The following is a 72,089-nucleotide window of genomic DNA, read 5'->3' on the forward strand; positions in this document are numbered from 1 at the left end:
CTCTTCCCTCTTTAGCAGTTTCCCTAAAAGCTCACTCACCCACTTTTATGGCACAATGTGGGATTACAGTGGTGCCCCGCAAGACGAACGCCTCGCAAGACGGAAAACCCGCTAGACGAAAGGGTTTTCCGTTTTGGAGGCGCTTTGCAAAACGAATTTCCCTATGGGCTTGCTTCGCAAGACGAAAATGTCTTGCGAGTTCCTGCGGGTTTTTTTTCCTCCCCCCCCTTTTTCTAAGCCGCTAAGCCGCTTATCAGCTGATCCGATAAGCCGATAAGCCGCTAAAAGCCGATAAGCCGCTAATAGCGCTAATCCGCTAAGCCGTCAATGGGCTTGCTTCGCAAGACGAAAAAACCGCTAGATGAAGAGACTCGCGGAACGGATTAATTTCGTCTTGCGAGGCACCACTGTAGTTGATTGCCAATAGACCAGGTAGTGGTGCTGTGGTCTAAACCACTGAGCCACTTGGGCTTGCCGATCAGATGGTCGGTGGTTTGAAAAGCAGAACTATGTTTGTGGAACTCTGAAAGTTAAGATCATTATTCTCTCCTGCAGGTCCCCCTAGCTCTGCAGTGCAAAATTAGGCAGGTAGGGAGAAGCCATTCTTGGCTGTAGCACCCTGTCTGTGGGACTTCCTATGTAAACATACTCCACTTATTTGAGTATATTTTAGGTGTTAGAACTCAGTGGAGTTTACTTCTAAGTAAATATGTATTGGATCACAATGTTGGGCATTTTAGACCTCACTGCTTATCCTAGAAAGTTGGTTAAGTTTAGGATTAAATGAGAGAAGTGCCTAAAATGTTCAAATTTGACCTTTTGTTGCACCCCAGGGGGCTGCGCTCCTTCCTAAACGAGCAATCGTTCAAGGTTGACCTTTGTGACCTTTGTTTCACCCCTGCCAAAATCCTGATGCAGCTTAGGCCACTGCAGCTATAGGCAAAGATCTATAAATGCTTAGCCAAGTGCTGTGTTAACAGTCTTCAGCTGGACTTAGCTGATAAAGTTCAATGAAGTACAAACTGTGCGTCTGCCTGGAAGGTAGAAAGGGAGGCATGTTGATTTCAGACTCAACAAATGCTGCTGTTTCTAAGAGAAACTACATGGCAATGTTAAGAGCTATTAGGGCAATTTCAGAAGTGAGTATGGACCTTTATTGTTCATTTAAATTGATTGCAATATCATGTCCTATATATTGCGTTGATAAATCAGATTGGTTGTTTAAAATGCAGCTGATGTGGTTTGATCCAAGGGAATTTTGAACACCCTATGGTACACATCCTGTACCCCACATCTCTATATTTTGGCCAAGCTATGGTGCTCCTGCTCTGTATTCCATAGGTGGTGGCAGCTAGCAATTCATTTCACTATTCCATTGTGAGTTACTCCTAGGGACACGGGTGACGCTGTGGTCTAAACCACTGAGCCTCTGTGGCTTGTCGATCAGAAGGTTGGTGGTTCGAATCCCTGTGAAGGGGTGAGCTCCCAGTGCTCTGTCCCTGCTCCTGCCAGCCTAGCAGTTTGAAAGCACACCAGTGCAAGTAGATAAATAGGTACTGCTGCAGCAGGAAGGTAAACAGCGTTTCCGTGTGCTCTGGTTTCCATCACGGTGTTCCGTTGTGCCAGAAGCAGTTTAGTCATTTTGGCCACATGACTTGGAAAGCTATCTGAGGACAAACACCGGCTCCCTTGGCCTGAAAGTGAGATGAGTGCCCCAACCCCATAGTCACCTTTGATTGGACTAAACTGTCCAGGGGTCTTTTACCTTTTTACCTTACATATGGAGACTGAGTGATAGTTTAATTTAAAAAATGCTTCCTATTATTTGAGTTAATAACTCTACTTCTGAGATCTTTCTTGACCCATATCCTTTGCTGCTTTTATTATAAACATTTTCACGTGCCACCTCCCCATCAAAACATCCTGGCAAATTTCCACCTCTGCAGTCATCTCATTAAAGCAGGCAGATTTACAAGCCAGTGGCCACATGACTTGGAAAGCTGTCTGCGGAAAAACGCTTGCTCCCTCAACCTGAAAGAGATGAGTGCTGCCAGTGGCGTAGCTAGCCACTCAGGTGCCCGATGTGGCTCACACGTCCTGCAGCCGGCAGCAGGGCAAGCCACCCATGGGGGCGGGACACATTGTGTGGAGCCTCTCCACCACCTCCCCCTCAGCTGTAGGGTGGCTGAGGAAGAGGCGGTGGGCAGACACAAGCCCCACGCTGCCGTTTCAGACAGCGCGAAGCCTGCAGGCACCCAAGCCACCACACCACTTCCAGGAGAGACACATGGCTTGAGCACGCTGCAGGCCCCGCGGTAAGTGCCGGCCCCTGCGGTGTGGTGCCCAGTGCCAGCCGCGTCTCGTTACATTTGTGGACTGAACTAAAAAGTTCCGTGAGCCCATTTTTTAAATAACCCCCTCTCATATTTTGTCATTTTGTCACACCTCCCCAGGGATGACACCTGGGTCAGACTACACACCCCGCACTCCCCTTCCTCTGCCACTGAGTGTCGCAACCCCATAGTTGCCTGTGACTGGACTTAACCAGTTCGGAGGTCCTTTACCTTTTACCTTCCTCCTAGTGACCAAGGTGGGGCACTAAAATGCGCAGGTCAATTGGTCTTCCTCTGTTAAGGAAGAAGAAGAAGAAGAGTTTGGATTTGATATCCCGCTTTATCACTACGCAAAGGAGTCTCAAAGCAGCTAACATTCTCCTTTCCCTTCCTCCCCCACAACAAACACTCTGTGAGGTGAGTGGGGCTGAGAGACTTCAGAGAAGTGTGACTAGCACATGGTCACCCAGCAGATCCATGCGGAGGAGCAGGGAAGCGAACCCGGTTCACCAGATTACGAGTCTACCGCTCTTAACCACACTGGCTCTCCTGCATACATCTCGCCACTGTTTTAGTCATTCTGTACTATACTATTTAGATTGTACATTAACTTGATGTCTTTTTTATTATTAAAAAAATAAATAAAGGACAGTATACAAATCCTATAACTAACTAAGTGGTGGCTCTGTAGATCTGGTTCTGTGTGCCGGATCTTGGCTATATGGGAAAATGAGAAAGGTGTCATGAAGATCAGGAAGCATCAGAATGTTATTATTCCTGCATTGCAGGGCGTTGGATTTGATGACCATCAGGGTTCCTTCCAACACTACAATTCTATGATTCTGTGATTAGCTTTATGCCCAGAAGACCAGTGGGCTTTGGGGGCGGTTTGCAGAGAATCATGTGCTCAAAGCATTATATTGTATTGTATAAAATATGTGTGTGGCATTAATTTCCAAACTGGGAAAGGAAACCCATTCAGAGCTTTATAGCTGGGGCGTTTGAGCACTGCCTTAGTGCAAGACAAAGGCAAGGAATAGTGAATGCAAAGCTCATGTCCGTATGTGGTATGAAATCCATCTCCTAATATAAAGATAGCATGAAAAAATGCTTACATAAGTAATTTTATTCTGCTTTCATGCTGTGGCTGGAAGTCAACAGTAATATAATACACGTATTCAAAGTAATTTTAAGTGCTTTCTGTCACGCACGGCAAATTAAAATGTTCCATTAACTAAACAAATCCTTGATGCCATAAATCAAGCTGCACTAAGTAAATCACCGTTAGTGAAAACAAAATTGTAATTCCATCACTGTGATTAAGCAGAGGCTAGAAATAGCAAGATATATCATATTTAATGGAAAGAGTGTGATCATTAAATACCTAAGACTTGTTAATTTTTTAAAGGCATCATCATACTTCTTGCCTTGCATTTATATTTAAAAGTTTCTCAGCAGGCTGCTCTATTGCAGTTCATGTTACTGAGCACAGTTAAAATCCAGCAAGGCCCCTGAGAAGAGATTTGTACATTTCTATGTGGAGACAAAATCTTTTTTGTACTGCTGCTTTTATGGTTATTCATCATCTGTCTCATATCCCTCCTATTTTAATGTTTCTCTTGCATGGAACATATTAGAACTAAAACCAAAACTGGAAGAGGGTAGCTTCCATTCTTTCTCCTTCCACCCATTGTTCTGGTTCCATCTGCCTGGACAATACTTTCTGCATTATTTTCTGCACCTCCTTTCTTTCCTGCATTTCATCAATAGATACCAAAAGTGCAAGTGTCATCCCACATGAATTTTAATTCATCTTAAAAGCAGAGTGAATATCTGCTTTTATTAAGAAATAATTGAAATAACACATCTTTTCGCTTCTGGTAGAAGATTGCACATTGTGCAATGCATTCTCAGTTTATCGCTTAGTTGATTTGTGTATTCCTACATCAATTTTTTTTTAAATTGAATATGCCACTGCTGCTCTTCATCAGGCTAGATGAAGAGTTCTGAAAGCCAGCACACCATTTTGTGATATTTTGGTTGGCCTAATAAAGGCATTACTCTAATCTGAATTTTGCAATCGTTCTTCAAGGCTCCTGTGTCCTGTGATTCAGGAGGCCCGTGCCTCATTCCTAGGTTTTGGAAAAAGAAAGTTAGTTTGTGTGTGGGAGATGAATCACTTAACCCATTCACTATATTTGTCCTTGTGAATATGAGACTCAGGTTGTGGGTTTGAGCCCCACATTGGACAAAAGATTCCTGCACTGCAGGTGTTGGAGCAGATGATCCTTGTGGTCCCTCCCAACTCTACAATTCTATGATTCTATAAGAATTTAAAGGTAAAGGTAAAGGGACCCCTGACCATTAGGTCCAGTCGTGAACGACTCTGGGGTTGCGACGCTCATCTCTCTTTATTGGCCAAGGGAGCTGGTGTTTGTCTGCAGACAAGCTTCCAGGTCATGTGGCCAGCATGACTAAGATGCTTCTGGCGAACCAGAGCGGCACACGGAAACGCCATTTACCTTCCCACCAGAGCTGTACCTATTTATCTACTTGCACTTTGACGTGATTTCGAACTGCTAGGTTGGCAGGAGCAGGGACCGAGCAACAGGAGCTCACCCTGTCGCAGGTATTCGAACCGCCGACCTTCTGATCGGCAAGTCCTAGGCTCTGTGGTTTAACCCACACTCAGCAGTTATTTTTTTTAGGTGATTAGTGCTTACAGGAACACCCTTCCCTCTAAGTGACTGGAAAGCAAAGTGAGCCAAAGAGAGTTTGTTCTGTAGTAATCACATAGTCAACAAAAGAGTGGCAAAAGCTGTACTGGGGAATGATTGAGGCCACAAGGAGAAGGGGACAACAGAGGACGAGATGGTTGGACAGTGTTCTTGAAGTTACTAACATGAGTTTGACCAAACTGCGGGACGCAGTGGAAGACAGGAGTGCCTGGCATGCTCTGGTCTATGGGGTCACGAAGAGTCGGACACGACTAAACAACAACAACAATCACATCTCATTCTTCTTTTCAGTCAGCCAAAGCAGATTGTCCCCCACCACCCGCAACCTTAATGCTAAAACCCAGGGTTGAAATGAAGATATATATTTTTTTTGGGGGGGGGGAGGATATTCAGGGCAGACCAAAGGAAGTACTCCACACAGGAAAATTTCATTTGCTACACACAAGATATAGCAGCATCGGCCACTACTAAGTTCATCCCTCATACCCTCCAACATTTATCCAATGAAAACAGGAACGTCCCATTCCAGAATGATTTTACTATCTATACCCCACACACCTTACTGGGTTGCCCCAGCCACTCTGGGCAGCTTCCAACATAAATAAAAACGTAATAAAACATTAAACATTTAAAAAACCCTTCCCTATACAGGATTGCCTTCAGACGGCTTGGGGGTCGAACAACTCCATATCCTCCAACATTTCTCCAATGAAAATAGAGACATCCTAAGGAAAAGTGGGACAATCCAGGATCAAATCAGAAAGTGGGATGGCTTCTCTAAATCAGGGACATCCCTGGAAAATAGGGACACTAGGAGGGCCCAGGGCCAAAAGGTTGTCCACCCTGTTTTAAGGATAAGGTGCCTTTATATCATTCGACTACTTAGAAGTACCTCATGAAAAGAGATCCATTACTTTCACTTCATATCACACCACACAGCTGCACTTCCTACAATGAGGCAATAAACAATTAAAAGTGCTTATGAATGCTTCCTCTTCACACTGAAAACGTTCATGAGAGCATTCAAGTCCTCTGATACAATTTGCCTTCTTAGTGCATTTCCACCGGATGAGCCAATGAATCAAGTATTAGCTTCTCTAGCACTAGTAATCACTGGAGGGCTCATCTTGGCAAATTGCTTAGTCCACCCTGATCACTCTATTGCAATTGAAGAATATGTGCAGTAAAGCTTAAGACATTTGTGGTAATAATAATTATATATGTAGAGAGAGAAAGTAGAATTTATGTTATGCAAATTACAGCCTAAATGTTTACATCTTTTAGGAGAAAGCACTGCACCAACCAAGCTAATTTAAATAGGGCATCCCAGTCACATACAATATAGATATTCCCTCTAACACAATATTTAACACTTCTACAGTGTTTTCATCTTTACTGCCTCTACGATTTTCATGTCATGCTCACTTAATCTTCTAATGTAGACAAGTTTCCATTTTGCTTTTCCTCAATACGCTGAGGTCAATCTAGTTCACAACACTCCAGCTATATTTCCTTTGCCTCCATACATCATAATTTAGCTTCTCTGGGGATGACTGTTGCAGAATCAGATTGTGCTTTTCATTATCTGGCCATTGTTGATAATGATGTATGAGATACAAAGAGTCTGGCTTAATTTTCATAAACGACGTAGAACTCAGTCAGGTAGAAATTGTAAAGCAGTTTCTGAGTTGGTTAAGTGAAAAAGGTGTATTTGGGTGTGTGAGCGTGAGAGAGAGACAAAGACAGAAAGAGAGGTTGTTTTAACATACTTCTAAATACAATATAATGTGGGTTTTTTGTTTTGTTTTGTTTTTTGGCTGTCCAGGCTTCACTGCATCTTAACATCAAGAGAGATTGCCTACCTGCACTGATAACATACCTTTTTTCAATATGTGTGGTGAGCTTTCCCATGTGGAAAGGGTCTCTGAAGGAAATATTGCACACCCTGGGCCTTTAAAGACACTGATAAATTACTGTGCATAGTTCCACAGGATTCCAAATGCCTGGATACAAATAACAGATGTAAGTTCTGGTGGTAACGGCATTGATGCACTGATCTGGTTTAGCTTCCAGCCTGAATACCCTGGAAGAAACTTGTACCAGTCACAGGGCACAGCTGTGGTGGCACTAAAGGAGCAAGCCAAAAGCAAATCAAAAGCATGAGGTTGTGATCTACTTCTCATTGCTGACAATTGCTCAGGCTTTCTGTCTCTCTGTGTCTGGGCTGAAAGTACATCTGTTTTCTAGTTCAGCAGAAGGAGGGCTATGAGATCTGAACTGGTGGGAAGCAGCGGTGGAGCAAGCTGATCGGGCGCCTGGGGCGGCACGCATGCCCTGTGCCCATGGGTGGAGCCAGCTACCCACTGGGCGAGGTGAGTTGGGGCAGGACGCTCTGTGGCACCTTCAATGAGTTTGCCTGCCTCCTCCCCCTCAGCTGCCCTACAGCTGAGGGGGAGGCGGTGGGCAGACCATTTGGGGCAGTGCAGAGCCTGTGGACGCCCAAGCCACCGCGTCACTCCCAGGAGAGATGTGTGGCTCAGGCGCGCTGCAGGCCCTGCAGTGAGTGCTGCCCAGCATTTTGTCACCTCCCTCAGTGGTGACACCCGGGACGGACCGCCACCACTGCCCCCCTTAATAATAATAATAATAATAATAATAATAATAATAATAATATCTTTATTGTCATTGCCCCCTCTCAGGGACAACGAAATTACTTGGCTGCTCCATCCACCCAGATAGGGCACTCCACTCAAAATCAGAACAACTATAAAAACACTAATTAAAACAATATAATATAATACAGCAAGGAAGATTAGATGACTTTCAAAGTCCAGGTTTCCCATTCAGGGCCGAGATCGCTCTGGAGAAGAAGCTGTTCTTGAGACGGCTCGTTCTTGTCATCATCGTCCTGTATCTCCGTCCCGACGGCAGGAGCTCGAAGGAGGAGCTTCCTCCACCCCTGGCAGGAAATTCCATAAAATTAGTCCTACAATACTTAGCAGATGCTTCTGGTGGATACAAGTCATGCATCTGAGCCATGGGGAACTACTAACAGTGACTCCCCTGAAGACCTCAGTGATCAGGCAGGAATATAAGGGATCAGACGGTCTGTGAGTTATTCTGGGCCCAAATTGTTAAGGGCCTTGTAAATTAATACTAGAAACCTGAACCTACATTAGCCCACTATGAGCAGCCATTGCAGATTTTTGAGCACTGGAGTTAGTCAGTCGTTTGTGCAATGTGCTTTATTGTCTGTTACTAAGAAACACACGGATGGCGCTGTGGTCTAAACCACAGAGCCTAGGGCTTGCCGATCAGAAGTTTGGCGGTTCAAATCCCCACAACGAGGTTAGTTCCCGTTGCTCGGTCCCTTCTCCTGCCAACCTAGCAGTTTGAAAGCACGTCAGAGTCCAAGTAGATAAATAGATACTGCTCTGGTGGGAAGGAAAATGGCATTTCCATGCACTGTTCTGGTTTTGCCAGAAGCGGCTTAGTTATGCTGGCCACATGACCCAAAAACTGTCTGTGGACAAACACCGGCTCCCTCGGTCAATAAAGCGAGATGAGCGCCGCAACCCTAGAGTCGTCCGCAACTGGATTTAACGGTCAGGGGTCCCTTTACCTTTAAGAAAGCAAAATTCAGATCTTTGCAACCTTGTGCCACCACTTTGATTCTGCTCACAACAAATGAGCTTTTCATTCCTATTTGTGTGTTCTTGAACACCCTAGCTACAGGAACCTCCCTACTTCTTTCGCCAGTCTACCCCAGATAGATGTAAACCAAATATTTGGTTCCTTCTGTGATTCATGAATGGTTCAACACTTTTGAGTGTTTTGTTCAAATAAGTTTTTTTTTAAAAAAATGGAAAATGCATTTTATAATGCATTTCCCTGATTGCTTTTTCAACTTCAAGCTCTCCCTCTCACAATTTCTGACTTGCAAGGCATTTGCTGTTTCACATCCACCAGGGAGAGGTGGTCAGCCTTTCCCATTCTGGATGTCTTTCTTATTAATGGGCAGGACTCCAGTTGCCCCCCTCCCCTTTCTAAAAAAAGAAACAGAGGATAAGAAAGCTAATTTAATTATTGAGTAAATTATTAGGCCATGTTCACACCACACATTTGAAGCACCATGATACCACTTTAAACAGCCAAAGAATTCTGGGAGTGTAGGTTGTTAACAGTCCTGAGAGTTGTTAGGAGACTCCTGTCCCCCTGTTCTGGTGATTTAAATATATGGTGTGAATGTGACCTTAGTTTCCGCCACATTTGTTCTCTGACTTACAATCGCGCTTGCATTCAGATTTTGTTTCTCAACACATTGCATACCCTCTAACATTTCTCAGATGAAAGTTGGGATGTTTGTAATAATAATAATAATAATAATAATAATAATAATTTATACCCCACCCACTCTGGGTAGCTTCCAGCATATCTAAAAACAATAAAACATTAAACATTTTCTTTAAAAAAACTTCCCTATACAGGGCTGCCTTCAGATGTATTCTAAAGATTGTATAATTACTTACCTCCTTGGCTCAGGGGTCACATAACTTTATACCCTCCAACATTTTTTTTCTGATGAAAATAGGGACGTCCTAGAGAAAAGCAGGACATTCTGGGATCACATCAGAATCTGTAAATCTGGGAATGTCCCTGGAAAATAAGGACATGTGGAGGGTCTGGCATTGGCCCTCCATTCTGCTTTGTCAACGGGATTTTACTAGCAGAAATCTGTACCTAATGTGAGTATGAAACCTACCGCTGTGTGATAGAGATCTTTAATAAATTCTCTTGGTTTAGTTTTTGAATCCTACGTAACCTGATTTCCTAAGTATAAATCAGTTAAGAAAAAAAAAAAAGAGACTGTATTCTAAAGTGCTTCCAGATTTGAATATCCCATGCCTACCTGCTGACCTAAAAGCACAGCTATGTTAAATGCTACTTGCAAATGGATATTTTCATTTCCCATGAGAATACTGAACAACAACAACAAAAGTCTCTAAAAGAAACGCAGGCAGCTCAAAGGATAACCAAAAGAAAAGTGTGAAGGGTTGTTGGAACTGTGGTAAATAATTATGATGTTTTTGTTACTTTTTGAATTTTAACAAGGAATGCCTCAGAGTTTAATGCTAGGAAGTTGGTAGCATGTATATTTCACTCCAGGTTTCCATGGTATTTATTTATTCACAGACAGGATTCTAAGTCATACAGAGCGATACATTGAGTACAGGCTCAAAACATGCACATGCCCAAAGTTCCATATGCTCTGTTCCCCATTCTAATTTCTTGTTTATCATCATTATTTTATTTTATTTTTATTTCACCAAGCTAATGTTTTTCTTCTAGGTAGTGACTTCAAAGTAAGCAGAGCATCAAAGGTCTGTATTTTCATTTTAACAGTTTCTTTATTTCCCAAAAATATATTTCATTAACTTTCCAAAACATTAACACAAAAAATATTTATGTAGGGAAATAGCTGTCATAATTTTATCTCAATGCATTATTCAATGCATTATGGCAATGAAAGTCCTGTTCTAGTTAGCTTCAAATTAGGATGCAACATTTGTGCCAGTATGCAAATGGATGGAGTCCTTCTGTTCATGGAAGACAAAACTCTGATCTAGGTGAGATCTCTGGAAGCAATAAGAAAGTGATCTTCACTGATTCCTTCTCCCTGCATCCTCCTGCACCAGCTCCCACACTGTTTGGGAGAGTCCTAAGTTCTCCAGGACAAACTTCTGGGGAGTGGGGTGTGGGGGGGAGAGAGATTGGCAAAAACAGCCTCCCACTTCCAAAAGCCCTTCCATTCATAGAATGGACCAGTTGGGTTCAATTCAAGGTAATTTATTCTAACATCCATTGCTTTACATTTTAATGTTCACCTACCCAACATTCCCCCCCTTTATTGATAAAATTGTTTTGTTTCTATTTCCATTGTAGCTAGCAATGTTCATCCTTAAAGTGATGCTGCTCTCTACCCATGTCTATTTAATTTATTTTCTTACATATGGACAGCCTTCCTTCTGCCACGGAACTCAAAGTGGCATACATGAAGTTCCCCACCCACCTAGGAACTAAGCTAGGGCTTCCCAACCTGTTAGGGCTCAGGAGCATGCTTCAAAATCGAATAAACTGTTTTGGGCACCATAAAACACACATTTCGTTGGACTAAAATTTGCAAGCTTCAGAATCTTCCTCCAAACAGACAAGAAACAAAACAAACAAAACCAGACAGACACCCCTGACAATCCCCCAGAACATTTTTTATTTAAATACAAATAATAATTTGGAGGGCAGGAGACCTAGGAGGTCACCAAGAGGGTTTTTTTTTGGGGGGGGGGGTACTATGGTGCCCATAGATGCCATGTTTGGGACCCTGCATTATTATTATTATTATTATTAGTTTTTAATGTTTGATCTTTTATTGTGTTTTAGTATTCTATTGGGAGCTACCCAGGGTGGCTGTGGAAACCCAGCCAGATGGGCGGGGTATAAATATATTATTATTATTATTATTATTATTATTATTATTATTATTATTAAAATAATGGCCTGGAAAAAGAGAACGTTGCATTGCAAAGCAAAACACCTGGAACAAATTGCCTCTCCGAGGGTATGGTTTGAGGGCACATGAGGCCACCACTTTTCTGAGGCTAAACCATACCCTTGGAGAGGCAATTTGTTCCAGGTGTTTCACTTTGCAATGCAACTTTCTCTTTTTCCAGGCCATTATTTTAATAATAATAATAATAATAATAATAATAATAATAATAATAATAATATATTTATACCCCGCCCATCTGGCTGGGTTTCCACAGCCACCCTGGGTAGCTCCCAATAGAATACTAAAAACACAATAAAAGATCAAACATTAAAAACTTCCCTAAACAAGGCTGCTTTCAGATGTCTTCTAAAAGTCAGATAGTTGTTGATTTCCTTGACATCTGATGGGACGGCGTTCCATAGGGCAAGTGCCACTACCGAGAAGGCCCTCTGCCTACTTCTTGCAGTGAGGGAATTTCCAGAAGGCCCTTGGAGCTTGACCTCAGTGTCCAGGCTGAATGATGGGGGTGGAGATGCACCTTCAGGTATACTGGGCCATGGCAATGCTTGTCAGTGATCTTTTTAACCTCCTCAATAGTTTATTCTCCTTAGAAACTTGATAAGGGGAAACAGTGAAAGACAGTTGCTCCAGCAGGATCGCTTTGGAGGCATTAATGGCCTTCACTGCCTGCTCCGACTTCACATCCTACAATCTTTAGTTGTTATCCTTTTCCACATAGGCAATTACCATGCAAGAAACAAACTGAAGAAGGCAATAAACTCTTGCAAACACTGAGGTGGAAGGAATTACACTGCAACTTTGATAGGCCACACTTTGAAACTTGGAATGGATAAAATCATGTTTCAATAGTTAATAGAAAAATAATTGCTAAAGCTGTCGGAGCAGCAAAACAAAACGCTTATCTCTATCCACCACCTCCAACTATTAAAATGTCTGGAAGCAATGGCATATGAAAATAAAGTGAGTAGCTATTTGATCACATCTTCCAAGCAGCTTAAGGGGAATATAAAATACCATAACCCCCTGCTTTCCTTAGCTTCAGCCCCAATAAGTTCACATATTTTCTGATTTGTGAGTGGTGTGAGACTTACCTTGACTCATGCAGTCAAAAACTTTGACCTTCAAAACATGGTGTGTTAGTTTGAAGCAGCAATTCTCAAACTAGTTCTCTTGAGCTCTAAAACAGTCACTTTAGAAGTGCAGTGCTATTTTTCTAGAGAAAGAGGTGCTGAGACTTGCCCTGAATGCTTCCCTTGTTCTCTTATAATGGCAATGGTGCCCTGCAGAAGGGCCCCAGATTCATAGTTAACAGGAATGAAAGCTAATCCACAGTTTGATTATAGAAGACATCCTGTCGGTATTTCTAATGGATCAAAGTTTCAACTTACGTGGTAGAAAGTATTTTCTGTCTTTGGGACTCTGGGTGGGCTGGCCTTTATCTCCTCTGAGGCATAGGGCGGTCCCGGTCCACAGGTGACTCGCCTCTCCTGGCCTGGAGGCGAGCACTCCTCCTGCGAGAACTTAGTTCCCTCCGCCTCTCTGCCCTGAGCCTCTGCAGCTCAGGAGAGGCTGGAGGGTTACTGGACCCAGAGGCAACCTCACCTTCTGCTGACATGGCTGGGAGAGGAGCACCTGCAGGCAATGGGTCCTCGATCACCTCCGGAGCCAGAGTGGATTCAGCTGGTGTCTGCTCCTGAGGATCCAGCACAGGTGAGGACCCTCCAGGTTCAAGCCCCTACCCCAGCTCAGCCGGCCCTGGAGGCGGGGACTCCTGTGCAGGCTGGGATTCCTCAGGTTCAGCCTCTGAATCAGATTCCCAGGCCATCACAGACTTGTTGAAACTACACACCCAAAGTCCTGGACCTTGGAGCAATATGAGCTGGAAGGGCCTTCCAGAACCAAAAGGTGGCCAGTTTGGAGAACTGAGGATAGCTATCACCTACTCTCAAGGCAGGGTGACGCTCACTCAGAATACAGAGGTGAGGAGAAGGTAGCAAGGCTACCCCTTCCTACCTTAGTCTGTCCACACAGGAACAGGTTCGTGTTCAGGTTCTTGCTGCAGAGTTGTAAAAAAATGAAATACAATTGAATGAAGCAGGACTGTCTTTACCCAGGGGTGCATGTGGTGCGTAGCACCCGGGCGCTGAATTCAAGGGGGGGGCAAATCTATTCTGGGGGGCACCAAGTGTATACTTACTGTATACCGAAGCCTCTTGATTGGCGGCAGTGAAAAGCAATGGAGCGAAAGTACCCACCCCTCTCTGTCGCTTTGTGACTCCATAGCATGAAATATTCCCGAATAAAAAAACAAAAGCAGTTATTTCCGCTGCATCGTTGTTACAAGTGAGCAATTTTCCTCCCCACAAAAATTTCAACAACTTTGATTTCACACCCATAAAAAACTTGGGGGGTGGTTAAACTAAATTTGGGGGCTCTGGGCGGATCTTTGCACCCTGGCGGCACATATGCTAAAGATGGCCCTGGAATGTAGTTGTGACCCATTGATCAGTCAATACCTGTGTCTCATTCCTTTATTTTGGGCTATGGGTTCAAAGAACATTCTAGATATGGTGATGGCTTCAGGTACTTCTGAAGAGGGACATGTTGGGTTTCACACATGGTTGCTATAATAAATGAATGACAACTGGAGTCTTTCATATGAATAAGAATAGCTATATTTTTTCTTCTCCACTATACAGTACGTGCCAGAGCCTTGTGTAAAGGCTGATTTATTCTGGAAGACTTGCAATATGTGGCACAGAGGCAATGGGCATTTCAACCTGGCATTCGAAATAGACCTGATTAAAATGGAAACATGCTTCCCAGCAGAGCATAGTAAAAGGGCATAAATTTCAGAGAGCTCCATCTAATTCAAGCAACTCAAAAGAAGCCATTTGAATATTGTATCTCTTAGCTGAACAGGATTTTAATTTCAGGAAAATTTCCCAGAGTGATTGAGTAGCAATTAGGTTCAGTGAGATCTATTAACATTTAGAGTCATAGTCCCCCCCCCCCACAAAAAGTATATATAAGGCTTAATTAATTGCACGAACAACTGATGGTTCTGTCAAATTGGGAAGTGAGTTCATTGATCTTAAAATTAGGCTTAGCACAAGTGAAGGACTGATAAAATAATTTGCAGGCTGTGACAAGAAGGCTGGGAAGGATGAGAAGTGTCGTAAAAGGAGGGCAGATGCTCCATATGCAAATGAGGCTGCATGGCTGCAGTTTCAAAGGATAGTTTTTGTCCTCACATATCATTTACATACTTGTAATCCCAACAGTTGGGTTTCCACAAGATTCCTATCATCAAATGTCACAGGTCAATTTTCAGCTTAGCCTTCGTCCCTCTGTAATATTAAGTGGCTTTCCTGAACCAGCAGAGAGTGCTCATTGTTGCTTATGTTCCCTCACTTGAACGTAAGTGAACTACCCAGACTGTACAGAAATTTATTCATGTATGCAACTACAGTGGCAAGAATGTTACTTGCCCAAAAATGGGAAGAAGAAGAAGTCACAGCGAAAGAAGAATGGATAGAAAAACTTACGGAGCATGCAGAAATGGAAAAACTTACCAGAAAAATAACAAATCAATATAACAATTTTTTATAAAAGAATGGAAATGTTTTATTGAATATTAGCAAATAAACTGCAAACAGATAAGAACATTGGCGGGTTATTGTAATAACCTTCAGTTTTATAAGAGTATGTATTTAAAGTATATGAATAAATGAGTAAGTTAAGTTAATTTGGAATATGCAGAAAATATAAAAAACAAATTTAAGGAACTGCAGAAAGAAAGGGAAGGAAGTCAAGTTTTGAAATGTTAAATGAAGAAGAAGTGGAGGAGGAGGAGGAGGAGAAGAAGAAGAAGAAGAATTTAGGCATTTCTTCTAGGAGCTATTCTTATATAGTGGTATCTCAGTTTTAGAACATCTCCATTGACGAACATTTTGTAAACCCGGAAGTAAATGCTTCAGTTTTCAAACACTTCTCAGAAGTCGAAAATGCCACACAGCTTCTGCTGAGTGTGAGGTCCTGAGACCTAGCTGTCGGCTATTGAGTTTTCAGTTTTCAAATGTTTCAGAACTCAAATGGTCTTCCGGAATGGATCACATTCAAAAACCATGGTACCACTGTATATGTAATTGTTTTAATGTTTTGTTTTTGTAAAAATAATAATAATCTGCAAAAATTTATATGTTTTATTGTATTGAAATAGGAGCGGTAGGTGATGGCCACTATCTCCCCTCACCTTCAGCTGAATACTCCAATGCCTAACCGCCAAACCTTACAAAGTTGTGACCATTAGCTACAAGTTAGGCGAAAAACCAAATGGCCAGTGCCAATTGGCCAAGTGGAAAAAATTCTTACCAGGCCCCTTCAACAGGCGACCAACCGAGGTCCATAGCAAGGTCAAGAGATAAAGAGCCTAACCTAAGGGAGGGAGGGTGGGAGAACTGACCGAGCAGGGAGGAAAAGGGACGCGTCCTTGGCCGTGAGAAGTTTAAATAGCCCATGCCACACCCCCGGACCATCCAAATTGGATAGCCTAGGGATAACGTGGCCGAGGACCCTCCAATGGCGCAGGGACTATCCTGCCCCGTGCGTGTGGGGAGGGCTTGCTCCTAGCCTGTAACATACATCATTTCCCTGGGAACGGGAAATGGCTTTGATAAATTATAGGTTGTGGCCAATGTTAGTCCTATCCAGAGTAAAAAGGTAAAGGAATAAAGGAACCCCTGACCATTAGGTCCAGTCGTGACCGACTCTGGGATTGAGGTGCTCATCTCGCTTTACTGGCCAAGGGAACCGGCATACAGCTTCCAGGTCATGTGGCCAACATGACTAAGCTTTCTGGTGAACCAGAGCAGCGCACGGAAACACCGTTTACCTTTCCGCCAGAGCGGTACCTATTTATCTACTTGCACTTTGATGTGCTTTCGAACTGCTAGGTTGGCAGGAGCAGGGACCGAGCAATGGGAGCTCACCCCGTTGCAGGGATTCGAACCGCTAACCTTCTGATCGGCAAGTCCTAGGCTCTGTGGTTTAACCCACAGCGCCACCCGCACCCCCCCTATCCAGAGTAGACCAACTCAAAATTATGTTATTCTTTAATTTCAACAGGTCTAATTTTAGTGGAACAAGCATTCAATACAGCCCAGTGACTGGCCCTAGGACAACCATTGAGCTTTATGGCTGACTGGGGATTTGAACCCGAGCCCTAATCTAACAAACCAAACCACTACACCACATTGGATATCTTATTGGCTGGGCACATGGAGGACAGCTGTATGCACATATCTGTTTACTAGCTCAGTGTTTCTCAGTTCTGCTTAGAAGGGTCAGTTAAAATATATTGAAGCAGTCATTTTAAGCATTTCATAAAATAGATGATTGTAAGAAATAAATAAATGACACAGGGGTAAGCTTTTCACTATAATCTAAATTAAACACACACTCTTCTCTCTCACACAGAAATCACCCCATTGCTGCACACAAATGCACAACTTCTGTTTTCTTGTATTTACATTAGCAGAAAATTTCCTGGTTGAAAATCTGTTCCTCATTGTCCCACAGAAGATGGGTGAGGAATATGAATGGAATATGAAGGTGCTAAGTGGATAAATTCAATAATTAAAGAACAACTCCCAGATATAGATTCCATCAGTTAGGCACAAGGTATGTGTAGGTACTTCAAATCTGAAATCTCAGTATCCTAAGTTTTATTAATTACAGCTTTTAATTAAATGGCATCTACTTCCCGAAAATGGCTGAATATTTTTATTGCCATGCTTTCATGTCTACATCCCATAAATCTTTATACAAACTGTGCTTTGCTCTGTATTTCAATTAATGCTTGGCATTAAAGAAAGTTGCTTCCCATTTCTGCCCTTACCATCTCATTTTGATACAACTCGGATTGATCCATTATGCATTCAGGTGGATACATTATGCTAAAATTATATGGATTCTCCTACTGGAGTCTCTTGAATTATGTGTTGCATGTTTATGATTTGTAATAAACCATTTATATTCTAACCATTCTTCCAGAAACTTTCTTGCTGCTGTAGCAAACACACACACAGACACACACACACACCCTTTAAGTACCATTGCTTGGGAAGGGGAAATCCCTTTAAATCCCAGTTTACTCTGAACAAGTATCTGCAAACCCAAACAGGAATCAGTAATTTACTCCTATCCCTCTTTAGTCATTTTATTCTCATTTTAGTTACTTTATTACTTAAAATATATCTGTTGCATGATGACGTATTTGTTGGAGCCGGTGGTCACGTTGCTGAATATGTTGCTTTGGAGTAATAAACGCAAAGTAGACATGGAAGCAATCTTCATTTTTAAGTTATAGTACATAGTGCAGAGCTTTCTTGGTTTGTTTATGGCAAAACTGTGCAATTTGTGACACACTAAACTGACTACAGCCTATGAGCCATATATTGTGACCTGCTGGGTGCAATTTTAATAGCTCCAAGTCGGCATCAAAATAAGGACATTTATTGAACCCTTTGAGGGCTGCTCTTCATGGCATTCGAACTATGCTTAGAGTGCATTGTGGATACAAAGCTGAAATAGGGATATGTCGCTTCAAATACTCATTCAGCCCTGAAGCTCACTGAGAAGAAGAGGATTTGAGCCAGCCTCTCTAGCCCTGTTCAAACATGCAGGCATGTCCCACTGCCTTCATAACATTGTGAAGGGCCATAGCTCAGTAGCGGAGTGTCTGTTTTGCATGCAGGAGGTCCCACATTTGATTCCCAGCATCTCCAGGTAGGACTGGGAGAGAATTCTGTCTGAAATCATGGAGAACTTCTTCCAGTCAATTTGGCTCATGCTAAGATGCTGCCAGGGAATGATCTGAATCAGAGGATTGGGGAATGCATTCTCAGGCAAATCAGCTCCTCTTTGAAGAGGAGGAAGAGGAGGGGGAAGATTTGTGTGTCCCCTCCCCATTTCCAGCAGTTTCAGGAGCAGAGAGAGACACAGACACTGAACAGCTTAGACAGGAGTTACCTAGTTATGAGATAATGGAAAGTGAAACAGAAGGGAGGGAACAGCCAACAGAGATGTCATTAGAGAGTTTGGGGGACCCTCTCTCCCCAAGAATTAGGAGGTCTGTCCATATTAGTGAACAAAGAATGCAGAGAGGAGGAGGGACTTCCTGTTGGCACCTCAGATGTTGTGGAAGACGGAAGAAATAATAATAATAATAATAATAATAATAATAATAATAATAATAATAATAATAAATTTATTTATATCTGCCCTCCCCGGCCAAAACTGGGCTCAGAGCGGCTAACATCAGGTGTATAACACATGAACCTAAAATCAAGCAATCAATTAAAATACACCCTAAAATCAGATCAGGATCAGAATAAAATCCAATCAGATGCCAATCAGATTAGGGTTGGGAACCTTAAATGCTCACCAGGCCCAACTGTTTGTGCTGAACTTACAGTATATGGGCCTGTGAGAAAAATTGGGAGGCCACTTTCGTGCAAGTTATTATGAAAAGTGAGGGGGAGTCAGACTGAACCCTGACCAAAGGCCTGGTGGAACAGCTCCATCTTGCAGGCCATGCGGAAAGATGTCAAATCCTGCAGGGCCCTGGTCTCTTGTGACAGAGCGTTCCACCAGGCCAAGGCCATGGCTGAAAAGGCCTTGGCTCTGGTCGAGGCCAATCTAATCTCCTTGAGGCTCAGGACCTCCAAAATGTTGTTGTTTGCAGACCGTAAGGTCCTCTGTGGGACATACCAAGAGAGGCGGTCCCACAGGTATGAGGGTCCTAGCCAACTGCTCTCCTCGTGGAGAGATGTGGATTTTTGCTTGCAACCATGACTGAATAAAAAGAATTATAAAATATAAACTGCTCGTTAATTCTTGTCTGTGAAGTTACTGAAGGGAGGGGATGACTCTCCACGCCTGACAGATACATGGTCAGGCTTGGTGTGACTCAACTTCCAATGAGGACAACAGACTGTAGCAAGCTGCTCCAGTTGTGTAGGGTCGCCCAAACCTGGAAAACCAGGGTTCTAAGATGTGAAGGAGCGTAGGCTCCCAGGTATAAACAGATACCCTTCCAACTCATGGGTGACGACCAGGAACATAACAAAGAGAGTAGGGCAGATGCATTATCTCCATATCTCCCTCCACAATACGAACAACACTGGATAGGGCTTCTCACATAGGGCAGAATAACCTGACTCACAGGATTATCGTGATGATAAAATCAGAGTGTGTAGAACCTAATATGCCACCTCAAACTCTTGGGAGGTAGGTTAGTATCTAGATCTAATAAATAGCAGCCACAATCTATATTTCTATTGATAGCTGGATAAATAAGAATGATGATATTCTGAAATTCACCATGAGACAACCTGGGAAAAGGACCTTTTCAATGGCGCTCAGTTTATGGACCCCCCCCCCCCGAGCCTCCACCCCAAAATAAAGCAAGCCGAAGATCTGTGTGGTTTTTCAGGCATCTGTGATTACTTATTGCTGAATCTGGGTAGCAGTTATCTGACCTGCTGTGAATGGTGATGTATTTTATTGTATCTCAATATTTGATTTTATTGGAATTATATTGAATTGTTATGAAGCGACCTGGGATTACTGATGGAGGGAAGTATAAAAATGTTTTAAAGGAACTTGGGTTTCTCAGACCTGGTTTATCAGGTGTAGTTCATGCCTCTATGAATGCCATTAGCATTATTTGAATGGCCTAGTCAGATGCTTCCATAGCTGCTCTGATCAGGACAGGAGCTTCAGCACAGCCCCTTACTGATGTGGGTGGTTTCAATCTCCTATCACTGCTTGGTGCAACAGTAACTGTTTCCCCTGTACCTCTCCAGCTATTCGCTACCCCTAAAAGGAATACTTTTGTGGGAAACAGACACTTGATATATACTGGAGTGCTGATGATCCCAGAAAATGCATATGTTACAATGCTTTGAACTTAAATCTAGGTTCCCATATCCAGCACAGTAATGGACCCACAGCTGGGTCTCTCTGAAACATCTATCTTTGTCAAACTCTTTTTTTTAGTTGTTGAAAGGGGAATTATCTTGAAATATTTTTGCACAGCAGAAGTGCTATATAAAGGGCAAATGAGGAACATGAAAGGGGTTTCTAATTTTATACATCTTTTCTATAAATGTGTTACTTTGCAGTGAGGCTCTAGATTGCGTATGCTGGGCATAAACAAGTTTGCAATCACTATTCTAAGGAATTTTCAATTTCAGCTGAAGCACTCTGCATATTGTTCCTAAGTGCATAGAATATAGGATCCAAAATCCACTTGGTAAACCATGACTGTTAGAGCCCCATCTCACTGGGTAACCTCCATAATTGTTGTTGCTGGATGGAAGAGCAGGTTCTGAGATGCCTCCCTGTAGCTCTTATATATGGCACAGCCAAACACTATTGACCCCACAGAGTATGTGTCATGCCTTCAGAACAGGCTGCACTTGCAGTATGAATAGCAGCCATTCAGTGTATCTCAAGGAAAATGTGACAGTAAACTCTCTCTGTGTGCCTGGTAATGCACGAATTCTCACATTCGTTAGATCTGATTTTCTAGTTGCTACTTCACAGCTGCTTATTTGCACATGAGTAAGTCTTCAAACCACAAAAAACCCAAACAAACAAAATGGAGCCTATAGATCAAAGTTATTAGCACACAAAACTACAATGGATTTATTTGCATTTGCATTTCCTCTGCTGTAACAGTACCTAGCTAATGTTTTCAATTCAAGTTGCAATGAAGGACACGGCTGGCATATTGAGAGCAATTCTATTCCCCAAGGCGGGGTGTGTGTGTTTGCGTGCGTGCTTTTGTATAGCTGGTAAGACCAGATGTGCTACAATAGCTGAATGCCTATTGCATTTTCTGGTATAATATAAATGAATTATACTTACGAATATAGGTATGCTTACTAGTAGCTTTGATATTTAGGTAGTTAGCAAGAGCATTTACAAGTGCAATGTAAGTGATGCTTAGAATAATTGCTTCTGTCTCAATGAATTACTAGTATAGCCCAATTATATAGTAATTCTTCTGATATGGAAATATTAGATTAAAGGACCCCTGGATGGTTAAGTCCAGTCAAAAGCGACTATGGGGTTGCGGCACTCATCTCACTTTTCAGGCTGAGGGAGCCAGCATTTGTCCACAGACAGCTTTCTGGGTCATGTGGCTAACATGACTAAACCGCTTCTGGTGCAACAGAACACCATAACAGAAGCCAAAGTGCACAGAAACACCATTTACCTTCCCACCACAGCGGTACCTATTTATCTACTTGCACTGGCAAGCTTTCGAACTGCTAGGTTGATAGGAGCTGGGATAGAGCAAAGGGAGCTCACCCCATAGCAGGGATTCGAACTGTCAACCTTCCGATCAGCAAGCCCAAGTGGCTCAGTGGTTTAGACCACAGCGCCACCCACTCCCCTTATTAGATGTTTACCCACCAGCCAAAACTATGTTTTGTACCATTAGATATCTATGCCAGCATATGTGGGATGGAGTCCCTTTTCAACATTTAATTGTCACTATTAAATACATTTTGCAGAGATCAATACAAAACATTCATGTGTTTCTTTTTTTTGAACAACAACCAATAGGTATGGATAAATTCAGACTTTGAATAGAATCGAGCTAATGAGAATTAATTGTGCTAATAAGGATTTGTAACGGAATATGCTGAGTGAACCATTAGCTTTGTTTTGGTGGAACACTGCTTTTGTGACAATGCTATATAACATTTGGGGCTGATGCAATTTGAGGCTGAAGACAATGATTAATTTTGTTGTCCTTTGCTTTTAGATTTCTTCACTAGTTCCAGGAACAAGAACCCTGGTGTCTCCTGGGAATCTGTGCTAGTATCCACATGGCTTTGTACAGCACAACTGCCAAGCCATTAAGCCACTTTCAATCCAAACTTCAAGTTCAGACAGGTGTTAGCACAGTGGGTTCTGGGAGAGTGCTAGGGAAAGTGCTGGCATCTGCAAAGAAAGATAGTTTGCATGTCACATTATGAGAGGCCTACCGCAGACTTGCATACAGCTGAGCCATGTTGCTGCCAGCCATTGATTTAGTGCCCAAATACACGAATTTTTACTAATTCAACACAGCAAGGTCATTTTAATTCACTTCATCTGGTCTTTCCATTATAGCAGCAAAGTGTTCCAAGGAAACCTTGAAGAATGTTAAGCATTGTTGTTACCTCTTGGCCTATCTGAAGCAAATTGGGAGCACAGATTTCCTAATACAGCAGCTGTTCCAGGCAAGCCCTTTTGCTTGTGGAGCCATTGACATCATTACAAATTTGATTAAATAAGGATTTCTCTCTAATGCACTAAGATGTGAAAATAGATTCATTCTCCTTGTGATACCGGTACTCAGGGGGCTTTGCAGTCTAAGCTCATTTGCTTTGCCATTTTTGTAGAAACATTTCCTTAGGCATATTTATGGATCAGTGTGATGTTCACAAGCAGGAGAATTTGTTAAAAGCACTGTGTGCTGGGCTGAGCGAATTGCAACACTACACAGGTTGCCTCTTCAAACTTCTGTCCAAAGCATGCACCTAGTTATGTGAAAGGTCATGTCTGTTCTAATAACTAGCAGAGAACAAACATAATGTAAGGAAGAAACACACACAAAAGCATAGCTATCTACAGGTAGAGAGAGAAAAAGACACATGAAGATCTAGTTATACAATCCATGCCCCTATGTGATATAAGCAGAGTGCTAAATGTCAGAAATTTGTTCCACAGGAGCCACTTGAGATCTTGCCTCATATAAATGAAAGAACCAACAACCAATTTTGACACATCCCTAATCAATGAAACTGTAGTTTTCATTGGCCCGAGGAACCCTAAATGCACTCTCCACATACATGTGTGCATTGACGCCAGCCTAAATGCTATAAATCAGAGCACCTCTCAGCCCAGACAAGTTTGCAAGAAGGGGGCAAGGAGCATCGGGTCTATGCTGTGTTAGTTTTTCTCAAGCTTTTCAGCCATGACCTCCATTTTGAGTGTTGTGTTAAAATCAGAATAAAGTATTCTGGCTGAGAAGAACCATGCAGGCAGAAACCCTTCCACAGATGAATTCTAAGCTCACACCACTTGAAGAGGGGACTTTATTTTCTGAGGGAATATTCTCTACTTTCAACTTCTGGGTGAAGAATCTCATTTTAATTTCTATAAACTTTTTAAACCTAGCACTACCTAAAACCAATCTCCAAGTTTTGTTCATTCTAAAAACTGCCTGCTTTCTCTTTATTCCTGTTTCCCACCTACCCACTTTATCTACTGGTAAGAGTGGGGCTGACATCTCTATCTCCATTCCCATTCCCATCCCAATACCACAACACTCAACTCCTGGCCTGGCTGTGTTTATACTTGGTCTTGATGAGGCCAGAGAAGGCTGAATGCTGGCGTCATCTGTCAACAGCTCCTTACATAGAGGAACATTCTTTCATGTCATTTGTGTTCATCTGCAACCTCAGATATAGGTCCAGATATAGGTTTATGGCATCAGAGAGAATGAGGCCTCAGATATTGGAGTCAAGCAAACATCTTTGGGGTGGAGAGGGTGCTAAGAAAAGGAAGTGGGTGATATTTTTATCCTTCAAGATAGAATACTGGCAAAACATCACCTGTATGGGCTAGTGAATAAATAGTGAATAATTGAAGAAAGGAATTAATGGAAAAATGAGAGGAGAGAAAAGTTCTGAAGTTTTCTCCTCTTTCATAGTTGAAGAAGAGCTGTTGTGAAGAAGACCAGAAAGCCTACTGAAAGTTAAAGTAAAACACACAATCCTGTGTTGTGCTATCACAATAAGATAAACACACGAAAGAAATTACTATGGCTTGTGGTTGGAATTTGTGGTCTGACTTGGGCATTCAATTATTCCCCCTCTGTTAGTTTTATAGTCACTTTGGAGTGACAGATGAATTCATGTTGTTTTTTCAATTTCAGTATGAGCACAAACATATCCATATCCATATTACTACTTGAGAAGTGGTCATACCATTCTCCAGCTCCAATAATGCTTCAACGTTTTTACCTCTAGCCGTAGAAACTGGGGCCCTGTCAACATTAGACAGTTCAATGACATTATAAGAAGTGGGCTTAGGTTTCTTCCTGATCCTGCCATTTTCTCCTTTTCACTGCAAGAGTCTATTCTGTACATTTCCCCAGCTCCATATTGTAGAAGATGTGAAACATGAAGCTGTGATAAACCACAGATGCACTGGGAATCTTTCTTATATTAAATTGCTTAAATATCTGTATCAAAGGTCAAAGATTGTGATGATATGGGGAATTGAAGGAATGCAGTTCTGCACATTATCTGCCCAGCTAGAACTGCCAAAACCCATCGGATTCCATTAAAATGGCACATTAAAAATCTATTCTTTCATTTGAAGTCTAGATAGGACTTCCTCAAGTATATAATGTGGACAATTTGGCAGGTAAACTGCATTGCAATGATTATTAGTGAACACTTTCTTTCTGATACTTAATCAGTCTTAGTTTTTACTTATTTCTTATGCTGGAGTGATCCCTGCATGGTGAGCAGCATGCTGACATTTGTTAGCTTGTAGATTGGTTTTCAGAGATGTACAACTCTCCGTAAAGGCTGCTATCATACTTTTTTACTAATTGCACGTAAGCAGCCATAACTAGCCAATAACTATGTTGTATTTTGTTCTAGAAGCACTAGTTGCAAGGTAATCACAGAACAATGAGAAATGGATGTTCTCTCTGGGGCAGGATTAGCTTCATTAAGCACAAATCAGAATCACAGTCTGGAAATCTGCAGTTTGGACGTGAACCTTAACAAACCCAACTGTGGATTAGTCACACACCAAACAGATGATGCAGTAAAACTGTTCCTGGACCAGGAAACATGAAACAGGGTACTGCATCATTTCACACTACATGGACATGGGGAACGGCAAGTCATATCGATATTTGAGTTGTATAGGGAATTATTTTAAAGGAGAAATATCAACAATGTGACCCCTTTATGTAACCTGAAATTGTATAATCCAGGAATCTTTTCACCATTGAGTGTTCTTTGTAAAAGCTAGGCCTGAAATCAAGATTCCAGTGCTAGAACAGTGCTTGATGATTTGCAACCGTTGTTACTGAGTTTTCCCACCACATGGGGGAACTACTAGGGTACCAACAGAAACAATGTAACTGATGCCTGGAATGAGACTAACAGTACATACCTGCTCATTTTTATCTAGAAGTACATTCCACTGGTTTCAGTTGGATTCACTCCCTGGCAGGTGCATAGGGGATTGTAGCAGGAAAATTTATGCCTTAGGCAGAAATCTTATAACAGAAAGCCAGACATCGGGCACATAAACTCAGTTGAATTTACTTCATGGTAAATGAGTAGTATCATGTACAATCAGCCAAGACAAGAAGCAAAGAGGTAGAGAAATCTTCTATTGACCCAATAACTGTTGGGGGGAAAAATAGCAACCTTTCCCTCCTAGCAAATCAAGCATAGTTGGAAGTATTCCTTCTCTAAGGCTAAAATAAAATAATCAAAGCACAGAATGCTGTCCCTCCACCTTGCTCTTCTGGTGTCCAAACTGAGACTTGTTTGTCTGTGGGATTGGGTCAAGAAGGGGGAAGACAAGGATGCAATGTGTGGGCGTGTGTCACATCAGCACCAGTGATGGACAGAGCCAAACCAAGTTGTTTAAGCTGATATTGTCCAGTTCTTGATTCTTCAGTGCTTGGGTAGCAGCTGTCCCATCCCCCTTGAAAGGCAGAGCTGGTCACCTAATGAAGCAGAGTAAGAGATAGATCGGTCTCATATCAGTTTTGCACTTACTTTGTACTGTTGACCAGTAGAGGAGCAATTAGTGGGGTACCAGGAAATTCAATAGGTTGATTTTTTGTTTTATTGGTCATTTTGGCAGGGATATGTGTGAAAGGTACTAAGAAGGAAGAACAGGTGAACACCCTGGGGAACTTTTCACAGGTGAGTCTTGAGATTTGGGGACCCATTGGCAGGGTAACTTGTATCCCATTCTTACAGATGTGGGCCACTTGGTGGGCAGAAAACCCTCTCACATCACCCAAAGAGGTGTGATCTGAGGGAGGGCATGGCATTATTACCACCTCTCCACCAGGCAGGCTAGGCTTGCCCAATAACACCAGGCTCAGCAGCCTTTTAGAGAATAATAGTTTTCAGCCCAGTATTTTCCTATTCAGACCTCCTTTTGTTAAAATGAAGTGGCCCTAGTTTCACCCAGCTCATGGTCTCTGCCTCATCATTTCTGACCTCTGTTCACAATTCAAATCAAAATTAACCCCACCACAACTTTCTAGGCCATGTAAATAAGAAAGATACAGAAAGCCAGCCATTTCAGATTGAAAAGTTCCATCTTGGAAGTACAGAACCATGTGTGATAGGCAGATCTTTTATATGTTATTATTTTGGGCAAATCTGCATCTTTCTCATCTGATCCATTTCTGATCAGATTAAATTCCCAGTTTACAACAGAACTGCAAACATGTTGGTTGTGTGGTGGATAATAAATACCTATAATTCCAATCTGGGTGTGCAAGTAATTTGTTTCTGAGAAAAGGACCTTTCCTTAATGCAATTAGCAGGCAAGGTAATTACTGCAGTTGACGTGCGCTAGAGAATTATTGATCTAAAAACTCTATAATTTGGGTCTGGCCACCATTTTATTTGTATTTTGTTGTCAAAAGAGAGAAAGACATTGTGTCCAGTTCCCCTGGACTGTCAGTGAATGTAAATTATCTACCATGCTGAGGCAGCTCACAGATATCACCACCAAAAACACACACAGCCCTATTTCCCTAAGGTATTTCTCAGGGATTATATATCTATTGTGTTGTTTCTTTGAGCTGTATAGAAATAAAAGCTGGAAATCTGTCTCTATGTATAAATGTTTCAAGGTCATGCTTTTCAGATTATAATTAAAAATCACAGAACCCAAGGGCAAGAAATTGGGATATTCTTAGTCAACATACACTATAATCTGGGTCATCTTTGCTAATGTCACAAACAGCAAGTTTAGACCCAGTACAGACACACACACATTAGGGCACATACAATATTTTAGGGAATTTGAACAAGATTCCTTTAAGCAGCCTTTTTTGTGGTGGAGGAAAAGTTTGGAGATATTCATTGTAGATTATCTGCAGTCTCTTAAAATTGCCTTTTGGCATAATTGCAGCAGTTGTAATTCACAAACTTCTAAATTGGTAGGGCGGTGAAGTTGATCTATTAAATAAACATATACACATATATAGATTTGTAAAGGTTTACTGATTTTCCTAAGGTGGCTACGCTATACATTAAAGCTGTAATTTTCTCATTTCTTTAATTAAACCTTAAATAGGAAATTAATTTCTGTCCACTGAAATTTTTTCCCAGGGGAAAAAAGAAACCTAAGCTTTTAGTATATGTTTACTAGCTCAGTATTCTGTCTCCAGTTGCAAGTTTCTGTTCTGACACTTCTGAGGAAGACTTTTCATGGGTGAAGCAGTATCACATCACTCTAAGATATCCCCCCACACACCTTCTTCTTCTTTAAAGAAGTGTTCTTCAAGCATCATCACGATCCTTGGTTTCATATCCAGTAACATGTCAGTCACTGTAATTAACATAATGGTCCTTATCACAACACATGAGGACAAAAGCTATCATTCTTGTTACACATAAGGAAAGATGATTTAATCTACCACAATCACTTAAGAATTCTCTGTTTGAATGAATTCCTAAAATGTAAATGTAAAGCTGAGAGGGAATGAGATCTGTCCATCCCTACATTTTAGCACCATTTTACCCAATGCACTTCTTTTAAAAACTTATTTAAAGCCAAACAAAACACCAGACAGTACCCTGTGAGGATTCTGCAAGTTTGGGATGCTGGATCTGCATGCCCAGTAAATTTCTTTATCAAAAATATACATTGTTTGTTTGTTTGTTTGAATTATGTATATGCATACTGCTCTTAGCTGTTCACAAAACCTCAAAGTGACAACTTAAATAAAAAAGCAACAAGAAGATTATATTGCCCAGCATCAACCAGGCAAAGAACATCACTTAGTCCAGGCACCCCCAACCTTCGGCCCTCAAGGTGTTTTGGACTACAGTTCCCATCATCTCTGACCACTGGTCCTGTTAGCTAGGGATCATGGGAGTTGTAGGCCAAAACATCTGGAGGGCTGCAGGTTGGGTGATGCCTGACTTAGTCAAATGCTTGAGTGATTAGCCCTTATTTATTTAGGCAGTGATTGAATGATTTTTTAAAAAATATACAAATGTGACTTACTTGAAAGAAGACCTCTAAACTGTTTACAACAATCTACAATGGTTATTAAAAAAAAATGGGACTGTGCACAGCCTCTATGATCTGGGACACAGTTGCAGTCCAACCCTAGATCAATCTGCAGAACACTCATAAACTGCACCCTAAATCTGATCCTGACTTAGTTTGGGAGCAGGGAGGTTTAGTTAGAGTTCAACTCCCTAACTAAACATATAGTGGGGCTGGGGGAGACACCTTGTGTCTCCTCTCAACTTGACCAAGAACAGGGATGCTGCCCGCACTGCATTTATTGCATTAATTGTTCATTCCATTACTTATATTGATGTTATCTATTGGGAGGGCAGGGAGTGGAACTGGGACCCCTGCTTCACCGCAGGTTACTTTGACATACTCCAGCAGTGGTGTGCCAAAACAGACGACTTCACAGCTGTTTTTCTTTTACCCTATTCATGATGCCATGTCACAACTTGCAGCAGCAAAGATGTCCAAGCAGCTCACACAAAAACGACAAAGGCATGAACTAAGACTTTATATGTCAAAACAAGTACTTCAAAACTGGTTCAATAGGGTATCAGCAGCCAGTTCATAGCTTTCGACACCCATGTTATATGTTGATGGTGAGCTACTCCTGCACAAAGGGTCACTGTGGCATTCTGCACTAGGTGCAGCTTCCAAACCAGACCCAACGTCAGTCCCACATAGACTGAATTGCATCATTTCTTCATTTTGCTATACCTGTACTTAAATGTATATTTCCAAAAGGTTGCAGAGTTCAAGTCTGTTAAACTTATTTGTAGCCTCATTTTCCAGCAACAGGCAGAGAAAGCATAACACTGAATTATTTTGCCGCTCTGGTCTAAAAAGACACCTCCTTTAGAGCAGTTTTGCTGATCATACACCAAAAGCTAGGGGAACCCTCCAGCATTACTTCAGAATAAGTGCTTTGGCAAATTGCTCGAGTTCTTAAACAGAATCCAAAAGCCAGACCTCTGACACGCTGCAGTGCAACAGTAAAAGGGAAAAAATGGATCCAAGAGAGCACAACTTTGGTTGGGTAATCATGCATCAAAAGTGTTAGAAGACTTGTATACCCTGGAGGTGCAATGAGAATGTTATTATTCCCTGACAAGTACAGCATCTGGGACTGGTTTTGTATTGCTCTGAAAAAGGTTTTGTTTGGAGGGGAAGAATTATTGCTTTTGTATAATACACAAAAGTGCTGTTGGCTCTTTCAACTGGAACATGCATAGCAGTTCAACAGTATGAATGTGAGAGAGCTTACAACCGCAACAGCACAACAAAACGAGGCAAGGCACAGAGCTCCAAGGATGCATTTGAGAGCAATGCCTATCACCCAAATTGAAACTGTCCAGTTTCCGGCTTGTTATAGTCACTTTGACTATTGATTTTATTTTATTTTTATTTTATAAAAGAAATGAATAGAGAATGTGACTCATTTCATTGTAACAAGTCTGGGTTTTTTTAGAGGGATTCTTCCATGCACAGCTTCTAATGTCAGATCTTTGTTTCTTTGGCTTTTTGGATTGACCTCTCCCCATATCTCCTGAATCACTCTAAAACATTTGTTATTTAATTTCCTTTTTACTAGCAGTGCCAAGCAAGGAAATGACCATCAACTGTAAACACATTCCATTTGCCAGAATATAATCCATAGTAAATGCATCAGAAATGGTTTCAGTTTCTAAGAAAGCACACAGTGTGTGTGCTGCACACAGCACTTCCTTCTTCCCTTACCAGCCTTCCACAGCCATCTCAGGCTAATCAACAGAGAAGACATTGATCTAAGTGGTATCATGACCTGCTGTTGACGGAGAAGTGGATATTATGAAAGAGCTTACTCCTGTGATCACACTTTATAATGTACCATCATATTGTGTTGAGCCAAAGCTGATTGTCATTAACTCTTTGAGGCTGAAAACTTAGAAAGAACACAATGTATTTCAGCTAAACAAGTAAAAATCTGGTGTAGGGAGCTGTTGAAAGGTGACTCCAATCTTCAACTCCCCCTTGCTTCATTATCGCCAAGTATGAACGTAGCTAGGCTGGAAATTGGCTGGTGTGGTGATAGGACGGAGATGGAAGAGTTGACCCCCACCCTTATCAGTAGATAAATGTTAGCTCTTTGTGATAAAAAAATACACGAATAGTTGAAGATAAATCTCTTTACTTGTCAGGCTGGCAACAGTTTAAGAGCAAGTATTCTTTACAAAAATGGACGCAGGTGCGCTGTGGGTAAAACCTCAGTGCCTAGGACCTGCCGATCGTATGGTCGGCGGTTAGAATCCCTGTGGCGGAGTGAGCTCCTGTCTTCCGGGCCCAGCTCCTGCCCACCTAGCAGTTCGAAAGCACCCCTAAGTGCAAGTAGATAAATAGGTACTGCTTTATAGCGGGAAGGTAAATGGCGTTTCCGTGTGCTGCGCTGGTGCTGGCTCGCCAGAGCAGCTTCGTCACGCTGGCCACGTGACCCGGAAGTGTCTCCGGACAGCGCTGGCCCCTGGCCTCTTAAGTGAGATGGGCACACAACCCTAGAGTCGGACACGACTGGCCTGTATGGGCAGGGGTACCTTTACTTTTTTATTCTTTACAAACTCCTCCAGACAGTGTCTGCACGAAGTCCTCTCACCTTCACAGTCAAAGATGGAACAAACAGGAATAGCCAACTAACTCCCAACTGTCACCTCCCAACTGCCAATTGCCAACTGCCACCTCCTTTCCCCATCTTTTCTTTGTGAAATACATTCCCTGTGGAATTACATTACAAATACAGGGTGGAGCAAAAGTAGACATGCTCCTTTAGAATCTACTTTCTTTGTTCTGGACTCAAGTTCGCCGTCATCGTTCACAATATCAGTAAAGAAGAACTTTACCTTTTATCTGTCTCCACTATTCTTTCCAGCTGCCAGCCTCAAATTAAACTGCCACTTCATTGTGTGTCATTACAAAGAGAGGAACTTGGAAAGTTTGGTCAAAGTTCACAAACCCATTTACAAAAGCTGGTTCTAGGGTTTTTCAATGCAGTGACATTGATCATTAGTTAACAGACATATAAGACCTTTTAACTGATTGACACATCAGTATTCCATGATTGAGTTAAACATTTCCAACTATTTCACAACAAATCAGTTCATTAGAGCCGAGCTGAACCAGGGATCCAGCTATGACACAAACATGTCCATGTTTCAAAAATTTCCTTTCTTTTGGGTGCTTTTTATTGAAGGCTGCTAGAAAGAGTGTGAAAGTATTGGTGGGGAAAGAGAGGAGGCGTTCCCTCTTTCCTTCTTGTAAGCAACCAGGCCAAAACTTCCAGCTTTGCTGTGCTGCATTGAAATAATGAAAATCTGCCACAGTACAGTGCAGCGAAACTGGGACCTTTGGCACAGGTGCCATTTCAAATGGGCATCTGGGTGCACATCTGCATGCGTAGTCAAACAAGCATCCCATTTAGCCTCAGTATGATATGTGCCAGAATTTGTATCCAAACTCAGGGCACAGGGGAAAGGGAAGTCATCCCCATGGTTCTGAGACAAAAGAGTGACAGTGCAGTGAGACAGGAATCTCATTGCTGTGTTGCCACGGCAACTGGGCATAGCTCCGTGTCTTTCTGCACTGTGCTGTAATGGGACTGCAATGAAAACACTCTCACACAGCAGTGCAGAAAGACAGTGAAGGTCATCTGTTTGCCTAAGCAACACATGGACACTTCCCTCACCTCTTACTGAGGATAGTGTTGCTTTGTTTACAATGAGTTCTGGTTCTATGTAGCTCGGTCTGATAGGTTGCACTCCAAGGCCGCCAAGTAAAATAACTTCACACTGACACGTATTTTTGGTTTAAGTTACTGGGCAAAATTTAGGCCACAACTTTATTGATTACAGCAAAGTGAGTGGTGTTGGCTTAGGCATTGGTAACTGACTATAACTGACTCCCACCTCTCTGGCAGGTAGTCTGGAAGGGTAAACACCAAACAAGGGAGTAACATCTATGAATAATAATAATAATAATAATAATAATAATAATAATAATAATAATTAATAATAATTTATTATTTATACCCCGCCCATCGGGCTGGGCCTCCCCAGCCACTCTGGGCGGCTTCCATAGAAAGCAAAAATACAGTAAAATATCACACATTAAAAACTTCCCTGAACAGGGCTGCCTTAAGATGTCTTCTGAATGTCAGGTAGTTGTTTATCGCTTTGACATCTGCTGGAAGGGCATTCCACAGGGCGGGCGCCACTACCGAGAAGGCCCTCTGCCTGGTTCCCTGTAGCTTTGCTTCTCGCAATGAGGGAACCACCAGAAGGCCCTCAGCGCTGGACCTCAGTGTCCGGGCAGAATGATGGGGGTGGAGACGCTCCTTCAGGTATACTGGACCGAGGCCGTTTAGGGCTTTATGACCAACCGAAGCTCACCCCTGGGTTCCTGTGGCCCTGGCATGATCCTAGCCCCTCATCCGGACTTTGGACGAGATCCAGGACCCCCAGATTCCTTTACCGGAATACCCTTATTCATGGAGGGGCAGATGATGGCCGCACCTCCCCTCGCACACACTTCACTAAGCCAATGCCTAACCGCTAAACCTTACAAAGTTGTGACGATTGCTAAGGGTGTAGGCAAAAACCAAGTGGCCAGTGCCAATTTGCCAAGTGGACAAAACTCCTACCCGGCCCCTGTTCCAAAACAGGCGACCGACCAACATCTGAAGCAAGGCCAATGCAGCAACCTATAAATAGGGACGGGGGGGGGTGTGTTCGGCAGCACGAAACAAGTGCCTTGGCCACGTCATGCTGCCGCTTTTAAAGGCCCCCCAATCACACCACCTGCCTCGGATTGGCTCAAACAGCCTGGCGTGATTGTGGGGCCATAATGACAGGCCTGGGATATGCCCAGCACCTGCCACCTAGGGGGTGTCTCAGAGGCCTGGGCACAACCAGGACCCTCATTAAGGAGGATCCCATATATGTAGTGACATGACATGATTCCTGATTGGCTTGGATCTCTCTGTCATCCAAGCCAATCAGGAATTTTGCCTGTTTGTGGTGGAGTGGAGTTGCAGAATCATGAAGTTGCATAACCAATCAGACTTAGCCAGCACTCTGGGCAAACAAAATAGCAAAGAGTGTCTATTTGTTATTTAGGTTTTCAGGGAACTAGGAAGTTATTCCTTTTTAATGCAAGCATTTTCATAGATAAACATTAAACTCCGCATTGCAATAAATCAAATAGTGCAGTGGTCAGCGTTGTACAACTTGTGTTTAATAGGCAACCTAAAGCAAACAAAATAAACTACACATGCAGATTGTTAGAATGTCACTGAAGAGCTTCTGTCCTGGTTGAGATTCATAATAAATAATCATGAATCATTGCAGCTTTTTTGTTTAATACAACTCTACAATACACATACATGGCTGTTAAAACTGCGAGACGTTTCATAGAAGATTCCATATTGCCTGCTCCAAATTCTTTTTCTTCTTCCTAGACGTTCAACACATTTTTTGAATTAATGAAGCCATTCTCAAATCCCCTGATGGATGTGAAGCAACTGGCTCCATTGAAAAACAAAATGAAACTTGACTACCGTAATTTATCTCTCATTGAATAAAACAGTTGTTTATTCATACCACACTGAAATAGTAGCTAAATATTTCATGAATAGCTCTTGGGAAAGTCTTTTAGTTAGTTTTCAAGTCTTCTCATTTGTTAAACTTCTCAGAAATGTTTTCCAAGACAGTTAATGACAACTCCTATGCTCCAGGGATTACCTCTACACCTATATGATAGCTCCTATCTTCATTAAAGAGAGTTGCCTTTGTAATGGAAGAAAACAAGTCTGTCTTAACAGATACCTGCTGACGCCTTTGATAGAAACAAAAGGTTTTGCAGGAGGAAGCATGAAGAAATTTCAAACCCATCTACAGAGAAAATTCTGTGATTATCAATATAGAAGTAGCAGAAAAGAAGCATGAAATGAAACAGAAACCTGGAAGGCAAGTACATCCACAAAAAGGGAAGTGTTAGAAAACATTACAGTCAACTTGAAAAACAGTAGTGCCACACAATCCATCCAAGTCTTACAGAAATTCATGGAGGATGAATGGTGAAATCCACACTGTAGGTTAAACATTGATTGGTAGGAATCAGATTGGATGCAAATGTGTATGGCAGCTTAGGGCTGAACTAGAGTCACTGTCACTTTTTTAATGTTGTATAGGTGATTTTTTAAATAGAAAAAATAGCTAAACGGTTAATAAATGTGGGGGAGGGGAAGATTAGGATCGGGGTGGTGGTGGAGAAGGGTGGCTTTAATTTTTTCCTCTGCCATAGTTTCATTCAAAACCAGCTCCCTCCCTGGCTTGCTACTCACATCTTCCATTGTGAAAAGTACATGTAGGGTTTGGGGGTAAGGGTTGAATCTTTGGACAGCAGTCCAAGCCAGGAACCAGACAAACCAGGGATGATGAAGAAGAGGGGACTGAGGAACAAACCAGGACCAAGGAGAAAGTCAGGACTGAAGAGCAAAATGCAAAGTCACACAAAAATATATCACCAAGCACAACTGCTCCGCAACAAGGAGTACTGTATAAACAAGCAAACAAATAAATCACAGGTGTAGTCTTTTTCTTTGCAATCACTTGTGTATTTGATAGAAGCAACATCAACTCGTGAGTCAACACCCGGACGCTGTTCGGGTACAATAAGCATTTCTTCCCCCAAAGGGGCTTAATCATTGAGCTGATAAGATAAATCAAGATTATAGTCAACATCTACTTCCATGTGGAATGTTTGAATTATGATGAGAAAACATCCAATATATATAATCTGTACAATGAAGACTGAGCAGTATGCAATCCATAGCTTAGAGAAATGGGCAAATCTATAAAAGTAGAAAAATGACAAAATTACTAAGGGAAGAACAGAACTGACCACAAGTTTCCAACTTCACCTTTAAATATGTGAGCCCTGTCAGCATTCCCTAAGGAAGGCTAACACATAGAAGGCTGGAGAGCCTTTTTTTGTTCTTCCTTTGGGAGATATGCATATAGGGACAGACAAGTCATGTTCTACAGATTTTCCATAAAAGTTATAGTGCCTGGTATTACTTCTACCTAACTTTTGTGATTAGATTAGTGATTTTGGCTTAAGTAAGACTCAGCTGAAACAGGAAACTCTAATAGCCTTTTCTACCCAGAAGGATCTAGTGGACAGCCTGAGCAGGTAGATGGCATCAGTTCAGCTCAACAAAGGGATTCACTCAAAAGGCTGCCCCCATAGTGGCTCATCACATGGGGAGAGCTGCACATAAGTTCATAAGCTCCTGGCTAGGGGGTCTGATTATAACTGGGGCTATTGCCGGATAGTCACAGTAGTGTGAGCTATTTATTTTTAAAAGTCAGGAAACACCAAACTATGTAACAAAGATCACATCTAGTTTGAGCTGCACATTCAGGACGTTAGCAGAAACATGCAGTGGCGTAGCGTGGGTTGTCAGCACCCGGGGCAAGGCAAGTAATTTGTGCCCCCTAACCCCTGGATTAGCGCCCCCTAACCCTAACCCCCAGATGTTGAGCCCAGTGCGGCCGGGCCCCCCTGCACCCCCCACGCTACGCCACTGGAAACATGGTAAGTGCAGATTTGGAGTGTTGTTGGGAATGGAATGTAAAAAGTTGAGTAAAGGTGGATTGATTTGGGGGGGGGGGACTGTGTTTAGGGCTCTGGTAGGTTCTGGTAGTATTTAAATATAATTAAACAATAAATAATATGGGCCAGGAAATAATTTTACCCCCAGCTGTTGGGTTCAATCAAGCTAGGAGGAAAAAGTACCTGGAACCAGGAACATTTAATACAAATCTTCCAAATGGAGGATAATGTTCTGAAAGACAAATCCCTGGATAGCAGTTACACTAGTGCTTTATTGTATGTATGAAGGTGGGATGAAAGATATTAGGAACTCGCAAGTCTTCAGCAATTTATTTCACTGTCGGAGGGGAGTTGGAAAACTTGCTGGAGATGAAGATGTAATGACAAAGGTGTTATACGTTACTTAATATATAGATATGAGTCTGCCATCAAGTTAGCAAGAAATCTTTTCGTTTGACGAATTACAATTTACTGTAGTCATCTTGAACTATGTTATATTTGAAAATATACATTTGGAATAACAACAACGCTTTTAAAATATTATTACTATTTTTTAATTTTTTTATAGAAGTCAGAAGTTCTGCTTCTCTTGTTTAACCTCCGTCAACTTCCAAATTTACCTTAAAGGTGAAATCTCATCACAAGATTACGCTGCTGTGAACTGGAGGAATTAGGACCTGTGAGTTCTTTGTATTCCCTATCTGTATCTATCTCTATAATCTTCTATGAGCTTTTAACCTTTCTGCCAGGAAAAGCCCAAGAGATGGGCAGGGAAGAACTTTGTTTAAATATCTCATCTAGTAATGCCTCCAGGCATTGGACTTGTGATCTTCAATCTGCAGGCATACAGCCGTTTGCCCTTTTCCTATTATGCTTCATGCTCAGCCAAAACTGGGTACAAGTCAAAGAACTGGGTGTGGGATTTTGCCCTCCTGACCTACTGTCCCCAAACTTAAAATAGTTTGATCTGAGCGAAGTAGACAATGAGTGCAAGAGGAGACTGAAGACAGATTTGAGCTCCGGTGAAATCTCTAGGGAATTCATCTTGCCATGTCAATCAAATTATCTGCAAATAGGAAAGGATGGTCACAGGGGATTAGGGTTTAGCCATGGAAATTGCTTCTGAAGTCAGTACGATGAATATGGCTGCAAATAAAAGAACCGGAGCCCTCTGGGACTTAGTGAATTGAATGCATGTATGAAATGTCTCTAGCCTTAGCTTCGATCCTAATTTAGGGTCCAGCTGAGATAACTGTTATAATGCGCTCAGATATATTAATTAATTGTTGAAGATTTTTTTAACACCTTACAAACATTAATGAGGAAGAGTTTTCTTGTGGGTGAAAAAAATGGATTATCTTCATTTTGCAAATTAGGAAACCAAAAAACAACAACAAAGCATAACCAGGACATTACAGTTTTAAGGTACCAAACAAATGATTGTCCTTAAATCATTACAGGAAAAAGTACATGAAAAAGAGACTCTAACTAAAGCCTATGGCCAGAATGGGGAAATTGTTGTGCGACTCCAACTCTCATCAGTCCCAGCCAGCATGACCAGAGGTGAGAGATACTCAGAACTGTAGTCCAACAAAACCTGGAGGGCCACAGATTTTCTATTTCTGCCCTACCATCACACCTGGTCCTTCACTTTTAAACGAGCATAGACATAGCATTTTGGATTAGATAAGCAACTAGTACAAACAATCAAGTGAATTCTCCCCAACTATTTTTCCACCAAAAGCAGGTTGAGCTTTAGCAAATTGTCTATTTTGAATAGGGATTTAAATTTTGGAACTATAGGAGAACACAGTCAGCTAGTACTTTTCAGGTAGAGGAAAACCCCAAATTTGGGGGAAGACTATAATGTTTACAATACTTAATCTCTTTTACAATCTGAGTTTACTTAACAACTTTAAGAACATGAAATGAATTGTATACAATTTATATATACTTTAGCTCAGAGCTTTCCAGACTTTTCATGTTGGTGACACACTTTTTAGATATGCATCGTTTTGTGACACAGTAATTCAGTTTTACTAGCAAACTGGAGGTTAAACTAAACCCTTTCCAGCCCCAGGAGAAGCGCAGGAAACGTTCGTGCAACACACCTACACACTGCAGCCGACACACTAACGTGTCGCAAAGCGTGTTCTCACTAGCAGAGAGCACGTGTTGCGGTTGGGGAACAGGCCACCATCATGACTAGGCAAAATTTGGTGAGAACCCAAGCCTGTAAAGGGTTAACTGGGTTGCTGGGAATTTTTGAGTGTTGCCAATTCGGAGGAGGGGTAAGAGTCTATAAATAGAGGAGATAGACGAGAGGACGTCCTCTTGGCCGTTTTGCATCGGATCACCCGCCCCCTCCCTTTTATTAGGGTGGTTCTTGGGTTCATTTGACTTTGCTATGCCTGTCATGGGGTCGTTCGCCTTTGAGCGGGGGCCTGGTAGGAATTTTGCCATTTGGCTGATTGGCTGTTGCCATTTGGTTTTTGCCTACTGCGTAGCAAATCGTCACAACTTGTAAGGTTGGCGGTTAGGCATTGGTTAAATTGGTGCTTGGAGGGGTAAGGTGCCTATCCCTCCAAATGATGCGAATGGGAATTCCGTTAAAGGAATCCAGGGGCTTGCCATTCTTTCGTCCTTGTCCTTGGTGCCGGGCTTGGGCCGTGCAAGCCCCACCGGAACATGAGGGTGAGCGGTGTTGGACTGATTCCCAGCCTCATTTCTCTCCCAATACTTGTTTCCCACGCTGGCTTCCAAGGTGCCCGGAAGTGCCAGCTCTGTCTTTGGGGGGCAAGGACAGATAGTCATAACCAATGCCTAAGCAACCACTCACATTTTCTGTATTCTAATAAAGTTGTGGCCAAAAATATGCCAAAAACCTTAAACAAAAATTAACGTGTGATGTGTGAATTTTTGGGGGGTGGCACTGTGGAACTCAACACACAACACACAATTTGGAAAGCTCTGCTTTAGCCAATTGGTTTATTTTTTTAAAAAAGTAGTTTTTGGTATGTTCATAAAATGTAACTGTATAAAGTCTTTGCAAATATTAATTACTCAGCATTACAGATAGAGCTCCTATCTATTGTACTCTAATAGACCTATACATATTTTAGCCTTTGCCACTTGAGATCTAGCAATGTAAGTTGAAAAGGAAATAACATTACCCTAAGCAAAAGAAATATAATGTAAATCATTGTTATCAAGGAGAAACAGGTTTTTAATGAAAAAGCTCAGAAATGAAGCATCTTTATAACATAATTAAGCACCAGCGATAGATTTAGATGTTAGGTTAAACCTTGTAAGAACATTGAACTCTTCAATAGTATATCAAACACCCACAGTAAAATTAGCTAACTTGGATTTATTATTTCATCTTCCTCTATCCCATGTTTTGAAACTCAAGTTTACTTCTCTAATAAGAAACAGTGCATGAAAGTTCTATAGCTTTTGATTCTGAACTTTTGATTTTGATGGGAAGTGTGCATGTATCCAAATATGCATTTTAAATATTTCACAATAGTTTATTTCTTGAGTGCATGTATATTGTCAAATATTCATCAGTCTGTATTCATGATGCAGAAGATGGGAAGAACCTTTTGCAAGTGAGAAGCAAGATGGAGAACAAGTTGCATTGTGTCTAACCCAGTCCTGAGAGTATAAAAAAAATATTATTGGTTGTTGATATGGCCAATAGACTAGACTATCTATGTAGATCTATCAAGAAGACCCCAAAAGTATGTGGAACTAAGCAGAAGTGATTCAGTAGAGTTTGATGGATCAGCTATATCGGGGCACCCAATGTGGTGTCCTCAAGATATTTAAGAATATATGTCTCCCATCATCCCTGACCACTGGCCATGCTGGGTGAGGATGATAGGAATTGTAGTTCAAAACAACTGGAGGGCACCATGTTGACTATCACTGAGCTATGAATGAATGAAACTTTATTTGCATCAGCCATTGGCCATAGCAACAAAACAGCATTGTAATATATACAGACCAAAATAAAAGGTTGATTACGTATATAAAACACAGTTTAGGGTCCTAACTCAGGAGTCAAACAGTGGCCCTTATTCTGATTGCCCCAGATAAAAAACCCCCAACTTGCAACCATTGCTGTCAGCTGCCCATCTTGATCTGTCAGGAGAAAAGACACTGTGACAGTGGTTGGGCGACCCGGAATGGACAATAAAAGAGGGTTGATAATCTTGTTCCTCAGGTCTTTGTAAAAAGTGCACGCCAGGAGGGCGTGAGCCACTGATTTGGTGCTGCCATCTCCGCAGGGACATAAGTGTTTTTTGTGGGTCACTGAGCTATGTAAATATGACCATCCTTGAAGTCATAAACATCACTAAAGGCAGCAGTTTGAATAAAAGTGTTTGCTCCAGTAAGGACAGAGTCAGCTGGTTCTACTTCAGCAGCCAGAATTTACTGGAGCACTGGGATGCTTGTCCAAGTCACAGTGCCTGTTATGGGACACACTGTAAAATGGGGGCATTTGCCTGCCTTCTGTTTTAGTTTACGGCATCGGAAGGGTGTGCAGTGAAACATAGGTATTGATTGGTACTTTAGTTATTCCAGCAAGGATTTAGCATGCTGACTGATGTAAAATAAGGTGCAATTGCTTGATATTGATTCAGACCTACATCAATTGGTAATGCCAAATCCTTGACACTATCCCAAGTTATAGCCATCCTTAATCATTCTGTGGAATATTTCTCTTCCCTCTACAATTACAGCACTTTAAAAAGTTTTAAAGTTTGAGAAATACATTCTGCCAGCTGTTTTTATATTCCTTTCCCACTCACATTTATATTGTTTGTCCTATTACACACATAAAATGGGATATATGTGGGCAATTCTCTGAAAGCGAAACTATTATTGTCAGACAACGACAAATATTATGACACACCAAATATAGTAATTGTTATTCTTTTAATAATAATACTACCATAATCATTTCTACTGCACTTGTATCCTGGCCTTTCTCAAGGACTTCCGCTTGGTCAATGTAGCTTTTCTGACTCTTCTCCCCCAAATACCACCAAATTGGCTTGGGGGGGCGCAAGAGAACCTCCAGAACAGTGTGAAGAGGGGAGGTGGGTTTGTGCCATCTGGAAAACTGAAATGCTTGCACTAATGGAACAATCAACTTAGTACAACATTGAATTCCTCCCCGTTTGTCTTCATTTAAGTTTCTATCATTTCTTGGTTGAATTCTTGGCTCCCGCTCTATCTTTCTGCTTGATTTCTCACCCAAGGGTTACTGCACTTTTTATAACACCAGCATTTGCTAGGTAAACACATGACATATGAAGGGAAGATGCATTCTCCAATAGGCTCAGGAATACAATCTCTTAAACTTAAGCCAAGAAATAGTATTCTCTATGAAATTGAATATCAATATATCGATCAAGTCTTTGAGATTAGACTACTGAAGAAGCCCTGAAAACTACCTTTGGAGTGTGCTACCTGCACGCCCCAGTAAAAGGGCCCAATTGGGAGTAAACAGTGGCCTCTTGATTACTTGGACTGCCACGGCAAAACAGGTGCAAAACACCGGCACCCTGTCTACAACTTCATTAACATTCATCTACAACTTCACTAACATTTCTCCGTATTGTGAACAACACTGAACCTACCTATTGTTGGTCTCTCCATGAACTTACCTAAAAAGATAAAGAAAACAAGAGACTGAGTTAAGCATTTGAAAAGTCCATTGAAACCAGACATTATAAGTTCATCATAGGTTGGGTAGTTTGCAAGTCTCTGTGGCTTTGCATAAGGTTTTGTATTTTTCTCAGAAGATTGATAAAGAATGTATAATTATTTTGATAATTATTGCGGGAATACATGATGGCAAGCCACTATTGGCCAAGGTTCCTTGGCCTTTGTTCAATGTTTTGAAATGTTTGTCTGTCTTTAGGTTTACTGTGGCAGAAAGTGTCAAGATACTGGGGTAGCTGGTCTGTCATGTATATGCAACAGCTCTTATGTTCTCCTTCTGCCCAAGAAAGCAAAGTCTATTGGGGAAAGATGGTAGCCAAGGAAGAGAGCAGGAACCGGCAGGGTAGTCAAAGTCCAGGACTTGGAGCACTAATCTAGCAAAATATATCTGCCATCCAGAGGCAGCCTACAAACAAAGGCACTGAGACACAGAGCTTTCAACACAGAACTTTGGATTAGTATATCTTATTTCTATACTGTCTGTCACCTGAGGATCACAGGACAGTTTACAATATAAAAACACAAAAACACACAACATAGTAGTAAACAAAAACAATAATCCCCCATACTTTAAAGGGCATAGATACCTCCCACACTGTTCTGGGTGAACTTGCAACTCTCCAGGGCAAATTTTCAGGGGATATGGGGGGAGGAGGAATTGATGAAAATTGCCCACTCCTCCCTTCAGTAGGAGTGTTCACTGTGTTGAGTTTTCTTCTCGGGAACTCTGGAGTCATACTTCAGGCTATGTTATGTCTTATGACATGTGGAATGCTTAGAAAATGGTAAGTGCTTTATAAGGCAATAATAATAATAATAATAATAATAATAATAATAATAATAATAATAATAATATATTGAAAATACTTACCATAGTACGTGCTCAAAAAATGTGTCAATGGGTGGCAGTAATGCTGTCCAATTCCTGAAAGCTATTACTCTACCACTATAGCAGAGGGCAGCAGGGTCTTGGTTTCTTGTTGCAACCTGTTTTAAGTGGGGATGTAGAATCATAGAATTGTAGAGTTGCAAGGGAGCCCCAAGAGTTATCTAGTTCAACTCCCTATAATGCAGGTAAAGGACAGAGCAATGGGAGCTCACCTCATCATGCAGATTCATACTGCCTACATTCTGATGGCAAGCCCAAGAGGCTGGTTTAGACCACAGTGCCACATGCATCCCGATCAGTTTGAATCCACATGTCGGGGTGAGCTCATATTGCTCTGTCCCAGCTTCTGCCAACCTAGCAGTTTGAAAATATACCAGCGTGAGTAGATAAATAAGTACCGCTGTGGTGGGAAGGTAAACAGCATATCCATGTGCTTTGGCTTCCAATGCAGTGTCCTGTTGCTCCAGAAGCAGTTTAGTCATGCTGCCCACATGATGTGGAAAGTTGTCTGTGGACAAACACTGGCTCCCTTGACCTGAAGCAAGATGAGTGCTGCACACCATAGTCACCTTTGACAGGACGTAACCGTCTAGGGGTCCTTTACCTACTTCACCTGAAGGTTAGTCCACCATTGTCAAAGAGCTCTTATTGTAAGAAATTTATTCCTAATGCTTTGTCACAATATTCTTTCTTGAATCTCTTTGTTTGGATCCTACTCTTAGGAGCAGCAGTTGAAAACAAGCCTGTGCCATCTTTCAAGTGACAGCTCTTCATATATTTGAAAGCGGCTATCATATCACCTCTCAGTCTGTTCTTCTTCAGGCTAAACACTAGAATGGGTACCTGAGGCTCCATAATAGGTGGAAATAAAAAGTGAAAGTTGTGAAATCTCCATAGTGCTTTGAAAGAGTAGGGAGAGGGCATAATATATCTGGCTTGTATCAAAGGATATGAGTTGGAGTAGCTAGCCCTGGAATCACTTCTAAGTCTCAAAATCAGAAGGAGGAAATATCAATTGCCACATTCCTTGGACTCAAATCCACCAGAGTTTTACCCTTGAGGTTCTCATTTCCTCTCAGAAGAAGAACTCAATCCTTTGAAGGAATTTTTCTAATCCTTCTTATGATGGACTCTTGCCTTTGGTACTGAATGTTGTGATTACTTTATGAAGTTAAGCGCATCTGTCAAAAAGTATCCAGGCCAATCTTACTTGGATACAAGTAATTTCTGAAACCACTGAGATTAATTAATAAAATTCGATTTGCTGCAAAAAGAAAAAAGGAATATTAAAATTGGTTAGCAGAGAGAGTTAAAGAGAACATCACTATGGCTAAATGTTTACAGCATAACTCTATCCATGTTGGCGATTAATTCCGTTGTATATAATTATACTAACTGGTAAATCTGTTTAAGAACACAGCTTTAGGCTGCAATCTTGTATCCATTCACCAAGGAGAAAGCTCCATTGAACTCAGTGAGATTTTCTTCTGAATAAACATGTGCTACTGGACTGAAATCCTTTACTTACCTGCGAGCAAACCCCACTGAATTGGATTTACCTTGGAATACTCTTGCACACGATTGTACTATTAATCTTTCAGAAATACCAGTTGGTTCTGTAATTTTAAGGGTGAGCAGATTTCCTCTTTACATGGCTAATTATCTTAATTCACAGATAATTGCATAACCTAAGGCATGATATGCAAATAGAACGGTGTAGCCTGCACTGTGTTCTACACAATGGCACTTGACAACATTTATGCAAATGTGTATTTTAATCTGTACTGAGAGACAACTGGGTATGTATGTCTTGATACTAAGTAGGAATGCTGAGGTTTTTATCACCCTGGTTAGCTGCTCATGAATATCATATCATATCATATAATATCGTATCATATCATATCATATCATATCATATCATATCATATCAATCATCATAACATATCCATCGTTTTGAATTTCCAACTCATCCTTCCTCCCCAAGGAGTCCAAGATGGCAAATAACCAAGCACTAAAACAATTAAAATGAAATGAGAACCCATAGACATAAAAATCCATAGACATTAACTTGTTTCTTCATGTTTCCACATCCATGTGTATCAGTCTGCTTATTCAAGTGAAGTTGCCCATGTTTTGGTGAGAGAAAAGAAGCGCTGACTCTTTTCTCAATGAGCCATAATCTTTGGTTTAAATGTAAGCAGGCAGGCGAGAGAGGAATCTATTTCCTTTGACAGCCTAAAATATCCAGGATTGGGTCTTTTCCCAATTTGGACATCAAACTATTTTTTCACTTACTGTGCCTTGAACCATTTACCCTCTACATTGGTTCTAATTACATTCATCAATTGTGATGCATGTTTAATTGGATTTTAATAGGAGTGTAACTCCTTGTTTAGCAGCAAGTTTAACAGGAGTGTAATTTATTGTTGATAAGGAACCGGGCCCCTGTTCCACCTACTAAATAAGTAGTGGAGCTGCATTTAAAAGCCATCACCAGAATGACTTTCTTCTTAGAATACAAATAGCTCTCAAGTAGAAGAACATGCCGTGCATGTTTAACAATGAGGAAGGAGCAGGTAGATCTTCAAGTATGTGGTGCTGCTGCCCCTCATCTTTTTTCCTGCAGGAAATATTGCAAGCTACTTTATATGACCATGCTATATTAGATATAGAACATACACATAAATCATATTTATACTAGCAAATTAATGGTCATATATGGGGAAATGGAATACATAAGGCAGTTCCCACTGATTGCAAGATGTACTCTTTTAAAAATTGAGGCTTATAAACCTAAATCAGACAAGCACTCTCATAAAAAAGGTAAAGGACCCCTGAAAAGTTAAGTCCAGTCAAAGCCAATGATGGGATTGCAGTGCTCATCTCGCTTTCAAGCCGAGGGAGCTGGCGTTTGTCCACAGACAGCTTTCCCAGATCATGTGGCCAGCAGGACTAAATCGCTTCTGGCACAATGGGACGACATGATGGAAATCGGAGCGCAAGGAAACACTGTTTACCCTTCCGCTGCAGTGGTACCTATTTATCTACTTGCACTGGCGTGCTTTCGAACTTCTAGGTTGGCAGGAGTTGGGACAGAGCAACAGGAGCTCACCCCGTCATGGGGATTCGAATCACCAACCTTCTGACCGGCAAGCCCAAGAGGCTCAGTGGTTTAGACCACAGTGCCACCTGTATCCCTCACTCTCATAACCACTCTCATAATCTAAGTAAGGAACAGGCAATATAAGATCTGCAAGCTGTATCTTGCTAACCCATAATGGCTGGTCCAGTGATCAGGTACCACATGATGGCACCACAGAGTTAAGAGGACAAGTCTTGGTGAAATGGATATGTAGAGCATATGCAGTCTATTATTGTGACTGCAGCTCACCCTTGTACATGGTTCATGGAACACTGGAGGATTATTATTTATTGATTTATTTAAGATTTTATTTATTAGGTTTACATGCCACCCTTCATTTGATGACCACAGGGCAGTTTACAGTATAAACATGCCTTCAGTTGAAAAAATGGTCAGAATCTGACATTATTATTATTATTATTATTATTATTATTATTATTCCTCCCAAAGGACCACAGGACAGCAAACACAGAAATGATAAAACAGGGTTAGAACATCTAATGCAGAATCCAGAAACATTTTATTTATTTATTTTAAATAATAATAAAAACACACACACAAAGTTGCAACACTTATGGCTTCAGGAAGTGAAAGAAGGGAGAAAGACTCTACTACCTCATTTCCTCCCCAGTTTGGCAAATAAATACACAACGTGTAAGCCTACAAGCAAACGACAAATTCACTATAAATGGAAAGTTTTAAAAGTGGCATTGTGAATTTCATCAGTCAAGCTCACCCTCTGAATTGGATAATGGCGCAGTAGGTCAGTGTGGCTGGCTGTTAACCAGAAGGTTGCTGGTTCAAGCCCACCAAGGGATGGCTGTGGGCAGAATTCCAACTCTACAATGATTCTATGATCCAGGCCATTTTCATTTGGAAATAGTTCACACATACCAGGACTATTAGCATCTTCATCCAAACGAAGTTCCGCTATCTTGAACTTTGAATGTGGTGCTTTGTTTTATATTTATCATCAGCTTATAAAACATCACCATATTATAAAATACTAAGGTGGCTGGCCACTTAATGCATTGCAAAAGCAAAAGAGGGGAGGGGAATTTTCAAGAGATGCCTGAAAGTAATAAGCAATGATTCCTGCCAAATCTGTCTCGGAAGAATGTTCCACAGCATGGGGCTGGTGGCACTAAATGCTTAGCTTCTGGATGAGGTCATTTGGGCCTCTGTCATGCAGCAGAGAACTAACAGTACTTCTACAGATGATCTCAGTGTTTAAGTTGGGATATAAGGGCTCAGTGCTCCTTATGAAATCCTGGATCTAAGTTGCCCACTTTCGTAACAGGTATATGTGATGTTCGAGTGATGCTCAACTGCCTTATCTGGGAGCATCCAAAACCTCAGGGAATGCTATGGCTTCCATTAAATCAGATCCTTCTGACTAGCCTCTCAACATTAAGACAGAATGGTCTGGCCCTGACAGGAACCACAATTTAGGGAGCACAACCCTGGGGGCTGACTACCTACGCAACACAACTCTTGAGGTGCATGGATTCTGCTAAAAAACCACCACCACCAAATCTGTAAGATCAAGTCTGCTGCTAGAAACCTCCAGATAATCTGAAAATAAGTAGCAAGTATATTCTTCAAGAGAGTTCAACATACTTTTCTAAGCACTGGTAGTGCTGCATCATCCAGACAAAATCTATATTATCCAGCTCATTTAGTTCAGTGAACTTTGCCTGCTGATCTCTTTTCATTGGGATTTGGCATGCTGTTTTCAATAGAAATAAACAGTATTTCTGAATGAAACCAACAGTGATTTTCTAGTGCTTAAGCAATTATCTCTGGGGTATCCCATTTTTAAAAAAGAAAAGAAAAACCACGCAGACAAACACAAATCCAGTAATAACCCTTTCTTATTATAAAATTGTCTTGTTTTCTGCTTATGAGCTGCTTTGCTATTAACTGCTTAGAATTAAATTAGACACTAACTGGTGATTAAAATGTGACCCCTTTTGCTAAGCAGAAAATCTTTCTCATGTTGTAGCTATGAATGTGCCAAATGAAAGCAGAGGCTGTAAACAAACTACAAATGGAAACTATAAGCCATAGACACCGGTTAGCTGTGTCACAGCAGCTCCCTGGAGTTATGAAGGGCATCGGAGAATGGTCTCAAACATCTTTTCCCCTTGTAATCTCTCAGTGAATCATCGAAAAGTTGGTTCTTGCTGTTTGGAAGCTGAAGTCAAACATTTAGAGACTCCTCTCCTCAGACTTTCACCTGCCTCCTCTAAAGTAGGAAACGCCCCCCCCCCTTCTGTTCTAGGCTGTCTGTCCCTATGGATACATTTCCAACCATCCTTATTCAACTTCAAAGGTAACAGCTTTTGTATGTGATCCTATAATGAACATAGGTAAAGGTAAAGGGACCCCTGACTGTTAAGTCCACATGTGGATGACCCTGGGGTTGCAGCGCTCATCTCGCTTTACTGGCCGAGGGAGCCGGCTTTTGTCCACAGACAGTTTTTCTGGGTCATGTGGCCAGCATGACTAAGCCGCTTCTGGCAAACCAGAGCAGCACATGGAAACGCCATTTACCTTTCTGCCGGAGCAGTACCTATTTATCTACTTACACTTTGACGTGCTTTCGAACTTCTAGGTTGGCAGGAGCTGGGACCGAACAACAGGAGTTCACCCCGTCGTGGGGATTCGAACTGCTGACCTTCCGATCGGCAAGCCATAGGCTCAGTGGTTTAGACCACAGCGCCACTCGCGTCACTTATAATAATGAACATAGGCCATACCAATAACTGGTTTTTGCACGCCCACCAACATTTCTCCAGTGAAAATAGGAACATCCTATTCTACACCAGGAAGCTTCCCCCACATTTGATCTCACCGCGAACATAGACATCATATATATATATATATATATATATATATACACACACACACACACACACACACACACACACACACACACACACGTCACCTTAAGTCAATTGCAACCTCTCCTCCAAACCTACCTCACAGGATTGTTGTAAAGAAAAAGAAATGTGCAAGGGAAGGGTTGAAATAGTGGTTTATAATGAAGTTTGGCCAGAGACAGTCTACACCAAAGCACTACAAATGCCCCTCTGGACAAAAAGGATGGGAAAATAAACGAGTATAAACCTATAACTAATTATCCCACCACCTTCAAGTTTCTTCAGGCAAATACCATAGGGGAAAGTAGCTTATAAATACATATTATTATAAATCATTATTACAAATTATCATAAAAACAAATTATCTGTGGTGTTGTGTGTGTGAACATTTAACATTTCTTTAAAAAATATATGTTGCCAACTTCTCAGGAGCTAGATTTTTCAGGATGAGAATTGCTAGCTGCCTTGCCAAATGTAAATCTGGAAACAGGGTGATTTGGCGATAAAGACTCTCCTCCCTGAAAGAGAGGGGAGTGGTTGTGGGCGGGAGCCCAAGCACCGCCCAGCAGGGGACATTTGCCCCCTGCCTCCAGCTCACCTGGCTGGCGCTCACACCCCCCCCCCCGTGGCCATCCAACCAGGTGCCACGGAGGGGGCGTGTTCAGCAGCCTTTTGCTGCAGCGCCAGCCTTTCCCTGGCATTGGAATAATGTGTTGTGGTGTATCGAAGTGCTAGGTGTGGCCATCGCCTATGCCTTCAATGTTTAGGGGTATTCCGTTAAAGGAATCTGGCGGTCGTGTATTCTGTCCGATGCCTGCTTGGCGGGAGGCCATGGCACGACCCTCGGTGACAGCAGGAGGTGAGCCTATAGTTGGATCAGCATCAACAGGCTCCACCTACTGGTGAATAAACCCACTTGTTTCGATCCAATGCCTAAGCCAATACCTTTTCATTGCTGTAATCAATAAAGTTGTGGCCTTTTCTAGCCCATTAACCTTATATCACGTGTCCTTGTGTCTTCATTTCACTTCGCGGGGTCGGGTCCACGAACCACAACCAAGACAAGGCACATTATGGAATATGCTAAAGAGAAAAGACTGGAAAGCTGGTGGCCTTGCAGATGCCTTTGCTGTTATATACCAAGATAAAATGACAGGATAAAACAGGACTTTGCTAATATAACATGGCATTGCCTGATAGAAAAGGTAATAACTAGGAATTTTTAAAGAAAGTTTCATTACAGATATATTTTAATCACCTAAGTTGTGTGTAACTGCAGGTGCAGAAATTTAATCTTCACAACCTCTCTCTTACTGCTTTTTTCCCCTATTTGAGTTTTACTGTTTCTTCAGTGATGTATTGGGAAAACACTTCCTTCTAACAGCTGCAGAACTTACTTTAAAAAGGGGTGAGTTCAGAACTTATTTGCAGTTCTTTGGAACATATTGTCCAAGGGCCTGAGCTTGTGAAGTTTGAGAATTCCGAGACAAATTCTGCTTGTGTTGCAAACTCCTGTTATTTATTTATTTTCATTGAAATGCAGGAGGAGGCATTTGTGAAGCCTATCAAAGCCACAAGGCCACTCTCTCTCATTCTTCTCCTTCTTTTAAATATTTCATGGTACTCCAGAAACAGTTTGCAGGGTGGGGCAAAGCCACTATGTGAGCTTTGCTGTTAGTGGGCTACTTTTGCTTACCTAAATGGAGTGGGGGCACAAGGCTGCAGGGAGGTTGGTGCAGTGCAAGCACACTTATGGGGACAATCTGGCATTCCTGTCTGTGTGTTTGCACTACCCTGACCCCCTTGCCACCTCACCTCTTCCTCTCCCTCTTAGCAGATAGAGGGCCACTTGCTAGGAAGCTAGCCTGGCCTTTCCACTCCACCCAGTGAAAACCTTGAAGAGACAGAGGTGTTATTGTGTTCCAAGTTCTGAAGTCTAGGAGGTGGGAAGACAGCTCGTTCCACAGGGCATTGTGCTCCCCTGGAAAGAGCAGGTTCCTAGTTTGGGGACACTCCTGGATCCAACAATGTCACTTGAAGCCCAGGTGGCCTTTCTGTGGCTAGAAGCACAACTCTGTCTGGCTCACCAGATATGGCACATTTTGGACAGAGATGACTTAGCCACTGTACTCGGTGCTCTGCTAACTTCCACGCTGGATTATTGCAATGCTCTTGCAATAATACAGCGTGGATTACAGATGTTGCCCTTAAGGAAAACTCAAAAATTTCAACTGCTCCAAGATTCAGCAACCAGATACTTTTAGAAAGCGTGTCCTCTCTAAAAGAGGGTACGTGTTGTGGTGAGACCTGGAGACTGACCTCTTGGTTGTGGGTGGGTATATTGGACAGCCCCAACACCTGATTGGTAGGTCCCTCATTGCTGGGTTTAATCTGGCCAATGGGGAGCTGTCTAAACGGGCCAAGGGACCTATATATCCCTATGCACATGACCCAGAGCTTCCTTTTTCAGCTCGTTCATCGGAACACCCACCCACCTTTCCCTATATTTAGGGCCTTTTGTGATTGACCTTGCTATGCCGTAGTCTGTCGTCTGTTGTTGGGACAGGGGCATGGCAGGAATTTTCGCCACTTAGCTGATTGGCTGTTGCCATTTGGGTTTCGCCTGCTGCGTAGCAAATTGTCACAACTTGGAAGGTTGTGGATAGGCACTGGTTCAGGTGATAGGGATGGGAGAACGATCTCGCCATCCCTATGTGAAGGGTATTCCATTAAAGGAATCCAGGGACTCAACTTGGTTTGGTCAACCCTCGAGAGGGGGTTGTGCCTGTGCCTGAGTCCAAGGGAGCATCTGGGGGAGTGGACATAGTCTGTTCCCGGGCTTTCTACCTACCTCAGGTGTTCACCCTTGGCTGACCTATGACAGAGCTCTGGGTCAGCGCTACCTGCAAGGGTGCAGGGAGCTAGTTGAACCAGAGCCTATGCTCACTTTCTGTAATCAATAAAGTTGTGGCCTAAATTCTGCCCAAAACCAAAACTAAAATTTGAGTCAAATGTGTCTTTATTTAAGGGGGAGGTCTCTGGGTCTGAACACGCAACTCATGCAACCCCTGTTTTAAAACAGCTACATTTTGGCTTACAAACACGTCAAACCCAGAAGTGCGTCTCCTGGTTTGTGAACTTTTTTTGGATTGCAGACAAAAACAATATTGGAGACCCATTGGCGAAAGCATGCCTTGGGTTACAACCTGTTTTGATTTACGAACGGACCTCCGGAACGGATTATGGTTGTAAACCAAGGTACCACTGTATTCTTATAAACAAATAAATGAGTCCTGCCTGCCTTGCTTAACAACCACAGCAGTTCTGTTTGAATGGGTGAAGGGTCAAACAAGAATAGGCAGGACAAGTCCCGCCCTCTCAGCAAGCAGGGAATCTAGATCAGGGATCTAAAGATTAGCATGAGTTCTCTTCAGGCATCCACTCTGAATCAATTAATCAGGATTTCAATGTTCTGTGCTGGAAACTTAAGCTCAAGGAAGGCAGCCTCTTTCAAACTCATGCCTATTACTCATTGGCTGGGCCTCACATTGTACATTCTCATCTCAAATTGAATGCTTGAACAAGGCTCATGTTAATCTCTAGATCCCTGATTTTAAATTTAAAGAACCACCCATACAAACATTAATTTCACCTGCAATATATTTATAGAACTGATTACACTGATTGCTCCATTTGTTTCCTCTGAAGGGTCTACATTTATCACGATTAAAAGTTGATTACTTTTGATTTGTATTCCATTTTATTAATTTTTTAGAACAGCATTGCAAATCTCTAGATTATATATCAGCGCATGTATAGAGACAGTCCTCTTTCGCTGTTGTTGTTGTTGTTTTTAAAAGGGGGTCATTTTAGCACATGAAGGATTTTTCAGATCAAAAGCATGTGCTTCTATAAAGCTTAGTGGTAATTTTTCTGCACACAATTCCATTAGGCTTACAGAAAACATCTCCAGAGAATACCTTGAAAATCCATGGCATTTCACTTGATAAAATGATGTTGCAACGAAATGCTAATGTTATTTCTTTATTACTGCACCGATAATTACCCTAGTATTGTGCAGAAAATAGACTCCTCAGACCTACAGACACCAGCAACCTGTCTCAAAACTAGGATTGACAACCAAACAATGGGGCGGCGGGGCGGGGGGGGAGAGACATGGCTTGGTTTCATTTCTTTTTTCCTTGTGATCCACTAACGAAACCTCTCCTCCCTCTAACTGCTTCAGTTCCTTGGTCATTTTAATGCTGCACTTCTAAGCAAACAGACAGATTTGCATTGCTTCCAGAAACACACCAAAATATCAGATTCTACCTTCATCTCATTGCCCCTGAAATTGTGTGTTTTTTTTTTTAAAAAATAATTTTTATTAAGTTTTACAATTTTATGTTCATCACAATAGCATAGCATTATTTCAAAGAAAAAGAAAAATACTGTTCCCACACTCCCCCCTCCCCGGACTTCCCTCATCTTCCTTCTCTGGTTCTTTACACGTTAATTTCTCCCACTTGTTTTGTTGTACCTTAATATTACAATCTTTTAGTTAAATTTTATCATATTCTCCTCATTTTTATACCATAGTTGTTTTCAAATTACCTCTTACATTTTATTGTTTTCCTATTATGATCTCTTAACCTCTCTATTTTATTGACTGTAAGTGTTTACTCAAACCCTGCTGGTGAGTCCACTTCTTTGCAATATTTCTGCAAATACGACATTAATGGTTCCTGACCTTTTTTGACGTCTCTATTGACTTTGTCTCTAAGTTTTCCAGTAAGCTTCGCCATTTCAGCATACTCCATCATTTGTTCTTGCCATTCTTCTTTAGTTGGTATCTTGTCATCCTTCCTTTTTTGGGCTAGTAGTACCCTAGCCGCTGTTGTAGCATACATGAATAGTTTTCTGTACTTTTTTGGCAAGTCATTGCCCCTTAAATTCTTAATGGCTTAGCATCATCAATCCTGGCATGACACATAGAATAATAGAATCTTAGAGCTGGAAGGGACCCAAAGGTAATTTAGTCCACCCCACCCCCCACCCCCGGAATGCAGGAAGCTCGGCTAAAGCATCCATGACAGATGGCCATCCAGCCTCTGCTTAAAAACCTCCAAGGAAGGAGAGACTACCACCTCTTGTGGGAGTATGTTCCACTGCTGAACACCTTTCTGAGAGACAGACATACTTACAGACATACTTCTCTATTTCCAAGATAACTGTGGTCCAATCTTTAGGAGCAGGTTAAGTCATCTCACTGGAATATCCTCCTTCCCAAATCATATATCTCCAAACATTTTACATTTGTGTTATCACTAGTGCAGTAACTGTGGAAATATTTAGGACTGCTTTCAAAACTTTTGGCACATAGCATCACTGATGGAGCTGAGACTCCTAATAGACAAAGTGAGCCCCTTGTCTTAGCCAGAAGATGAGGAAGAGTGAAAGATCTGGAGGATAGCAGTTTGGTACCTCCAATCCTTCTGCTCCCATCCAGCCCATTTTCTCTCCTGTTTATGCCCCATCTGTAGAGTGGTCCAGAACTCTAGGAGTAAAACTGGTTGCCAAAACGAAGTGGCAAGCAGTGCTACTGCCAGCTTCTATGGAGGTTCACTGTTCCTTAGGCAGAAGCATTGTGGGCAAGGTGGCTCCAAGAACAAGTTTTGGGATAGCTTGATCACAGTTGTCCATGCACTGGTAAACTCGTGGTTGGACTATGTGAGGCTATGTTTGGGATCGATCCAACAGCATAAAACACCGTGCTTGCAGCATCTGTGCTGGCTGCCTATCTGCAACCAGGTGAAGTTCAAGATGTTGGTATTAACATATAAGGCCCAATACATATAAGGCCCCACCAACATTTGTCCGATGAAAATAGGGATGTCCTATTCCATAATAACAATAACAGCAAAAATAATTTTATTATTTATACCCTGCCCAGCTGACTGGGTTGCCCCAACCACTCTATGCAGCTTCCAACATATATAAAAATATATTCAACCATTAAATATTTTTTAAAAACCACCTTTCCCATACAGGGCTGCCTTCCAATGTCATCTAAAGGTTGAATATAGTGGTACCTTGGTTTACAAACTTAATCCGTTCTGAAAGTCCATTCTTAAACCAAAGCCCTTCTTAAACTGAGGCGCACTTTTCCTAATGAGGCCTCCTGCTGCCGGTGCCCTTCCACTGCTTGGCTTCCATTTGTAGACCTAGGTAGAGTTTGCTAACTGGGACACTACTTCCAGTTTTGTGGAGTTCGTATACAGAATAGTTCTTAAACCGAGGTACCACTGTAGTTACTTCTATCCTTGGCTCAAGGGTCCCATAACTCCTTACTCTCCAACATTTATCCAATGAAAATAGGGACGTCCTAAGGAAAAGTGGGACATTCTAGAATCAAATCAGAAACCAGGACAATTTCTGTAAATCCGGGACTGTCCCTGGAAAATAGGGACACTTGGAGTGTCTGTTGTTGTTGTTTGTTTTGTGCTCCCTCAGCCACCCACACTACCCTAAATATGAGACCACATTATCCCTTATTCATCCAGTAGATATCTGCGGTCAAGATTTACCGCGGGTTCCAAAGATCTCAGAAGCCTTCTCCACAGTATCTTGGAGCAGGTCTTTTAGTATGGCTGCCCTTGTTCTATGGAATAGCATTCTTGCCAAGATATGTATAACAGGTGCTCACTATCTGAACTTTCTGGAAACAATGCAAGTTATTTTTGTTAGAGTTTCCCAGCTGGATCCCCAACATCTACTTTGTTAGGGTTCTAGTCTTGTTTCAAAAAGTATTTGCTGCTTTTGTGTTTTAAACTGTTTTTAATTGTCAATCGCCTCAAGTTGCTTGTTTAGAAAGCAATTTATAAATCATCATCATCAACAACATAAATCCTACCAAAGATCAATAATAATTTCATACTTCAAGCACATGGAGAAAAACCATATGCCTTTCACAGACCTGGCAGGCAGCTTAATAGGTTCTCCAATTTGAAGTTTTGAAGTTTTTTTTTACTTTAGAAAATCCTTTTTATCATGCACGTTTCTCCAGAAGCAGCAGCTGAATTTTGCTTATTTATTAATAGTGTCTTTATGGGGAAGACAGCCTGTTTCCCAGCAATAAACTGCATGTTAACAGATCATTTCTGACTAGCAGCCTGGTGCTCAAGTACCCATTTTTGTAGCAAGCAGAGCATATAATTACTACATCTTTGGTCCCCTTAATTGGTCAAAGAGGCAACAGCTGCCATTTTTGCCTTAATCAAAATATATGCTTCAAAAATGCATGCACAGAAATCATAGGTAAAGTAGCAGGAACAGTAATATTATTACCACTTCACTTCAATATACATGCTTGGCTTTTTCTTCCATCCGCCCCATGCCAGCTCCATCACTCTCCGTTTATTGGATCTGCCACAGAAACTTGTCTGGCTATTGATCCTGCAGAGTGTGCCAGTTTAGTATTGCAAGGTCACTCATAATTGCATCTCGGCTGCTTTTCCCTCCCTTCTTCCACCCCTTATTTTTTTCCAATTCCTCAACCTGCTCGCTTTCGCGAGGCAAACAGCTCTGGAAAGCAGCTACACTGGCACACTGAGAACTGGAATCCAACCAGTAATAAAAGCATTTTCATCTTTGAATTGGGCTGGGGAGCGAGGGGGGAAATGGTGGAAGGATTTAAAACTCATTTTGGAGGCCTGGTTTCGTTTGCAGATGATGGCGGTATGGCAGGCGTCACAGACCATTCTGCTCAGAGGTAATTTGCTTGAAAGTGGTAAACTGTGGATGTGTGGAGGCAGACAACACACACACACACACAGCCCAGCATGTTGCAGCAGCTTTTAACAAACCCTTGGGGAGTTTGCAGTGTCAAAGCTGTGAGCTTCTTTTTTCTGTTACCAACAGGGATGGCATTTGCAGTTCTATGCCCTCTGGTCACATTTACACCTAAATAACAGAGTCAGACATTATGCCTTTTCTCGTTTCCTCTTCACAGAGTACAATAACCTTAGCACAGAGGGAGCAGCAGCGACATTTTCTTCCTTTACCCTCCAGTTACAACTTGGGTCAGGCGAGACAGCAAGCAGCAGCCAAATCCCAGCCGAATAATAACACAATGGCACTGATCTTCTCACTTGATTTACATCTTTGAACAGAGCAAAAGGAGGCTGAATTAAAACAGGGCTCTCATTTACCCAGCTGCAAATCGCATTCAAGGATCCAAGATGTTCTGATTCCAAGAGAGCTACTGCTTATTATTTGGCTTCAGTTCAAGATAGATACATACCTATTTATTTATTTCTATGCAGGCCTTCCAGAGAAGATCACTGCAGTCAACAGGAATTCTCACTTTTCTTGAGCCCTGTGCCAAAAGTTTGCTACGTCAATGTAGACAAGCTAAAAATGAGTCAACATGGTGAATAGCTTGTGTGTTGGAACAGTCCCTAGGCTGTAGCATTACAGGCTTCAGCTGCAAAAGTGTCCAATTGCTTCTTCATAATATACATATAATCAGTGCTATTTTTTTCTAGAAAAAGAGGTTATGGAACTCACCATGAACACCTCCCTTGTTCTCTTGTAATGACAATTGCACCCACGTGAGAGGTGCAGGAATGGAGTTCTGGTGAGTTCCATCTAAAATAAAACTCTGCACAGAATCTTTCACACAGAGGACTACATATCAGTGTAATATAATCACAAGTTGCCAGATGCACAGAAGTTTGTTCAACTTTTCAGAAGTTCCATGGGGGTGGGGAGCCACAGATACTTTCCAACCCCCAACCTGACAGTTTGTAAACTTGGCACACTTGTAGGAGCTGCTCATCAGCTGTCCAAGCAATACTTCCTTTGCAAAACTTACCATTTTGAAGTAATGATGGCCTTGGCTTCTAGGTGTGAAAGTTCATGTACCAGCAAGGACAGGTGGGAAAGGCTTTTATTTATGGTAAAGGACTCCTCTTTGAAGCTCGAATGCTCAAAAAACTTGGTGAGGTCCAGGCCCTGATAAGGCCACTTTTGTCGTAGAATTGTAGAATACATTAATATCTATTTCTTACAAGAAATGGTAACAGCATATTTCCTTTCCTTGCAAATAGTGAAGCTAGTCTATTGTGAAGTTAGATAATTTTAGACTCTGGACAGTTTCAGACACTCCAAGTGTGTCCCTGATTTAGACAAGTCATCCTGGTTTCTGATTAGATCCCACAATGTCCCACTTCTCCTTAGGATGTCCCTGTTTTCATTGGAGAAATGTTGGAGGGTATTCAGTATCCAGCTAACTCATTCAGTCCTTTGTGGAAGCAGAAAATTCTTCCATGGATGGAATGAATTATTTGGATACCACCCACTGATCCTACAGGCCTCTCCCCATTAGATAGTAACATGATTACTTCACTTACTTCAGAAAGGGAAAAGTCAGCTCATTCTGCTGAGTGGGAACTTGGAAAACTTTGCCAGAATCCTGTCCTGATGGCACTAATGCCTTCTTTGATTCTTCTTTTACCTGACTGCAAAACTTGATTATTAATATGATTGTGTTCTGGTCCCACAAATAGGAGCCAAATAATAGCACCAGATAAACGTAACATTGCTTAGCGAGACAAGCCACGTAGAAAGTTTGTAGTGTAAACCTCTGCTTGAGATACTAATGTTCTCTGTGTGTGGATTCAGGGGTGGAGGAAGGGGTGTACGGTGGGTGGGATCTGCCTCAGGTGTCACCACTGAAGGGGGGTGACAAAATGCCGGGCGGCACTCACCGTGGGGCCTGCAGTGCGTCCGAGCCACTCGTCTCTCCTGGGAGAGACGCAGTGGCTTGGGCACATGAAGGCTCTGCGCTGCCCAAACGGGCCATCCACTGCCTCCCCCCCCAGCTGTAGGGCGGCTGAGTGGGAGGAGGCAAGCAGACTCCGGAGGCCCCATGGTGCATCCTGACCCAGGGCGTGCCGCCCCAGGCGCCCAAGTGGCTTCCTCCGCTGCTGCATGGATTGCTCCCCGCTATGGAAAATCATTCAAGCATATTACATCACACTCCTCTTTGCAGTCTAAAGTAGTATAGTCCAAGAACAGTTTAACATTTGATTATGGGAAAATAAGTTTATGTTTAGATTGATATCCAAGACAAACCTGATTCAGAGCTCTTGTACTGAATGTCTTGCAACTTGTCAATCAGTGTATGGAAAGGGTTCTGTGAAGAAAGCTGAAATCCATTTATCTGACAGCAAATTGAATTGCACTCAGAAGGACTTACTTATGAGTAAATATTCAAAGGAGCAGGCTGCATGTTTGTCAAAGTAAGATTATTTTCAAGTTATTGAGTTTCATCTGAATTGTACAGCACGGTAAAACATATGAGGCTAGAAACCACACAGGGAGCTAATTTAAAAGTGTCAGGGAACTGTTTATTTTCCATGTAACAATATTAATAGAGATGTTGGCTAATCCAGCATTTTGAATTATATCAGGATTAGTGGTATAGTTTGGGGAGAAGGCTATTTATAGGAATTGCAAATTATCTGCCGTTTAACGCGACCCGTGGATTAACTTCAGCCATCATAAACATGTTCATCTTCTGATGTTTGTGGTTTTTCAGTTCTCTTTGACAGGGGCTTTTTCAAGCCTCCTACGTGGGGGTGGGAAAATACCCTACTGTATAATAGAAGACACCAGAGTATTTAAATAGATGTATGTCTTTACATTGTAACAAAAGTAGGGGGTACTATTGACTGCACATACATTCACTTTCCTTACAGCAACCCCTTAGGGTGGAAAGGGGACCTAGGTGCAAAATGGGATGGATGGAGGGGAATCAATGTCAGAGCTGCTGAAGAGCACATGAAACAAATGTCTGTAGGGAAGAGTACGTAACGGGATAGAATATGGTCAAAGAAAACCACAATTACGATATTTTTTCACAAGGGTGGGGGAAAAGGGGAAGCAAGGGGCACAACTCAAAATATACAATTTAATATATGTACAATTGCCAGTGTTTTGGGATTAGAGGGCACATTTGAAATTCTAAGGGACTGCTCAGCCACAAAATCTGAGAGCATCCATCACTAACAATAACAATAATTCTAGTTACAGGTAGGTAGCTGTGTTGGTCTGCGGTAGTTGAAACAAAGTAAAAAAATTCCTTCCAGTAGCTGAAGAGGTGTGAATGCACATGAAAGCTCATACCAATAACAAACTAATAATAATAATAATAATAATAATAATAATAATAATAATAATAATAATTTGTAGCCCACCCATCTGACTGGGTTGGCCTAGCCACTCTGGGTGGTTTACAGCATATATGAAAACAAAATGGTCGCCCAGGGTGGGTGGGTGACATATCACAACATGGCTGCCCTGGGTGTGTTGCATGACACAAAACGGCCACCACATCATAGCAGAGCGAAATAAGAGACGTGCACAAAGTGGTGTGAGCATGCAGCACCATCAGTCATCTCATCCATAGGAAACAAAGCATCTACATTAGCCATTGTTGGACTTGCTGTGATGGCCTGGGAATCTGATTCAGAAGCTGAACCTGAGGAGTCCCAGCCTGCACAGGAGTCCCTGCCTCCAGGGCCGGCTAAGCCGGGGCAGGGGCTTGAATCTGAAGGGTCTGTACCTGTGCTGGATCCTCAGGAGCAGACACCAGATGTATCCACTCTGGCTCCGGAGGTGGTTGAGGACCCATTGCCTGCAGGTGCTCCTCTCCCAGCCCTGTCAGGGGAAGGTGAGCTTCCCCCTGGGTCCAGTTACCCTCCAGCCTCTCCTGAGCTGCAGAGGCTCAGGGCAGAGAGGCGGAGGGAACTGGGTTCTCTCAGGAGGAGTGCTCGCCTTAAGGCCAGGAGAGGCGGGTCACCTGTGGACCGGGACCGCCGCTGGCCTCAGAGAAGATAAAGGCCAGTCAGCCCAGTCCCAGGTTGCGGGAGCAACAACATTGGAAACCTGTTTCTGCCAGCACCCAGACCTGTTTTTCCGGAGTTCCCGACCACACCCGGCTTCTTGCTTTGGACCCCGCTTCGCCCTTGGTGGACAGTCTCCAGACCCTCGGCCCAGGACTGGACTCTGACCACACCCCACAGTAACCCCCCCCCTTGGGACCAGCACACTTGTATACAACAGAGAGAAACTCTTTTCACCTCTGTTCTGTTCAGAACACACACACCAGATTCCAAATAAGAATGGAGGGGGGCAGAGGAGGAATGGTGGAGACTGCCTCCCCATCCTGACCCTTCCAGGGAGGAGGAAGAGGATGACAGTATAGATTTACAACAAGGGTTTTAGGTAGCAGCTCAGAGGCAGATGAGGGGGAAATCCAGGAAATCATGGGAGAACCAGAACAGTTGGCTGACAGGTTGTCATTAGAAAGCATTCCAGACCCTCCATCTCCCAGAACCCGACTAGCCTTACAAGTAGGAGCCCAAAGAGCCCAAAGACAGAGGCCACGTAGCAGCACCCATAGAAGTGACGAATGAGGAAATGGGAGAGACGGGGTGTGGAAATTCACTGGGGACAACACCATTATCCAAGAGGCTGGGTTCTATAGCCTCTCTCTGTAAAGACTGAAATTTAAAAAAAAAGACAATAAGAAACTTTTCCTTTTCTTTATACTTTACTGCGCAATCAGCCAGGAGCTACTGACAGCATCCTGACAAGGACATTCTGGGATCAAATCAGAAGCTGGGATGGCTTTTGTAATTCTGGGACTGTCCCTGGAAAATTGGGACATTTGGATGATGGCTGCTGTTCATATGGTGAGAACCAGACAGTTAGCTACAATAAACACATACAGTGGTGGTGTATAAGAATGCTGCATGGATTTGAACTTTAGCACGACTTGTACATAGTTGGAAATAATCATTAATAGGGGCATATGTCAAGGACTGGGCAGAGGAGGAATGGTGGAGACTGCTTCCCCAGCCTGACTCTTCCAGAGAAGAAGAGGACAGTTCAGAATTACAACAGAGGTTTGAGGGAGACCACAGCTCAGGGGCAGATGAGGGGGAAAGCTGGGAAATAATGGGAGAAGAGGAGAAGGAAGAAGAAGCACCAGGGGCCCAACAGCTGACGGACACAGTGATGTTTAGAAAGCATTCCAGACGGACACAGTGTCTTTAGAAAGCATTCCAGACCCTCCTTCTCCCAGAACCCAGCAAGCATTGAAAGTAGGAGAGCAAAGAGCTCAAAAGGAGAGGGCACATCTCTGCACCCGTAGTGATGATGCACGAGGGAGTGGGAGAGACGGAGGGGGTGGAGACTCACTCGGGACAATACCATTATTCTAAGAGGCTGCATTCCCAAGACTCTCTCTGTAAACATTGAATAAAAAGTAGATGGTAAGGACTTTTCCTTGTCTTGTCCATTCCTGGCAACCTGCTGTGGGGGTTGTTTTCTCTGCCGCCTGACATTGGGTGAGGATGTCAGAGAAGCGGGGGGTGGGGGTGGGTAGTAGGACATGACACAGCCTCAATGGCTGCAGCTCCAATTAATCTGCTCCACTTCCCAGTGGGGAGGAGTTGCGGTGGACCACATGGCCATTCACTCATCTCTGGGGGCAGGAGGGACAGAGTCCCACGTCTCCCAGAGGTCCCCGGCCACATCATTGTTCCAACCAGCCAATCCACTGTCTCGTGGGGGGGGGGCATGGCCAGGCCCCATTTAAATCATGGTGCAAACCAGAGAGATTCCTTCTGGCTCGCTTACTTGATCTTCCACCCTCCCTATTTTCAGGTTTCAACATTGGTATTGCTATGGACCTCGGTTGGTCACTGTTGAGGGGCCTGGTAGGAATTTTTCCACTTGGCAAATTGGAAGGGTCCTTTGGTTTTCTCTTACCTCGTAGCAATCATCACAACTTTGCAAGGTTTGATGGTTAGGCATTGGTTGATCGTATGATGGGGAGGTGAGGTGTCGCCATCGCCTGCCTGTCCAAGCTTAAGGGTATTCCGTTAAAGGAATACGGGGGTGTGGATCTTGTCTGAAGCCTGGGGAGGGGCTAGGGCCATGCCCACGACACCATTGGGAACCCAGGGGGAGCTCGAGTTGGTTTGCATCGACGGGGCTCCCCCTACTGGTGGTTGACCCTTACGGGACTCCCTGCGTGACGGGCAGGAGTCAGATATAGTTGGGTCAATTCCAGTGCCTAAGCCAATGCTTCTCACATCCTGTAACCAATAAAGTTGTGGCCTAAATTTGCCCAATAACCATTAACCTAATATCCGTGTCCTTGTGTCTTATGCATCAATGAGGGGGTGGCTCTGGGTTCTTGACACGCAACTCTGACTTTTCCTGCCATGGAGGGGAAGGAGGCTGAAAGCAGCCCCAGGGTGGTGGTGGTGGCAGCGGCAAAAGGAAGAGAAGCTGCAGCCATTGAAGAAGCGCTGTTGCTGCACTGCCACTACACTCCACCCCGGCTCCTTCTGAGAAGGCCAAGCATAGCAGCAGTGTTGTAGCAGTGTGGCTTCAATGGCTGTGTCTTCTCCTCCTCCTGCCGCTCTCATGCGCTGGAACCCAGAGGAGAAGAAGGGCGGCCATGTTGCTGCTGCCTCTCCACCTCTCTGTGCCTGGCTCAGGCCTGACCCAGGAGTGGAGCCGTGGCTGGTTGGCTGGTGGTGTTGGGCCATCGCATGAGGAAGCTGCCACTACAGCTCCCTTGTGCGCTGGAGCCAGGCTCCGAAGGCCCGGCCTGGGCACAGCTTCCCTCCCAGTGGCTTCGGCCTCAATGAGGGAGCCTGTTGTGGGGGAGCCTAGTCATACCCCCTCAAGAAAATGTGCCCCGGGCCACAGCTACCCCATGCTACCCCACTGTCTCCAGTGGAAAGCAGCAGGACAACAGGAAGTATGGCGAAGCCCTAAGATCTCCCACCACAAAGTTCCTTTTATTTATCTTTAAAAATATTGTGTCAGAGTATTCACATGTAATGTGCCACCAGTTCTAGATCTTAACCTTATTCTACTATTTGCATGGATATTATGTTAAATATGTATTCTGTAGTTGACCTCCTTTGTAATGTTTTATTTTGAAATCTTTAAGATAATATTTTAGGGACACGGGGGGTGCTGTGGGTTAAACCACTGAGCCTAGGACTTGCCGATCAGAAGGTCAGTGGTTTGAATCCCCGCGACGGGGTGAGCTCCCATTGCTCGGTCCCTGCTCCTGCCCACCTAGCAGTTCGAAAGCACGTCAAAGTGCGAGTAGATAAATAGGTACCGCTCCAGCGGGAAGGTAAATGGTATTTCCGTGTGCTGCTCTGGTTTGCCAGAAGCGGCTTAGTCATGCTGGCCACATAACCCGGAAGCTGTACGCCGGCTCCCTCGGCCAATAAAGCAAGACGAGCGCCACAACCCCAGAGTCGGCCACGACTGGACCTAATAGTCAGGGGTCCCTTTACCTTTTAAGATAATATTTAAGTTTTTCAGTTATGTTACTTTGACTGTATACTCTATATCTGATTTTCTTCAGATTGTTTTATTTATGTTTCATTGATTTAATATGCTGTAAACCGCTTTGAGATTTTTCTGAAGAAATATAAAGCTGTATAGAAATTTTAAAAATAAAATAAAATAAATATTATATAAAACATTTATTTAATCCTTTATTGTTTTGCCCATGGAAAGGCCAAATAATGATTAGCTCATTTTGTTTGTTGTTTATATGCATTTTTCTGAAATGCAGGTCAACATCTGGTGCCTGCAAACCACAGTCCATTTCAAAAGAATCATTTTATACCTCAAACAGATTGTGCAGCTTGGGGAGAAAGAAATGCTGTTTCTGTTTTTTGCTCATTGTTACTTTATGAACTTTTACTAATGCCTGGTATGCCAAACAGAAGCTGCTCCCCAATGAATTCTCTAGCGAGCTAGCCAGCAGAAACTCTACCTACCGTATATTTGAAACCAGCACATTCCCTTCTGCCGCCAATCTGGAAGCTGTTTATTTATTTGTAGCACTTCAAGATCCGCTTTCTGGCAGTCCTTAAGTCTCCCGTGACCCGCCATTTAGAAAGCGCCGCTGCATAAAACCTCAGATTGACTTTTGGAAATAATTCATTACCTTAGAATTAAGAAAATAGCGTGCCCAGTCCCCTTAAATGCAGTATAGTTTCAGTGGGAAAAGCAGATGCTTGTATCTAAACACTCTGGAAGATGGTTTATTGATCCAAGAGCAGACAGGTTGTCTTCAGGTCAATGCACTGGGCAATACTTTGCATTTGTCCACAACTATGTTTGTATTTCTATGTTTGCTCTTCTAAGCTGTTTTGTAATGGTGGTGGGAGAAAAAGAAAAGAAAATGTTGCAAACATGTTGAAACACGATGTAATGTTGAAACACGATGTAATATTCTGTTTCAGATATGATTTGCTCTTTTTAAATATCTAGCTACATTTTTTGGGTGGGGGAGGATAATCTCAACCATTTTTTAAAAAAACAACACAAAGGAGGGGAACTTAAAGCTGCATTTTGTTTTACAATTGTAAGTCATTACTAATGCCATTTTACTCGAATCAAAGCACTTCTTCAAAGTTTAAAATTAGAAACCTTAATTACAAATTTCTGTAAAATAAATGTGCAATGATTTCTTGCTAGACAAATAATGATTTATTTTTTTAAAAAAAGCAAAAAAGTCTTTTTTAATTTAAATGCTATTACGAGTCATGAATAAAGCTTAAGAGTTGCAATAATCATAGGAAAATTACATAAACCCTTAATTAAAAAGTTTTAATGTTCATTAGAACTAGACGAGTTGGAAAAAGAAAAGGCCTTAAAGTTCAGATAGTGCACTGCTCAAAATCGTTAAAACAGCTGAAAATTCTAATTCAGCTGCCTTTCCCTAAAGCTCATGTATTGAACAGGCAGCGTGGGTGAACTTTGGGGGGTCTAAATGTACTTTACTAAGCTTTAGTGCTTCAGCGCAGAGCTCAGCATGGTTTATTATTCTGCTAAATGGAAATTTCAAATTTGTAATAGCGGTCTGACACATGTAACCCATGAGGTCTCTACTAACGTCATCCAGTCAGAGGGGAAAAAAACTGATAAGGGGGAAATGAGCCATTCTTCTATGATGAGGGAATTAATCCTTGCAACATCTTCTTCAGAATTCAGTGTTTTGCTTTGTTTTTGTCAGTGTAGCTTGTGTGTATTGTTCCTACTGAAATCAATGGAAGCAACCATCACTCATGAACATAGTCTATAGGGCAAAGGTCCTGCTAAAATCTCCTTTGCTCCTGTTCTTTATTCTGGTCGTGGCTAAACACCATTTTAAGACCAATGATGTATTGTTGGCATCTAACAGTGAGTGAAATTGCTAAAATGTACTAAAGAAGTTCAAAACTGCGTTGGAAATGTAAAGAGAAAGGGGGTACTTTTTACCATATGTGGTGGACAAGTACATTGGTAAAGGCTTTCTGGGAAATGATATATAATGAACCAAAGAAAATGTTTAAAAATACATTTGTTAAAAAACCAGAAGCCTTTTTACTAGATATAATAGGTGAAGAGTTACCAAGAGAAGGCAAAATACATTTTAGGTATACAACTATGGCAGTGAGAATGCTACTAGCCCAGAGATGGAAGGAAGGAGAAGTACCAACTAAAGAAGAATGGCAGATGAAACTGATGGAGTTTGTGGAGATGGAGAAACTGACAGGGAAGATCCCAAACCAGGAAGATCAAGTATTTTCTAAAGACTGGAGTAAATTCATAATTTACTTAAAAAACCATGGGTAGGCAAACTAAGGCCCGGGGGCTGGATCCAACCCAATCGACTTCTAAATCCGGTCCATGGATGTTCTGGGAATCAGTGTGTTTTTACATGAGTAGAAGGTGTCCTTTTATTTAAAATGCATCTCTGGGTTATTTGTGGGGCATAGCAATTTGTTCATTTTTTTTTTTTTCAAAATATAGTCCGGCCCCCCACAAGGTCTGAGGGACAGTGGACCAGCCCCCTGCTGAAAAAGTTTGCTGACCCCTGCTCTAAACAGTTAAGTTTTTTGGCAGGGATGTAATGACCCTTGTAATGTGGAATTATTCATGATAATTATGGTTATATAGCAGATGAATAATGGTAAAAGATGCAGCAAATTTAATATTAAACATGGAACCCATGGAACTCAGAGAGAAGGGAGTCTAAGATGGCAACAAGTTCCTTACAGGTGACAATGCCGACAATTCCAACAAGAAAGAAAAATGGGAAGCATCTAAAGAAACAGGTATGGCTGCATAAGGAGCTTACAGATGAGCTGAGATTTAAGAAGGGCATGTATAAGAAATTGAAGAAAGGGGAAATCATGAAGGAGAATACAGTGGTACCTCAGGTTACATACTCTTCAGGTTACATATGCTTCAGGTTACAGACTCCGCTAACCCAGAAATAGTACTTTAGGTTAAGAACTTTGCTTCAGGATGAGAACAGAAATTGTGCTCCGGCGGCGCGGCAGCAGCAGGAGGCCCCATTAGCTAAAGTGGTGCTTCAGGTTAAGAACAGTTTCAGGTTAAGTACGGACCTCCGGAACGAATTAAGTACTTAACCCGAGGTGCCACTGTATACATGATTAGCCAACCGTTGCAGGAAGAATTCAGGCTTGCCAGAATTCAGAAAGTTCCTTGGTGTAGGTTCCTGAACAGCCCAGAAAAATCTGATGCTTCCAGTTGGAAGAAGGGTTGGTAAAGCCCAGAAGGAACAATGGGAGACAGACTGAAGGTTATTTGAAGTTAATTTTAAGATAAAGAACCATAAGAAGTGATAGTGGAAATTGTTCACCAGCATTTAGCACCTGCACACCAGGCACAGAGGTCCCTTGGCCACACCTCCCCATTCTGGTAATTTCCATGTATTTTGATTTTAATATGAATATTTATTCTAAATTTGCATAAATATATCCGTGCGCAAATCTTATGCAGAATAGTATTGTCTTTTGATGATGCAAATCATCTTTTTCAGTGATGAATATGTGAAACCCAAACATTTGCAATTATTTTTTTTTTTTTGCAATGTTTGCCATACTTTCTAGGGAAACATTAAAAGTTATTATCTAGCCCTTTATTTCCTTGATTTCAGCCTTGAAACGATATTGTTTACAACTACAATGGAAATTACGGTGGCACATTTCATATTGTAAAGGAATATGCATAAATTACACTTCAGCTCAATTGGTGATTAATGAATTTAAAGTTGCATTCAAACATTTTAAAGAGAGCTTTTATCTCCCACAAGTGCCTTGTATTTTGGAAAAACTTCTTGGTTCTGTTGAGTTTTCAGAGGCAAAGGACTAACTTAAAACACAGGCATTCTGTGTCCCACAACAATTCCTACATATATCTCTTTACAGTTCACTCTTTGGGTTGTTGCGTGGCAAGGCCCCCAAACCAGCCCCTCGTTAGAATAAAATTCACACTGACACAGAATTTTGGTTTAAGGTTATTGGACAAAATTTTAGGCCACAACTTTCTTGATTACAGAAATGTGAACGGTATTGGCTTAGGCATTGGCAAAGGACTATACAGTGGTACCTCAGGTTACATACGCTTCAGGTTACATATGCTTCAAGTTACATACGCTTCAGGTTACATACGCTTCAGGATACAGACTCTGCTAACCCAGAAATAGTGCTTCAGGTTAAGAACTTTGCTTCAGGATGAGAACAGAAATCGGGCTCCAGCGGCTGCAGCAACAGCAGGAGGCCCCATAAGCTAAAGTGGTACTTCAGGTTAAGAACAATTTCAGGTTAAGTATGGACCTCCGGAATGAATTAAGTACTTAACCTGAGGTACCACTGTATCGGACTCCTGCCCCCTTTGCAGGAAGTCAGTAAGGGTAAACCACCCAAAGTGGAAGCCACACTGGGGGAACCCGCCTGTAGCTCTTCTCGGTGTCCCCAGAGGCCTGGCATGGCCGTAGCCCCTCAAGCAGACTTCGGACAGGAACCAGGCCCTCGATTCCTTTAACGGAATACCCTTGGTCAATGGAGGGGCAGGCCATGGCCGACCTCCCCTCCCCCCCAAATCAATGAGCCAATGCCTAACTGCCAAAGCTTACAAAGTTGTGACGATTGCTAAGAGGTAGGCGAAAACCAAGTGGCCTGTGCCAATCTGTCAAATGGAAAAATTCCTACCTGGCTCCCATCCCAAGACAGGTGACCAATCAAAGTCCAAAGCAAGGCCAGAGGACATCTAAAATAAAGGGCAGGTGGGCGGGTGTTTGGCAGTGTGAAGCAGGGGCCTGGCAAGCGTCACGCTGCCACTTTTATATCCCCCCCACAATCACCCCACACAAAAGTGATTGGCCAGGAAGTCGGGGTGGTTGTGGTGCCACCCTGGCATGATGGCATTACTCCACCCACGCCAGGGGAGGAGGAACTGGCCTGGGGGCCTGCCCACAACAAGGGAGTCTTCTCTTCTCATGCGGTGGCCAAAGTATTGGAGCCTCAGCTTCACGATCTGTCCTTCCAGTGAGCACTCAGGGCTGATTTCCTTAAGAATGGATAGGTTTGATCTTCTTGCAGTCCATGGGACTCTCAAGAGTCTCCTCCAGCACCATAATTCAAAAGCATCAATTATTTGGCAATCAGCCTTCTTTATGGTCCAGCTTTCACTTCATATATCACTACTGGGAAAACCATAGCTTTTACTATACGGACCTTTGTTGGTAAGGTAATGTCTCTGCTTTTTAAGATGCTGTCTAGGTTTGCCATCGCCTTTCTCCCAAGAAGCAGGCGTCTTTTAATTTCGTGGCTGCTGTCACCATCTGCAGTGATCATGGAGCACAAGAAAGTAAAATCTCTCACTGTCTCCATTTCTTCCCCTTCTATTTGCCAGGAGGTGATGGGACCAGTGGCCATGATCTTCGTGTTTTTTTTATGTTGAGTTTCAGACCATATTTTGCGCTCTCCTCTTTCACCCTCAGTAAAAGGTTCTTTAATTCCTCCTCGCTTTCTGCCATCAAGGTTGTGTCACCTGCATATCTGAGGTTGTTGATATTTCTTCCAGCAACCTTAATTCCAGCTAGGGATTCCGGTTAGGGAACATAGCACTAGATCAGTGGAAATAAAATACTTCGGTATAAACGTTTGTGAACAATTCTTTCATCCCAATAGTTTTCTGTCATGGAACCCAAGGAGAAGTCTATGTGGTTCCAAGTCTGTTGCCCATCCAGGCACTGGCTAGAGCCAGTCCTGCTTAGCTGCAGCATGATGGGAGCCTTTAGACTTCAGAACAATAACAGAAAAATAAGAACAATATAATATAAGAATACCCCTGGTGGATCAGGCCAGTGGCCAATCTAGTCCAGCATCCTGTTCTCGCAGTGGCCAGCCAGAAGAAAAGCAGGTGAGCTGGACATGAGCCCACCAGCACTCTCACCTCCTGTGGTTTCCTGCAGCTGGTAATCAGAAGGACATTGTCTCTGGCCATGGAGGAAGAGTGTAATAGCTATTGATAGCTTCATCCTTCATGAATTTGTCATGTTTGGTTCAGATGCAACCGTTCCTGTGCTAAGTAGACTCCGCCTTTTTTAAAAAAGTTAAATTTAACAATAATGGTCTGTTTCAGAAGACTCCAGCTTTCAAGGACTAAAAAATAATTTTAAAAAATGATCTGCTAAGTCTTTAACAAGATGATGAGAGGTAGGAATAGGAATTATATGACAAGAAATTCCAAAGTCTATATAACAAGAGATCTCAAATTCTGCAATGAGGAACTAACTGAGCAGTGTGCCAAAATCTATTTAATTTGCATGCTTTGTTTTGGTTGTGGTTCTCTTAGCTCCCACTATGGAATTTGAACATACATTGTTTTATGTAGGTGACAGAAACTGGGAACTAGGAGAACATGCTAAGGTGTCCCTCTACTGATAGAAGACATTCATCATCAGAACAGGAAGGGAGGGGGATTTTTTGGAGGGGGGCAATTTCCCCTCCTTCGGTAGCCCTATGTGCCTGCAATGCACCCAAAAATCTGCTCCATAGGGTCTCCAACACAGTGGGGACAGTAGTTGGATATCACTCATTAATTGTAACTGCACCCAAAATTCTGCTCCAGAGGGTCTCCAACACAGTGGGGACAGTAGTTGGATATCATTAATTGTAACATCATCTTAAGGCAGGGGTCCCCAAACTAAGGCCCAAGGGCTGGATAAGGCCCAAGGGACTCGTTTATCTGACCCCCGCCACCCGCTGTTGCTGCCCGCTCTTACCAGCGCTGCACGGCTGCCCACTTCTGGGTTGGAGGAGCACCAGAAATAGCTTGTGCGCATGCACAGGCGTTATTTGTGCATGTGCAAGCGTTATTTCTGGTGCACATCCGGGTCGGAGGAGACCCATGCACATGCACACAAGCTATTTCCTGTACTCCTCTGACCCAGAAGTGCACCAGAAATAGTGTGTGTGCATGCGTATGGATATATGCTCCCCTGCCTCTGGCCCGATGCACAATCAGCGCTGGAGACACTGGCCCAAGGCACAATAAGTTTGTCTTAAGGTATACTTACATATGACTGCTGCTTCTTGGACCCCAGTAATTAAAGTTCCTTTACTGATAAATTTTATGTAAGCATTGTTCTTTGAGAGCTTCTAGCTTCAGTATGATGCAGGTTGTGCCATTAAATTCTTACGTATTTTCTGTTCTTTATATTGTGATTTTATGTTGTGAACCACCCTGAGATCTACAGGTATAGGGTGGCATACAAATTTAAGAAATAATAATGAAATAACATCAAGAACACATTCCTTAAGGCTTGTTTCTGGAAAAGGGTTGGGGAGGGCACCCAGGAGTGATCATATCAG

At 42.4% G+C, this 72,089-nt stretch overlaps 3 long non-coding RNA genes across 3 annotated transcripts; 2 read left to right on the top strand and 1 right to left on the bottom strand.

The window, feature by feature from the left end:
• Positions 1 to 26,033: 26,033 nt before the first annotated feature.
• Positions 26,034 to 31,740, bottom strand: LOC309332727. Its single transcript, XR_014152315.1, has 2 exons — positions 31,639 to 31,740; positions 26,034 to 26,466 (listed from the first exon to the last, which is right to left on the bottom strand). It is a non-coding gene; the product is annotated as an uncharacterized lncRNA (long non-coding RNA).
• Positions 31,741 to 31,773: 33 nt separating this feature from the next.
• Positions 31,774 to 34,640, top strand: LOC309332726. Its single transcript, XR_014152314.1, has 2 exons — positions 31,774 to 31,865; positions 34,495 to 34,640. It is a non-coding gene; the product is annotated as an uncharacterized lncRNA (long non-coding RNA).
• A 679-nt stretch (positions 34,641 to 35,319) lies between these two features.
• LOC309332728 lies at positions 35,320 to 37,060 on the top strand. The gene is made up of 3 exons (XR_014152316.1): positions 35,320 to 36,130; positions 36,275 to 36,482; positions 36,646 to 37,060. It is a non-coding gene; the product is annotated as an uncharacterized lncRNA (long non-coding RNA).
• The last annotated feature ends 35,029 nt before the right edge of the window (positions 37,061 to 72,089 follow it).

The sequence above is a fragment of the Podarcis erhardii genome (genome assembly GCF_964252035.2).
Source record: "Podarcis erhardii genome assembly, chromosome: 17".
NCBI lineage: Eukaryota > Metazoa > Chordata > Lepidosauria > Squamata > Lacertidae > Podarcis > Podarcis erhardii.